The 72,089-nt window shown below is 37.8% G+C and overlaps 1 long non-coding RNA gene across 1 annotated transcript; it reads right to left on the bottom strand.

The window, feature by feature from the left end:
- Positions 1 to 23,748: 23,748 nt before the first annotated feature.
- Positions 23,749 to 47,995, bottom strand: LOC149816060 (uncharacterized). Its single transcript, XR_016427691.1, has 3 exons — positions 47,773 to 47,995; positions 24,152 to 24,292; positions 23,749 to 24,035 (listed from the first exon to the last, which is right to left on the bottom strand). It is a non-coding gene; the product is annotated as an uncharacterized LOC149816060 (long non-coding RNA).
- Between the last annotated feature and the right edge of the window lie 24,094 nt (positions 47,996 to 72,089).

The following is a 72,089-nucleotide window of genomic DNA, read 5'->3' as shown; positions in this document are numbered from 1 at the left end:
ATGAATCTGACTTGAACTTGTTCGAAGCTATACAGTTGATCGATAAGTTCTTTTGGTAAGTGACTATGTTGCCCTCTTCCTTCCAGTGCTCTATTTACATTGGCTGCCGCATCCGCCCTCCCTGTTTTCATGATCACTTTCCCTTTCACTCTCGAGCACTTGATAACTTCTATCAACATCCTCCATTCTCCCCCAGTATTCCTTAAAACTGAGAAACATCCTGCGGACTTGACTTCGCCCGCTTCCCCTCTCACTGTATACCCCACATGCCACATCCCCGTAAACATAGTGCTAATGTTCCGTTTAAACCAGCCTGCTGGTTGTGGGCTCCACTCTCTGAAGAACCTCCACTGTGTTGCCACCAGCTGCTTTGAGTTTTGTAGCTCTACCATCACTCACTCTCTTACCGTCCACAACGCCTCTTGGATAATTTGTTGTTTGCTTGCCTTCTTTCCCTCGAATATCATCACATTCCTATTGCGCCATACAAACCATACAACTGTGGAAGGTAATGTTTCAACTTATTTTGTTCTTTTCGTTCTGCACCTTCCTACTAAACTATCTTTTTGACTCCTGCTTGATATATGACCCCATTCTCCATCTCACACCAAAGAGTGCTGCAACAAATTGCCATTATCAATTTAGCATATGTGCATCTGAGGAATAAATGCCCACTCGTTTTTTCTTCTGATTTTCAGAGCTCGCATTTGCTAGGTATTTGATAACCCAGTTGTTTCAACCGATCATGGGTGAGAGTAGTTTGTTATCTACTAACATTCTTACCCTAATAGTGACTCTGAGAGGGGCCTTTGAAAATCATACCAATATGTGCATTTGATCATCTTGTCCCCCCTCTCTATACTTCTCCCAAACATTGTGCATTGAAAATCCCCCTCTATCAGACCATTGATATTTATCTACTTCAGCTGGATGCCACTTGTGGTTTTCAATTTCCTGCACGACCTCTTCAGGCAGTCTGATTCTTGTATCTCTTAGACTCACCGTGGGATGAGCATTCTGATATATAGCATCACTTACCTGAATGCCTCTCATTATTTTCATATAATATCCCCTTCTGTCGGAGCCGTTTCTTACGCAATTGGCTTAATCCGGCATCGCTCCGACGAGTGTGATATTTTTTAGCAGCGACCACAGTAGCGAATGCTACTTTCATAAATAACTTCCTGGATGAGAGTCGGGCCATGCACGACCTCGATTTCAACCGTCGCCGATGGCATGAAGTTTTAGGGGAACTGCTAACTTCAGCCTTGCAGACTAAACTCATTCCTTCGTGCAGGTATAATAATCGATATCGATCAACTCCCTTTCCAATGCCTAGGCCACACTCTCGAACAAATCCGGTGTCCACATTTCTGCCCACAACCGCACCCATATTGGGACTTCCGATTTCATCTCCAACTTCAGGGGTTTACCTAGACGCCATGGGCTTGTTGCAAGGGTTCCGCCTGCCACCCTCGAGGCCCCTCTATGAGTAATCGCCTTTAGTTGTTCCTGTGAACTTGTAGTCACGAGAAACACTTCATCCTTGTATGTTGAGAATCGTATTCTCGGCATACCCACCCATTGTTTCCTAAGGGATTCCACCGTTAAACCATATTCCATGCTTTTCTCAGACAAACCCCCTGCCCCCGAAAATTCGGCGACCACCGTTAGCTCCATGGGCTCCAGCATTTGCGAGTACTGACTTGCTGGGATGTGGATCTTTGGTCGTGCGCTTCCATCGCTTGCCGGACTCACCACTATTGCTACAACCAGAGCCTGACTCTCGAAGGAAACATGTTATTGAGATTTACTATCTATTCTAAATTATTGTTCATTTAGAAAGGTCATATCGCAAAGAGATGAGTCAATAATTATTGATATTTTATACTATTTTTTTATCGTGAACTTCTTTTCTTCTAGTGTAATTTGTTTTAAGCAACTGTTGTAACCATTTGATATTTTTTCTTTATTTATCTCCATCAAATCTGGAGGCATCCTTAATTATGAATGAATTGTACTCAAGATTATCGTTAGTTTGTAATTGTGTATATATATACACTACCATTGAATTGAAAAAAGCAACATGTTTCTTTTTGGCTTTAGTTTTCACATGGTATCAGAGCTTGAGAGACCTCTCCTTGATGCAATTTGTCAATTTGTTTCTGTTGTATGCGTTAGTCTGCATATTGTTGAGTGCATCAACCTTACTACTACTGCATGTTGACCTCGTATGGTGTGCATATTACTGCTTGCATTAGGATTTTTGCATCAACATATTGATTCTATTTTGATGTTTCATGGGACCCTACTCAACCACCGTGTATTGAGTATTGAACGTCTGCCTGTTGGACCAGATTTTCTTTCCATCTACTCCATCGAAGGGCGTTGATTTTTCTAACATTTAACTTCTTAAAGATCTAATGGTAGACAACATATCTACACAAGGGAGTTCAGGTTCCATGACAACCACTACAAAATCATCAAGCCCTTTCTATCTGCATCACTCGAACAACCCATGATCGGTTCTTATGACGCAACCATTGGATGGAGAAAATTATCTCACCTGGAGTAGGGCAATGATTATGGCCCTTAGCACCAAAAATAAGTTGGGTTTTAGATGGTACAATTATTAAACTCAATTCTACTTTAAAAGATTATGCATTATGGACTAGATGTAATCATATGGTACTTTCATGATTGTTAAACTCTCTTACACATGAATTTGCTAGTAGTCATATATGCTACTATAGCAAAAGAAGTGTAGGACGATCTTAAGGATCATTTCTCCCAAAACATAGAGCCAAGAATCTAGCAAATTCATTATGACATCTCTAGGCTTCAGCAGGATTATGAATTTGGGACTGTTTATTTTACTAAATTGAAAGCATTGTGGGATAAGTTAATGTCTCATTGCCTTGTACACTCGTGCACTTGTGGTGCGATGAAGGATCAATTTTTACAACAGCAGTGACAAAGAGTCCTTCAGTTTCTGATGAGACTGAATGACTCCTATAATGCAGTCCATGGACAAATCCTTCTTATGGAGCCACTTTCCATTGTTTCCAAGGTGTATGCTCTTGTGCTACAAGAAGAGAAATAAAGAGAAGCATGTTTGCAATCCTTATCCAATTTTGAACGTGTAGCGTTGGTGGTGAACCAACAATAAGATAACTCTTCAACATGTGATAACAAGTTTGAAAACTCGAAGATCACATGTTCTTATTGTCATAAGACAAGTCACACAAAAAATATATGTTATCGACTTCACGGTTTTCCTACTTCTAACAAAGGAGGATCGAGAAATCCCATTGCAAATGTTGCTACTCAGCACCTCTTGTTATTCAATCTGGTAAGACGTCAGATGGGGATCAAGTGATGGCTCCATCAAGTGGTGTTCCTTTTTTTACTAGAAAGGAATATAACTAGATTTTGGCTCTTGTCAAGCAGTCTTCCCCAGGCATCAATTTTGCATGTTTATCATCTACTCTTAACTCACCTTCTTCCACTCCTTGGATCATTGATTCAAGAGCCAGCATTCATATGATTAAGTCCTCTAGTTCTTTATCCAATATTAATTATGATTCTTGCTCTCTTCCTTTTAAACTGCTTACAGGAAATTATGCTCATGTGTCGCACATAGGCTTAGTTGAGATCGGTCATAATCTTACTCTTGATAAAGTTTTATGTGTTCCATCTTTTTAGTTTAATCTTATTTCAGTTAGTCAACTGACTAAAAGATTGAATTATTTAGTTACTTTCTTTCCTTAATCTTGTGTTATATAGGATCTTGCCATGATGACAATGATTGGAGCGAGTGAGGAACAAAATGGCCTATATCACTTGAAGATCTCAAATAGTATCCCTATAAGCTTTAGTTCTCATACCTCTACTTTTGACTTATGATATTGTCGTCTCGAGCATCCATCCCCCCAAATGATAAAAGTTTTGTGTGATTATGATTTTTTTATTTTTATGAACAAACATTATTTTTGTGACATTTGTCAGCATGCTAAAAAAATGTGTTCATTTTCCTTTAAGCGAGACATCAACTTCTATGCCTTTAAATCTGATTCATGGAGATATTTGGGATCCTTATGCTCAAGCCTCTATCACATGGGCACAATATTTTTTAACTTTAGTGGATGACTTCATGAGGCATAAATTTGATTAAAATTTTTTTTAATTTGGTTGACATTCAATATCAATCAAAAAAAAAAATTATTCAAACCAATAATGGTTCGAAATTTTTTTCAATTGAAATGAAATTTTTTTAGGCTGAATGTGGAGTTATACATCAACACAGTTGTGTTACAACTCTTCAACAAAATGGAGTTGTTGAACGAAAATATAGGCATCTCCTTAAAGTTGCTAGAGCCTTGTGTTTTCAGGCAAATCTTCCTCTTAAGTTTTGGGGTGAATGTGTTATGACCGCGGCTTACTTTATAAATAAAACTCCTCTATCAAAGCTTGAAGGAAAAACACCTTTTGAATGCCTTTTTAACAAACATCCTTTTTATGCGCATTTGCATATCTTTGGTTGTTTATGTTTTTCTATAAATTACAATCAAAGCAAAACTAAATTTGATTCTTGAGCCAAAAAATGCATTTTCTTAGGTTACAATTATGGTCAAAAGACACATAAGTTATATAATTTGGAAAATTATGAATTTTTCATTAGTCGTGATGTTTTTATGAAAATATTTTTCTATTTCATAACACACCAGAAAAGCATCCTGAACCTATCCTACCAATTGTTGAACATGAACCGTTAGATTCAGTTGAGACCAATGAATATCAAAATTCTCAAACTGAACCTACTCCAAAACTAAATCTTGAACCAACCCAAAATATCACTGATTCATCAGTATAAACCGTAGAACCAGTTCGAAGATCTACACGTTCAAGACAACCATATGTTTTACTTAAAAACTTCTATTTTTTGGCTATTAATTCTTCATCCGAACCAACATTGAAGTTAAGGCAAGGTACTAGATTTCTTTTATCAAAGTATATATCCTTTGATCAATTCTCTTCTTCACATAAAGTCTTTCTTGTTTCTATTTCAAGTGAGTTTGAACCAACTTCTTTTTCTCAAGCCGTCCAAAATCCTCTTTGGCAAAAGGCCATGCAATATGAACTTCAAGCATTAGAAGCAAATAACACTTGGACTGTCATGAAAATACCAAATGACATCAAACCCATTGAAAACAAGTGGGTGTACAGAATTAAATATAAATCTGACAGATCAATAGAAAGCTACAAATCCAGGTTGGTGGCAAAAGACTATATTCAACAAGAAGGGTTAGATTACCATGAGACATTTGCCCCTGTAGCAAAACTTACTATTGTTTGTTGCTTATTGTCTATTGTTGCGGTTAGAAATTGGATGCTCCATCAAATGGATGTTCATAATGCATTTTTACATGGAGAATTGCGAGAAGATGTATATATGACTTTACCTCAAGGATATCACAAACAGGAAAAGCATCTTGTATGCAAATTAAATAAGTCACTCTATGGGCTTAAGCAAGCTCCGAGAAATTGGTTTAAAAAATTTTCAACAGCCCTACTTAAATTTGGTTTTGTTCAGTCAAGGTCAGACTACTCCCTATTTACAAATAAAAAGAAAGGACACTTTGTGATTGCTCTCTTGGTGTATGTTGATGATTTAATATTGGCCGGCGACGATGATCAAGAAATTGATCATATAAAGTCCTATCTTCACCAACAGTTTCATATGAAGGACTTGGAAATTTTAAAGTTCTTTATTGCAATTGAAGTTGTTGGATCTAAAGAAGGAATATGATTGTCTTAAAGGAAGTATACACTTGAAATTATTGATGAAACATGGATGTCTACAACCAAGCCTAGTGATTTTCCCATGAAACAATGACTTCACTTAAGTTCTCATGGTACCAAACCTCTTGATGATCCATCCAAATATTGGTGTCTAGTTAGAAGGTTAATCTACCTAACTATAACAAGACCCAATATTACTTTCTTTGTTCATGTTCTCAGCAGATTTATGCATGCACCTCAACGTACTCATATTGATGCAGCCTTAAGAGTTGTAAGGTACTTAAAGAAAAATTCGGGGTAAGGAATTTTTTTGTCAACCTCATCTCATTTGTGTCTACGAGCATATTGTGATGCCGATTGGGCAGCCTGCTCAAACACAAGATGATCTGTATCAGGTTATTGTGTTTCCCTAAGAACCAATCTTGTTTCTTGAAAAATTAAAAAGCAATCCATGGTGTCATGTTCATCAGAGTATAGAGCCATGGCCAATACAATATGTGAACTTACATGACTAAGATTTTTGTTGCCAGATTTACAAGTTTCTCATTTTATGCCGATAGACTTATTTTATGACAATCGAGTTGTGTTGCACATATATTGTTGCTAACTCAGTTTATCATGAGCATACAAAACACATTGATCTGGATTGTCATGTTGTTAGAGAACAGATAAAGCAAGGAAGGATTCAGACAGCTCATGTTGGAACAAATTCTCAATTAGCTGATTTGTTTACCAAGGCTCTTGGTAAAGATCGATTTCTAAGTTTATTATGCAATCTGGGCATTCATGATCTTTATGCACCATGTTGAGGGGGAGTATTGAGATTTACTATCTATCCTAAATTATCGTCCATTTAAGAAGGCCATATCGCATGGAGAGGAGTCAGTTATTGTTGATATTTTATACCATTTTCTTATCGTGAACTTCTTTCCTTCTAGTATAATTTGATTTAAGCAACTATTGTAACTATTTGATATTTTTTTTTTATTTATCTCCATCTAATCCGGAGGTATCCTTGTGAATGAGTTGTACTCAAGATTATCCTTAATCTGTAATTGTGTATATATATACACTATCATTGAATTGGAAAAAGTTACTCTCAACCTGTTTTTTTTTTGGCTTCGGTTTTTTCACACATGTGCCCATGAGTTTGATTGCTTTAGTGCATCATTTCCATGGCTCCCCCCTTCGATTCCCATATGTTCCTAGGGGGTTTGTTTTTCCCCTGTCCGGTGGTTCACGGCATAGCACTGTTCTGGCCAGCTGGCTGATCGTCTGTCATTGTCCGTCTAGGAACTGGTCACAGCTTCCCCTCTCTCGTCTGGATCGCTCTAAGCTTGACCAGTCTCTATTGTACACTACATGATATAAAATGAAATGGACTTACTGTTACTTAACAAGCCTGTACTAGATGAACCAAGCCAAACGTTTGTTTATGGTCAACTGGATGAGTTTATTTCACAGGTTCTAACAAGTTTTTTACGAGCCGAATGGTTAGCTAAACAGGCTTTTCTTTTTACCCTCCGCTCGTTAGGACGGTTCTTGTTTCCAACATAACAAAACCCTTCATGGTCTTTGACCGGAGTATCACAGGTAGACTCCATCTTTGGAAATAAGACTTGGTCCACGTGCATGCATGCGTTTGACTAGAGACTTTTGCTGATTGAGTTCGTGTTTGACTTATCTTCGTTGACTCCTTTGTTGACATGGATTCACCCACAGTCGACACTTTGTGTGCGTAGCCGCCCAATCTCGAGTGCCGTCCAAGACCAACGCACCTCCCAAGTCCGTTGACGACTTTGGGGTTCTGTGACGCGTTGGAACTAGACCCGGTTCCAAAACCTGGTCTTGGAGACAAAGGGCTCGTCGTGTACTATGGTAAATCAAGTGTCATGTTTACCCTTTTTGACATTATGGTGTTGGTGGTATAATAGTGTTTAATAATTCAAGTTGATTGCTTGGAGTTAGGTTGAGGAACTTGGTATCATCCACGGTTGGAAGATTTTGTGGATGGTGATCCCTAATCAAAGCAAATGAATGGGGTTTTGATGAAAAATCAATTGCTTCCAATCTCTCTCTCTCTCTCTCTCTTAAAACTATGTGTTTGCATAGTACCAAATAATTTCAATCTTTATATGGTACCAATTTCACGTACAACCCACGTGCATTCTGTTCATCAAAACGCTTTGAATTAATTACCCCCCTTTGTCAGCTGAGGGTTGAACTTGAAACACCCTCCTCAAACTCTTTTCATAAAAATAGTGAGAAAAGTCTAGATCAGCAATATAACGGCTGTCATCTGCTGGTGAAAATAGATTTTTAAATTTCTTTCACGTTTTCATTCGAAAATATAGGAATAACATACAGCCATCAAATCTGTGGCGAGGAATAAAAGTATTAAAGATTGGTATAGAAGTATACAAAACTGTTTCTTTTGTCAATAAAAAAACGTGCATATTGTGATAAAAAAAAGTGATAATTATATTTAAACAAAAAATATCATGATATTTTCATAATATCATTGACACTTTAACCTTTTAAAGTGGCTGACTTAATTTCATGATATTTATCACTATGAATGTGGATAGGCATTATAATTAAGGATGTACATTTGGATAAAAAAAAAACAGTTCATATAGGCTGTTAACTGTGCCCTAATGTCACTTAGGTCAAAAAAGTGAGCAGTGATTAAGACAAAAATGGTCATTAAATTTGAAACAGAGTCGGAATAATCTGATGAAACCCTGTTGTAATATGTGCAGCAAAAAAATATTTGTGGATGAGTGATTTAAATATAGAAAATGTCGGGCCAAAGGAAATTAAGGATCGACTTTGGTGGAGGTTTAGCAAATAGGAATCTCACAATGATCACAAATCATGAGTGCGAAATGAATTCCTTCAATTCTAGCATAATTGATCCCTGAGGTTCATGCCCGTCACTGCCTACATTTACTAAACTCTAGACTGTCTCAAACTGAAAGATTTTATATATCTTTTTCTGCTACAGACTCTAGTGTGTGCTTGATCATGTAGGATCTAATAAAAGTTTCCACCTCTGTAAAATGCAGACACACTACCACTTACAGATGAGGAAATATTTCCTACTGCAGGGTCATATCCTACAACAAGAGGTAGACAGGGACATCGGCGCTGATGGGGTTGTAATTCAGACGTTTCAATAATTAGGCCCTTAATAGGTTCATAATTATCAACAATATACAGACAAGAAAGCAGCAGAACCAGCACATATTCAATCAGTTATTATTCTGTAGAGATGCTGATAATGCATCAACATGTTGCACAAAAGGACTGCCTACCGTGGACCCTGACTTTTAGAGATACCTTTATATGTGCATAATTCTCATCCATTTGAAAAGGGCGCAGCAGACGCTAAACGCCATTCCAGCTCGCCACACTCTTCAAAAGAAACTATATATAAGCCGTGTTAATGGATATGAGAAAGACTTGTATTAGTTCTAGTTCTTATGTGGGCAAGGCTGTGAGCCGCTTTCCCACCTGAAAACGCGGTTTACGCATGTTTTCCCTAAAGGGTAATGTGGGAAAATGCTTTCACAGGAAACACTTTTTTCAACAAAGTTGTTACTACGCGTGCAATCTACATGAAAAACTCTCTCCTAGGCAAAAAGCTGTCTGCTTTCTATGACGAGGAAGTGTTCGATGGCAATTGTTAAGATGCCTATTTCATGCTATGTCTTCTGCATCATGGTTTAGCATATGCTAGTTCAATTGCATGAGTGCAATCATATCGTTATAAAGACGATAAATTGTCACATGGACATGGTTAAAAGAGATGGGGAACGCTATTCTTGTGTCGTTTTCCATTTAAACTAAAGGGACACAACACCAGGGAAAATTGAAGTGCAATATATATAGATATATATATATTGGGAGAGAGAGAGAGAGAGATGGGAACATGCTAAATAGGCACAATATTGGATTTCTAGTGTTTTTTTGTTCGAAATTCTAACCCTATAGATATATTCATTCAGCATGATTGATTTACTAGAAATCACACTTTGATCATGGTTTTTTTTATGAAAAAGTGGTATTTAGAGCCTCAAAAATTATGAAAATTGTAGGCAGTTGATTTTCCAAACCATATAAAAACCTATCCATGCATCATAATCAAATGCTTCAAGAAGTGATTTCTATAAAAACAAGCATATAATTAATCACATCTGTGCGATCAGAATTTCAAAAATAATACCAAAAATCCAATAGCATGTTTCATTCAGCAATGTGCCCACTTAGTAAATGTGCCCACTTAATAGGTTTCATTTCTCTCTCTTTTTTTTTCTCTCTCTCACTATATGTATATTATTCAATTTTATATTTATATTTCTTATTAATTAGTATTGTCTGACTAAGCAATTAACTGTAGACTACAGTTCCACGTCTTCAATCATCCTGTACAGCCATCAAGGAAAAAGAACGAGGAATAGTTCCCCGACATATTGCACTGACGATGTTGGTCAAGAAGACAAAATTATCCTGTATTCCAGATTATTTTTTTAATACCGAATCACCACTTGTATATTATTTAACACCAAGCTTGATCCTTTGACCATATATAGAGGACAACTCTGTCAAGGCAACAAATAGTTGGTCCTGCCTTCCCAATTATATACAAATATGAATATGAATATATAGTAATGCATTCCAAATTATATGCAATAAAAATAAATAATACTTTTTTTTCCTTTTACAGAGAAGAAATTGCCCTTTATGTATGCACCCTTGGTGCAATATTCTTTAGTAATTTTTTTCTATGACGAGGAACCCTTGCCCAAGCAAGAAAAACCCCAGGTGGGGTCTCAGGACCAACCTGCCTTGCATGGCCCACGTGAAAGCTAGACATATCCATATCCGTGTACCAGTGTGGTTCGATCCTATGCATTCATCTTCACAACCACCTCGATGGCCATGCGGGCGACCCCGCGGTGGTGTCTTTAGTCATTTTTGTTCATCCTTCTCGGACCTACAATTGTTAGCATTGTTATATGATTCAAATGAAAAGACTTTTTCTTTCGTGCTTTTTTTTTTCAGTGTAAAGATATTTAGGAAATCTCTTTTCACTTGATCATTAGGCAAAATATCATATCACCAAGTGATTACATGAGCACTGAGCTCATGTAGCTTGCACCAGCTAGCCCCCTGTTTTCAGACTAGAAAACAGAAGCACTGTGCAGTGGGATACACCCTCCCTGGTAGAAACTGGCCTGCATGCCAAAGGGTGATGAGCAAGCAACGCCTCCTTTCAAAGATCTGACGGTCTACGAGGTACATCAAACAGTCTCGTAATCTTTTATTCAACAAGCGTACCTACTTTTTTAAGCGTTTTACTGTTAACCACCTCTGGAGTACGTCCACTATCTGAAAGGCTTTATATCAAAATGGTTTACAGTGCTCAAAATTAGAAAATTAGAACTTACCTTTGTATCCTACACTCTTTTTTCTTATCTTCTTCTGGCGGATCTGGATTATGTCTTTTAGACTTAAAAAACATGATTTTTGAATGCTTGAATATTTAGAAAAAATTTGAGCCATTGGTTTTTAAGCCATAAAAAAATCTTGGTTATAAATCATAATGGGATGATCTAAGAGCCTGTTCCTATAAAACCAAGCATGTATATAACATCTAGGTGAAATTTAAGAGAAAAAAACCCATAAAAATTTCAGTTCACATTCTAGTTCACATATTTCCAGTTAACATATTCTAGTGTGTAATGAATAATTGTGTAGCACCTAAATAGTTTATATCCTAAATGTCCTAAACACTTAAAAAAGAATCGTTAATGCCTTTTTTGCTTGATTCTAACCTATAGATGTGATCATTATTGGGATTTCACTAAAAACTATGCTTTCCATCTAATACATTTAAGGATTTTTATTTCATCAAATTTTGATGCATTATATGCCATTGAATTTTTTATTACTAGCACATCTAAACACGAAAAAATGCCTATTCCAGCCCAAGGGGAGTTTTGTCTGTTTGGTAGGAGCAGTTTGTTCAAGTCACCATGTGATGGGACGTTGCAAATTAGAACTCCACTGGCTGTTGAATAACCACTTAGTTGTATAGCCACCAGTAGAGCTTGTCTACCGGAAAGGAGGGACCCTTAATCCCTCAGATTGATCATAAAAAAATGCCTATTCCATTATACCACTATAAGAAAAATGCTACTTAGCGACGAAAATTTGCGACGGATTTTTTTCGTCGCCAATTAGCGACGGATTAGCGAGCAAAAACTATTTGTCGCTAACGTTTGAAATATTTGCAAAATTAGCGATGGAAATATCTCCGTCGCTAATTAGCGAGGGATTAGCGACAACATTTTTTCGTCGCCAAAACACTACAAAAAAATGCTAATTAGCGACGGAATTAGCGAGGGAATTTTTTTGTCCTTAATCCGTCGCTAATTAGCGACGGATTAGGGACGGAAAAATTCCCTCGCTAATTTCGTCGCTAATTTTCGTCCCACCTGAGGCGCGAAATTTTCCCTCCCTCCGTTCAAAAATTTTCCGCCCTTTGTCCCCCCCCCCCCCCCCCCCCCCGTTCAATTTAAATCATCCCGAAGCTCCGCTAACGACACACGCAGAAGTCGTAGATGGAGCCATCGTGGCTTCGTCGGAGCCGAGACATCAAGGGAGCGACGAAGAGGAGGCGTTGGGGAGCCACTGCAGCCTGCCGGAGTCGAAGAGAGTGGCGACGAAGAGGTGGCTGCTGTTGGGGAGCCACTGGAGCCTGCCGGAGTAGCGAAGATCCGCGCGAAGTCGCGAAGAGCCTGCCGAAGTCGCGAAGATCCGCGCGAAGTCGCGAAGAGCTTGCTGGAGTTGCGAAGATGTCGTACTCGTTGCTCCTCCCCCTACAGCTCACGAAGATCCGCACAGAGTCTCAGCTGAAGCTGAGTGCCCCCGCCGAGAAGCTCTTCGGATGGTTCTCGTGGCAGACCTGGAACTTGAAGAGAGGAGCTCCCCCCGGAACGCGCCACTGCCGTGAAGCTCTTCGGCTGGTTCTCGTGGCAGACCTGGAACTTGAAGAGGAGCTTCCCCCGGATCCGCGCGGAGTCGCAGCCTGCCGGAACGCGCCGGTTCTGTGAAAAAAAAAATTGCTCCTTGCCGGAGAACGCGCCGACAGCGAGCAATTTTTTTTTTTTTTTTTAAATTTAACGACGGATTAGTGATAGATATTATCCATCGCTAATTTAAAATAGCGAAAGACTCGCGATGGATCATATCCGTCGCTAATCCGTCGCAAATTAGCGACGGACTTAGCGGCGGATAAGTTCTGGCACGAATTAGCGTCGAAAAATTCGCGATGAAAGTTTTCAGTCTCTAATCCGACGCTAATCTGTCGCTAAACAGTTTAGCGATGAATTTTGGTCGTCGCTAATCCACAGGTTTCTTGTAGTGTACGTTTTGTACCAAGTTTACATTTTTTTAGAGGAAACCCTAAGGATATGATCTAATTTGGCTTATTTAAAAGTCACCGCTACACGAATAAGGGTGTCAACGGGTCGGGTTTGGTTCGGACCAAGGTGAAACTAGACTTGGACCAGATTTTTGGGTATGGTATCAGGTTCGGACCCGAGTCTAATACAGTCTACTATAAGAGAAATCATGCACGGACCCGATAAGAACTACATTAACCAGAGCCATATATCATACCCGATAAAATAATATGTTTTTTATCATTTTTACATTGAAAAATTGTGGGTCTTAATCATAACTCGGGTCGGGTCCGGGTCTGGTATAAAATTTTAAAACTTGGGTCTACTTATTTGTCACCATACCCGGACCCTATAGGGTTTGGTCCGGCTTTCCCGTTAACACCCCTATATACAATGCCCTAAAATTTCACCAATAAAGAAATCTATATGGTAAAATATCCAAAATAATTTTTCCAATATGTGGTTCCTAATAAATGAACCGCACCGTACACATCTGGGTGAGATTGACCAGATAAACCCTGCAGCCAAGAGAGTGCAGTAAAGTCAGTTGGACCCAGTGTAATCTTTATATAGTTTAAAACCTAAATCTCGGAGATTGCATGTGACGCACACAGTTCTTTTTTTGGGTGCGTGTCAGGACAGGGTTACCCCTGACGGCTGTTCTGGTTCTGTTCATCCATGGCTATGAACAGCATCAGACCACCATGATCGGATCGGATCGGATCGCTTATGCTTCATATGGACCCCATAATATTTTTTTTTAGATCTGTTCATGATTGCAATGAACGGCATTTGTGGCTTGATAATGAACGATTTAACAAAATAAAACATCATGGTAATTTGATCCCGTTCGTCCCCATGAGTGGACGGCATCGGAGGGACCCCTGACCTGATATGCACTCTCTTTTCTGTTTTTCACCGTAAAGGCACAAAGTTAACGTAGACTAGTAATTCCAAATTAACCTTCTAGCCATAGGATGGCCTTGACATCCCTTTTATTTTTTTAATGATGAAATTCTCCGCAGAAGCCGGTAATCTCTAGGTGAGGTTACTGACACCCATGCCCTCATGGAGCCCACTAATGAAAGGAATCCACACACCCAATGAGAATCCAGTCTGGAACAAAGGGGTCAGAACCTTCTTCCCAGGCATGCTACCACTGCGGCAACTTGGAGCAGGTTTGGATCGATGGCCTTGATATGTCAAATCATTCATCTTTGATAGTTTTTCATCCTCACCATCCATTGCATTCGTCACAGTGGCCCATTATGCAAATGGTAAGGTAAGCATGCATTCATCATCATCATCAGTACCGACTGCTCGCTTGAATGGACGGCGACGATGAGAAAACATCAATGATCATTGATATGGCATATCAACTGATCTGTTTATATATATATATATATATATATATATATATATATATATATATATATATATATATATATATATATATATATATATATATATAATGTCATGCCTTTGCTAGCTTAGAAATGCACTAACAAGAGCTCAACTTGTCTGGTAGAAGTAGTTAGTTTTAGTTACCTTGTATTGGGACGTTGCAAGTTAGAACCTCAAATGGTATGTGTGTATAATTGGTATAGGTCTGCCTAACTTTAGTTTTCTTTATCAAAAAATAAAATAAATGCACCACCTATCACGGCCTTACTTTTTCTAATAAGCTAGTGCGGTGCGATGGTCCTTCTTTATCGCCGCAAGCCTTTTATTGTTCTGTCACGAGCATAGAATGCTTCACAAACCCACGATGTGCCAAGCTGGCCAGCCTAACGGTCAAAGGCCGCGTACCAATACCTTTTCATGTGCTGAATCATTTTCATTGGCCATGCATACCACTTCGTGCGCAGCTGCCTAGCGAAAGCTGATCAAACGCATTTTTCAAATACGTATTTCATGTAGTTTATGTCACTTAATACTTAATCGTCTCATACCAGCTATCACTTTTGAAAAAGACACAAACTTTACCTTACCCTTGTGTGCCATGAAGCATATTGCAACTCCATGTGCACGACATAGCAAAATCTTGCCACCAAAGGAACAAGACCTTGTGGCCCCCAGTACGAATACCAGTTGATGATTGAACACCATAGCAAAGAATATCACCCAAACTCATTCGCCGATACCTAGGCATTTACTCGCCTAGCTCTGAGTCACCATACTCGGTTAGAATCACCTAATATGATCTCTGGGAGAATTAGCCCTAACCCACACGCACTCCCTTGCATCCAACCAGTATGCATGAGACACTCTTGCAAATCGAGAGGTCCTTAACCAAATCCCCAAAGGCAACATCCTCTGATCCGCTGGCACTGCTTAACCAAACAAAGCTCTACGTTTGTGCCGTCACACAACAATGCATGCACTAACGACGATATTGATGCCTATCGCATGCCGTGCTACCACCGCGCGTCATCGATCAAGCGAATGCATACCGTGCGTTCTTACACTCGATGCATTTTTCACTCAGTAGAGCTCTGTACTGCACATGTTCTATTATGAAAGATTGGCCCAGAACATCCCCCCCCCCCTAAAACCATTGTCGTCCTTGACAATACTGGTGTAGGTAAGAACACAGTCTTCACTGAGATGCCAGTTTGCCTTTATACTTATCTTTGGTTTACTCTTTTTCTTTAGCCTACTCAATTTGTTCTAGTTTACATCCACCATCATAGCAACCTTTAACACATCAAGTCTCATTCCATCACGCGCATCCGATTACTTAGACATCGATCTTCTGCTTTATCAACATTAAACATTCTCTACTCGTGAGACCCTAGTGCAATCTCAAATACAAAAAGGTCATCCTCGTCCGCATTACAAACTTGTCATCTTTATGCTCATGACTGTGGTACCTTTCAAGCCTATCAAGGGCAAGTCCAAGTCCTTCGTGGTCCTCGCAGAGAAAGATGACCATCAATGCATGCCGTAGGGATATCAATTCCCTTAAGCACCAATTTGTAGTTTTTCAATGGTCCAAACTAGTCCTCAAGTGAGAGACATCTTCTTGCGTATCACCCCAAAGTGATCATTTAAAGTGTCTTCCTAGGCACTCGTCCTCACAAGGGCACCTTTGGCCCAATGCTAGAACTCTCTTTCTGAAGCCAACATGCTGTAACTCTCTCTTAGAGTCAGCAAAACATTTCTATAAAAACTAACGAGCTACGAATAACAACTTTTTCTACACACACAAGCTATTGAAAATCTGCCAACTCAAGAGACCAAAACAATGAGCATTCTGCTCAACATGGGCACTTCGCTAACCCACAATCTTTGGAGAGAATCTAAAAGTTTAATTGAGTCTCCCATACCCAAAAGTGCAAATCTATCCAGCCAAATCCAACATGCATTCTCTGCATGGGCAAGGCAAACGTCACGCTCCACCTGTGAGCCTAATACACAACTAGTAAAAATCTTTGGCTTATTTATGTTCTCTTAACCAACTGAACAACAACTTTACACCTTTGCTTATCATCGATAAGATGTCCTATACCATCCTGCCAACATCTTGCTTCTGTGCTCGATCTACCACATTTCAGCTACAAAAATTTATGTAACTAAGATAAACCATCATTGTCCTCTTCAGTGTCACACATAATGAACAATAAGGTATCTGTGAATCTTTCTGCTCTGATGTCAATTTGTCATGGATTTACTTTTTCTAATAAGCCAGTGCAGCGCGATGGTCCTTCCTTACCACCACAAGCCTTTTTATCGCTCTGTCACAGGCATAGAATGCTTCGCAAACCCGTGATGTGCCAAGCTACCCAGCCTAACGGCCAAAGGCTGCGTATCAACACCTTTCTATATGATGAATCATTTTCATTGGCCCTGCGCACCACCCCGTGCGCAGTTGTCTAGCGGAAGCTGATCAAGCGCATTTCCAAATGCGCATACCATGTAGTTCATTCCGCTTAGTACATAGCTTTTCTATACCAGCTATCACTTTCGAAAGAAGCTCAAACTTTACCTTACTCTTGTGTGTCATGAAACATATTGCAGCTCCATGTGCACGACATAACAAAACCTCGCCACCGAAGGAACAAGACCTTGTGCCCCTCAGTTGGAAGACCAATTGATGATTGAATACCATAGCAAAGAGCACCAACCAAACTCATTCATTGGTACCTAGGCATTCACTCGCCTAGCCCTGAGTCACCATACTCGGTTGAAATCACCTAATGTGATCCATGGGAGAATTAGCCCTAACCCATACATATCCCCGTGTGTTCAACCGTTATGCGTGAGACATTCTTGCAAGCTGAGAGGTCCTTAACCAAATCCTCAAAGGTAACATCCTATGATCCGCTGTCACTGTTTAACTAAACAACACTTCACGTTTGTGCCAACACACAACAAGGCACTAACGACGATATCGATGCCTATCACTTGCCGTGCTACCACTGATCAAGCGAACACATACCGCACGTTCTTACACTCGATGCATTTTTTATTCAGTAGAGCTTCACATTGTACATGTCTTATTTTGAAAGACCAGCCCAGGACAACACCATCGACCCTAAAAAAGGTGCCAACGCTGGCGCAGTGGTGTGGGGCCTTGGGGACTGGACGGGTGGGTCAAGGTTTCATTCTCATGGGCATCTTCAATTTGCGCAAGCCGATGTTCAGCATAGGCCCAGGAGCAGGTGGTCCCTGGGAGTTTTACGCCACTGGTATGAATGACAACCATATAGGTATATCTGGCTAAGCCAGCACAAACAGTTCTTTGTGTCAGGTGCAGTTTCTTTTCTAAATTCAAAAAGAAAAAAAAAAAGGTGAGGGGGGGTGGCTCTCCTTTTTCTCCCCCTTTCCTTTTGGATGATGTTAATCCTCCATGGGCCTCCCTCAGCCATAAATGCTTTGAGGCCCACCACATCTTGGCAAGAAAGCGACGCATGGTTCTTGTGTGTCTCCATGAGCACATGCTTTATGGCTCCACTGTTCCAGGACCAATCACCAAAAGATTATGACACTGGTGGGGGCCACCCCATCAGGTAACGGCTCAGTGAGACCCATGTGATGTGGTGCCGTAAGTAGGTGAGCCCGCAATGAGTGGTAAGGCTCACCAAGATGTGTGCCTACAGTCAATTCCCACAACCAAGTGGTCCATTAGATCTCAGCTTCCTGCTACATCGTAACGCTTTGATTGGCAGTTGCCCTTTTATTTTCATTCATTCATGCTGATGAGGTCCCTTTTGTGTCCATGGTTAGCCCAAGATGTTAGAGTCAGTATCATATGCTACCAGCAATCTATTGGAACACTTGTGTACTAAGCTAAAACCTCCGGCACAACCTGAACTACATGGACCAATTAGGCCACGTATGACATCAAGATGGAACCAATTAGGCCACGTATGACTACAAAATCACATGCCATACCATGTCCCACAATCCAAAAGACTAGCAGTGAATTGTGTCCGATTCTTTTTGAGAATGCAAAGTACGTGCTCTGGTTTATTAAGATGGAACCATAGCGGAAAAAGTTTGAAACAACAAAATAATGGCAACCGAATTCCCATGAGGGATTGATTTTTTTTTCTTCCTTTTCTTGAGCTTTTATCAGCTGAATAGATCAATTTAAAGTTTATGACAAATATGTAGGGAGGCATAAAAATTGAAAATTATGGAAAAAATACAAAAACGTTGGTCACAAAATATAGCTGTAAAAAACATAAATATCACGATAAGATCATGTTATTCTCCAAAAGAAACAAAATCTATCATGATACTTTCAACATAACGTTATGTTTTGAATGTTTTAAACAGCTGGCAAAGTATCAAAATATTTTCAAAAACACACCTTAAACTATTAGCAATAATATACTCTAAAAAAAACTATTATCAAAACACAAGTAAGATTCAAAAATTGTTAAAAATGCACCTAAACTTTTTCGTGGTTAATTAAGAAAGCGTAAAGTTTACTTCCATCAATGTTACAGTTAAACGTGTGATGCAAGGCTGCAATTACCATTTGGCACTGAAAAAAAAGTAGTGTTTTTCAAGAAAACACCTAACAAAGGAAAATTGAGGGTAAAATACTATTTTTATCCTCAGAATTTAGCTTGGGTTTGTAATGGCTCAAGTGATAATGACAAAATTGTAGGTTTGATCAACGAAGCATGGGTTTGGTTGTATTTTTAACATTTTTGAAAACTTAGGTGTGTTGTCGCTAATAGTTTAGGTGTGTTCATGAAAATTTCCCTTTTAAAAAAAAAAGTTGCAATATTTGTCACATTGGATGCAACTTAACTTGGAATTTAGGTGGTGGGACTTGGGTCATTCTCGTTGGTGGGGCTAATTGTCTAGAAATAATTCCATCTTCCACTAGAGTAACAAGTATGGCATGGGGTTTTGTTACCAAAGTCAGGTCATTTTGAGCTTAGAGGCGGCCATGATCAAGGGCTATCTACAGTTCTCTTAACCAATCAAAAGAGCCATGGTGCCCACTAGGAGCTACCGACCATGCATGGCGAATGGACCCCACAGAGAGATATTAACAATGTCGTAAAAAAACGACATGGATGGCCCCATCCAAGTGGGATGAGGTTGACTGCATTTCACCATCACTCTTACTATATGATACCGAGGGTGTACCCAAGACAATAAAATGTATACAGCTTTATCGCCCAACTTTGTTTTATTGCTCATAGAAAGTGACTTGAAAGGAAAAGAGGCATGCTAGTTGTGATGCACCTACGAAGAATCGATCAATAGCCGATGAGGCACTTTAATCTGTCTGCCAAATCATTTTGCTAGGAAACAATGATCCAAATATTGATTCCCCATTGAAAATGGCAGTTTGGAGGAGACTTTTGTGCTTTTAAGGTAAAAAGAAGCTAATTGTGGGGCACACAAACATTCTCAAGATAGTCAAAAACAGCGCCTTCATCACAATATATTCAGACAAATATAAAAAGCCCTGTAAAACCATGCTATTTTTCAGAATATCACACATCTTCAAAATTATCACAATTTATATCAACATAACTTTTAATTTGTATTTATATTTAACTTTTTTTGTTATGCTTTCTTGATTTTAAAATCCTACATATACTGATATTTTCTTGAGATTTTTTTTTCCCAACAGAACACTTTTACATTCTATTTCAAGATTTGTCATTTGCCAATAAAATCCTCATATACAGAATCTGCAGCATTGATCTCAGTTTATCCCAAAGTTTCAAAGTAGCTGCATCCGAAACATTCCATAGGTGCAAAGATTTCGCAATACTCAGTCCTTGATCCAATCTCTTTAATAAGCAGAAAATACGAAAGAAATAAAAACATCAGTGGTTTTACTTCAACATGCTTAAACTGTACATTGAACCGCCCTGGCAGGGTCGCCCAATTGGTTAGAGTGAGCTTCGGGATGTTCAAAGGCCCTGGATGTCATGAGTTTGCTTCCCCCTGAAATTAAACCTGTGATAGGTATGGAACAGCATGGTCGGGCCAGTCCACTCACCCAGGGTTTACCACTATAAAGTGGGCCAATTAGGGCTTGACCCTGGTGGGTTCCTCATCATCAAGAAAAAAAAACTATAGATTCAACCGTACAAGAAAAAGTAATCTGGTCCCATTTAAATTGAATCAATTAACAACACAGAAAAAAAATGATGATATTTGGTTCAGATCTGCTCTGAGAAGAGGAAAATACAGCTTGGAACGACATAGAAAAGGAAAAAGCCAATTCTCAGACTCACAATTTAAAGATGTTCCTCAAACATTTCAGGGTCCAACAAATATGTGTATGGTTTAATTAATGAACTTACAAAAATTATTATCCTGAGAAGAATTGTGAGCCTCAGTTAAAGTACATGAAGCCGGAAAACAACTTTTGGGTTGAAGATGGAGAAGGCAACAAAAATGAACTTATAGCAATATTACTGGGAAAACATGAAGCACGAGTAAGGACCAATTTTGTACAAATTGGTAGACGCTCTCAGTGGTCCGCAAGAAATAATAGATTTAAGGATTGGAACTTTTAAGCTTTCACCATCGAGAGTAAAACAATGAGCCTACTGAAACCCTACGGAAAAAGAATATGTGAGCCATCCAAACTGAATGGTTATTGTTGGTGGCAGCTGCGGAAATAGTTTCTTCAATCTAATGACAGCAAGCTGTGCAGTCTTATTTGTAGGTTCAAGAACAAGCGCATATCGAAAATCTGTGAAACAATAAAATAACTGAACTGAATCATAATGCTTCTAGATTTATCTAATACGAAAGAAGAGATAAAAGTATCAGAGGAAAAAGATGGAAGAAAAAATGCTGGATGTACGTATGAATTGACATTTACAGAAACGACCGAATCCAAGCAAATCCAAGGAATTCTGATTATACATTACAGTAGTAGAACTAGCACTTGCAATGAACATCCATTAAAATCTGGCTTGAGAATGATAGAAACAAGCATGGTTCAAAAAGGCTCCTGTTTTTGGCTCATCTCTGTGGCGGATCCTTCGGATGATGAACATGTGTGTGTGTGTGTGAACTTAAGCACAGCCAGTTTTAAGAGTATACAGAGTGCAAGTTTTGCTAATGCATCACAAACACCAGAATAACTAGTGGGTCATGTGAAAGCTGGTAGTAGAAAAGTTACTAACATGCTCTAGCCACAAAACAAATAAGCACTCTGTTTTAGCAATGGAATCTTCACAAAAAGCAACTCACACTACGAGCTCCACATCTACAGTCACCACTAACACTTTGTCCAAGATAGATAGAAAGGAAACCAAAGAAATAAATAACCTTTTCTTTAGCCAGTTCAGCACGCTCTTCTAGACAGATGGCATTACTTTTTGATGAGTTGCATTTCTCAGCCTGCTCCTGAAGAGAAGCATACATAGCTTGAACAATATCTAGCAAAAAATCGATCACCTCCATGTCTGGCAATCAATGACACTATGATGTAGCAAGTTTTGCTGTCTCGATTCACGTGCCAAGGCCAAAGCTTTTTGAAGATCGAGTCTGATTATATTTAGGATTTATTAGAATTTATTTTTGAATTTTTTTATATTTTTTATTTATTATGTAATTTTATTTTTATTTTCAATTTCAAAATCCAAGCTTAGTTGGACTTAGTTGGATCCAGAATAGGTTGGTCTGGATCCAACTAATATTAGATCCAACAAGGTTTTAAGGCTTGAGAGGTGGGCTTTAAATTTCACCGCACATCTTTCCTTTCCTCCTTTTATCAAGTAGAGGTAAGTAGGATTTTAATATTGTTAAATATGTTATAGCTTAGTTTGCTTTTTGACTTGTTGACTTTTATTTAATATTTAGTTGTTTTATATTAAAATATTATTAGTTGACATTAGGTAGACGTTGAAAGCTACCAACATCTTACCCTTCTCCTTTTTTTTCTATTTAAACCCCCTCCTTTTTTAATAGTTTTAGATGAGTTGTTTAATGAAACCAAAATTATTTTTAGAATTCCTTCCTATGGGTGTTCTTTGTGAGACGTTAAGAGAGAATGTAAATGGGTGAAAAATAACGAACCGCTGGCTAAACTCGACCGGATCGACCTTGCAACCGTGTACTACTCAATTGCATGTTTTTTGGTCGGCTGATACTGGAGCTAACTAGGGGTGTCAATGGGTCGGGTTTACCCGTATAGGGTCCGGGTATGGTGATAAATAAGAAGACCTGATTAAGACTCGGGTCCGGACCTGAAGGTCTGATTAATACATGAATCCGAGTATTGTTTATGAAATTTTATACAAGACCCGAGCCCGACCCAAGTTTGGAGTAAAACCTGCAAATTTTCAATGTAAAAATGATAAAAAATATTATTTTACTGGGTATGGTTCATGTAGTTCTTATCGGGTTTGGGTATGGTTTCTCTTATAGTGAACCTGATTAGACTCGAGTCTGAATCCGATACCATACCCGAAAATCGGGTCCAAGTCTAGTTTCACCTGGATTCGAACCAAACCCGACCTGTTGACACCCCTAGAGTTAACGAGTGTGGAGCTCCTAGACGGTTCCCCCCATCCTAACCGTGTGCTAATAGGTTGTTACTGCACCTATGGGCTGAAAAATGCTGACAGAAGTTCGATTTTGGTGTCAAACGTGTTATGACCAACAACCATGTGTGCTCTAACACTCTCCTTCATGAGCCCCGATGATCGCATTAAAACGATTAGCACACAGTTAGGATGGAAGAACCGATCAGGGGTTCCACACTCGTTAACTCTAGCATCGGCCAACCAAAAAATGCGTGAACGAGTAGCACACGGTTGCGAGGTCGATCCGACCGGGTTCAGCCTGTGATTCATTGTCTCTTACCCACTCACATTCTCTCTTAACGTCTCACAAAGAATACACGCAAGAAGGAATTTCAAAGATAACTTTTGTTTAATTAAACTCATATCTAAAACATTACAAAGGGAGGGGTTTAAATAGAAAAAAAAAAGGAAAAGGGTAAGTCGTTAGTAGCTCCCAACGTCTACCTAATCTCAACTAACATATTAAAAGATTTTAATATAAAACTAACACCTAATAATTTAAATAAAAGTAAACAAGTCAAAAGCAAACTAACCTAGCCTATTTAAACAATATTAAAATCCTATCTACCACGCTTCCCGCTTCCTAAAATTTTGAAAGTGCCTCGCTTCCCGCTTCCCGTATCGCTTCCCTCTCCCGCTTCCTCGACTGGTAACTCTGCAACAAACTGAAAGCTTCCTTTGCTCCAAGTTTTAGTGGAGGGCCAGGAGCTCAAGGAATCACGAGAATACCATCATCCTGTGGGTAGCATTTAAAAAACACAAAAGAGGGAAAAGTAAACATATGAAACTTAAAAGTGACTAAGAATATGAAGAACAAATTATAGACCTATATTGTCCTGAGGAGCAAACTACCTTCAAAAGCGCAATATGTGCAGATCATGATTCATTTCTGACAGATTGGCAATGGGCAACACATTCATCCACAAAATGGTTGAACCTGAATCAGGCTTCTGAGAATTGATCCACTCCTCATGGTTGTTTTTAAACTCATTCCTGCAGAAGCATCAAATCACATCAAATGGCCAACATGGAACATATATAAGTATGTCAACAGTTGGAATACAAAGCACCAACAACTGCTTCACTTTATTAGGCAAATCAAAAGCTATAACAAATTATGAATCTATATTATTCCAAAGGTGCAAACTGCCTTCAAAAGTCTAAGCATAGATCATAATTCAGTTCTCAGTCTAGCCATATGATTGTCAACTCATGGTGTACTTGACAATCATATGGCTACACATGGTCACTCTGTGATCATGAACTACCAAGTAGGAGCTTAAGGTCAGTGCTCTTAACATGCACACATTCAAACTAGAAATGTGTAAATTCAGAGCATATCTATGCAAGCACATCATGAGTTATCACATTTTCTACTGAAAGAAAAAGAACAAGTTAAACTCATTGCTGGTGCCCTTTTATTTCTTTTATTTTATTTTTTCTACTAAAAGGCAAGGAAAGGAAGTATCCCTGGTGGTTTCAAGCTGAGACCCTTTGGATAAGATAACGAACACAAATCCACCTATCATGTTTGACCAAGGACAAAAGAAGAGTAAATAGAACAGAGGCAATCAGCCAGCAATATAAGAGAACAGGGAGAAGGCCACAAATCTGTAGGCCAAGACACAGAAAACACACTTCACTTACCTGGAAAAAACAAATAGCTCGTGGTAGGAGAAAGGGCAAATATAGTACAATTCTTTCCAAAATCCACAAAGCCACCAAAAAATCATTCAGTAGAAACATTTGGTAAGAAGGTTTTCATATAGTAGTATAATGAGAGTGAAAATTGTTACAACTTACAACTGTTTCAATGATGAGACAAAGTCTTCAAGAGAGAAAACAACATGCTATGACATGACAACATTACCATTAGAAGAAATAGGGAAGTACAGAAAAAGAATGGCATATATGAAAGAGATGTAATGAAACTTCAGTTCATTTAAAAGACTGAGCTTCAGCGAAAATGAAGATACAAAAACATACATCAGCAATGCCATTTTAAACTTGCAAGTGTAACACCAAAACTGCAGAACCAGAAAAACCGGACATGCAAAAGTGATCAACAAGGCTAATTAATTAAACCTTCTACAGCTACTCTATGGGAGAATGAAAATGAAACATCAGGCAATGATAGATTTGAAAATAAATGATATGCTGCCACAAAGCGACAACTTCAAAAGACAACCCACAAAGAGGTGCACACCATTGTAGTAACATCATAGCTTCTGCAAGTGCCCTTAAAGATGACATTTTCAACTCCCCATATGCAGTCTCCTTATTTTGAAAATATTTCAAACTTGGAACTTTAGATTGTAAAAATTCTCCCAGATTTGCATGCCTTATAACTTGTTCTGTAGAAAGAAATGTCAAGCATACCTCCTCTCAACTAGCAGAGGACAACCAACAGAACAGTTGACACAATACAGGTGCTTCAAAGGAAAAAGAGAAACAAATAGCAGAAATGGGTCCTTCCATAGAGCTTTTATGTGGATCCAATGACCACCTGAACAATCCGATTTACAGGTTGAAAACAGTCATCAGCTATGATAACAGATCTGGGCTGCCATGAATCTGTATATGGAACCTGCAGCAGCACATGCCCCACACGACGTAATATACTAGGATCCTTAGCAAACCATCCTGCACAGGATCATGTCAATGTTTGATGGAAATTATTGCAGAATGCATTTCTTCTTATATTGTTGTATCAATCAAAGTGAAAGACAGTGAACTTTTTTATGTAAATATATAAACTATTATAAATGTCATTGGAAGATTTCATCATATTCATTATTTATATAGAAACACAAGTCAGCAGCAATAAACTAAGAGAGAATATCTCAGAATGGAATTTCGTTTTTGACTTGTTGCCACGACCATGTCACAGCAACTTAACAATTTGTTGCTTCTCTTGCTTAAATACCACCATGACCCAACTTGCAGGAATAAATCCGCCTGAGGTTCTTAGGCAGAAAAAGCAATTACACGAGGGGCCCAAATTTTAGCAATCAAGCAGCTGACTGTAGATCTATAAAAAACCCAAGTAGAACATGCTCGAGCTTCCTTCAGACCAGGCCAGCAAAGCTTCAGCACAGTCTGGTTTTGTTTGTGAGCTTTATATTGAGCTCATGTACTGGTTTTGTTTATTTGTATAACATCTGTTCAAAGGATGGTTTAGAAACTTGACATGTTAACCTATTGACATATCCGAGTCAACTGATTCACGGCCCCCATGAGTAAAGCGAATCTTGGTGCTGTTTGGGCTTGGCATTTTTAGCATGAATCAAGATCAACAACCTTCTAATGACTAGAGTCCAAGCTGAACTCAAGAAGCTTGCTTTGATAACTACCCTGATTGATCCTATGCGATTGGCTGAAAAAAATAAAGTAAGCTTATTGCTATTTAAAATATAAAATTTAAAAAACCCAAAGTGGAATATGAAGTATGTCATAGAATCACACTTTTTAGTGAACTATACTCTACAATGAGTTCTATTTCGCTCAAGCGAATAATCAGATGTTCTGTCATGTCATCATAGGTAAAAAAAACAGCCTTGTATAACAGCAGTAGCTAGTTTTATTCTAATTTAGTTCCTCTATGAGAACGTTAAACTGATATCATAGAAAGAAAATGGTAAGTTGCAATTTTTCAAGGCCAAACATTTTAGCCAATAAAAGAAATATGAGCAGTTGGTGAAAGTTTCAGTTCAAGCGTAATGACAATGCCATGTTGCTAAGACTTGATCACAGAGGAAGACAAAACACAGTACACCAATATTTACCCATGTCTGTTTACTTGGAATCTCAAAACATCATATTCCATGAAAAGCATAGCCTGACCATATGATGCAACACAGCATCATCTTGTGACTCATGCAAGCAACACGAACAGACCTAGGGCTCAAAATAAGAAAGAAAATGCCAAGATTCTAGACAAGCAAAGTGCCTGCATGAAAAGGGGTTGGGTGCTTTTACTTACAAGCTAATTCAGGGGGATACTCCAACTTAACCTTATGATAGGTCCACTTATATATTATTCTTAATGGAAAAATACACAAAATAGTGAAATGAAATGGGGATCTTCGAAACACGAGCTTAGATTCACAAGGGCAAGTTTCAAGAATGACACTAAAGCATAACCCTTAAAAAGGGTATAACTGGAAACAAAATAAAAATAAAAATGTATTCTTTATTGATATGAAAAACCAATTGCTTAAGAAGCATTGGGATAAAATACAAGAGGGGCTGCACCCCTTTATATACTCAGCTGAAAGAGGACTCAATAGCATTGTTGGACATAGTCCAACAGCTCCATTGTTAGTCAAGTCTGGACAGGACTTGACTAGCAACAATCATTCTAGTTCAAACTGAACTAGATGACATAAAGACAAAAAATAAAAATAAAGGAAAAAAATTACAGAAAAGAAAGAAATGAAAAATATATTTATATATATATATATATAATATATATATATATATAATATATATATATATGTACAGTTTTACATTTTAACACTCCCCCTCAAACTTACGGTACAATAAGCGAAAGTTTGTCTAAGAGAAAGTGAAATCGGGGAGCAGCGAGAGGCTTTGTAAAGAAGTCTGCTAACTGATATTCTGAAGTGACATATGGCAGATCAATTATCCCGTGTAGATATTCCTCTCTGACGTAGTGACAATCCATTTCGATGTGTTTGGTGCGTTCATGGAATGTTCTGTTACTGGAAATGTAGATCGCACTTTTGTTATCACAACACATTTGTAAAGCCTTTTGTTGTTTCAACTCCAATGTCAGCAAGCAGTCGTTGGAGCCAAACTACTTCCATGGTCGTGGTTGCCATGGCTCTGTATTCAGCTTCGGTGGATGAAAGAGATACCTTTTGCTGCTTTTTACACCTCCACGAGATCAATGATTCCCCTAAAAAGACACAAAAGCCAGTGGTTGAGTGTCTGTTATTGGGATCACCTCCCTAATCAGCATCAATATATGCAATTAAATCAAGAGAAAAGGAGGAAGATAAGAAAAGTCCTCGTGAAAGACAGGACTTGATGTATGTGATAATACGCATGATTGCTCCCATATGAACAGAAGTAGGAGCATGTTGAAATTGACTTGTTGTGTTAACAACATGTGCTATATCTGGTCTGGTAATGGATAGATAAAAAAGTGCCCCGGCAAGCTGTCTGTAAGGAGTAGGGTTTGCAAGAAGTTCTTCATCATCAATCTTGATTTTAACATTAACAACTTCTGGAGTGTCAATTTTCTTATCTTCAGTAATACCAGACCTGAAAACAATAACAAAAGCAAATTTAATCTGAGATAATAAATATCATCTAGGAGAATAAGCAACTTCAATGCCTAAAAAATATTTCAACAAGCCCAAATCAATCATTTCAAAATGAGATTTAAGAAGTGTTTTGATTGTTTCAACTCCCTATTTATCGCTTCCGGTGATGATCATATCATCCACATAGAAAAGAAACACGATGATCCCTGCATCAGAATTCTTAATAAACAAAGCAGTGTCAGTTAAACAGAATTGAAAACCAATATCAATCATAACACGACTAAACCTATCATACCAAGCTTTTGTTGCTTGTTTAAGTCCATAAAGAGCTTTTTCTAAGCGAAGGACATTACCCTTAGGAATACTTAGACCAGGAGGGGGGTCCATGTATACTTCTTCAACTAGCTTTCCATTTAAAAAAGCATTTTTGACATCCATTTGAAAAATAGACCATTTTTGATAGAAGCTAAGACAATTAAGGTTCAAACTGTTGTCATACGAGCCACCGGAGCAAAGGTTTCTTCATAATCAATCTCATATTCTTGGCCATAACCTTTGGCTACTAAACGAGCATTATATCTTTTAAGAGTACCATCACTCTTGGTTTTAATTTTATAAACCCATCGACATCCTATAGTTTTCTTTCCTGGAGGAAGATCTTGAATATTACATGTAGAAGCCTTTTTAAGTGCATCTAATTCAGCTTTCATGGCTTCTATCCATTTGATATCAGTTTTTTCTTGAATATGTGGATGGTTCTTCATATGAGTGAATTAATGCAATAATTGCCCTATATGTGGGTGAGAAAGACTCGTATGATACAAACTTTCCTGGAGGCCTTGAGACTCGGGATGATTGTCTAGTTGGAATGTTAGAATATTTTTCAAGTGCACATGGAGGATTAGACTCTTGTCGCCTGGAATATTGAATAATGGTATCTCTATGAACTTCTTCATTTTCAACATTAAGATCAATAATTCTTTTATCATCATCAAAGCTACAGTCAAGGTCATATTCATCAGATGTTGATGTTAGATCTAGCAAAAAGGAATACTCAGTGACGTCTTTTAATTTTCTAAAATCAAAGAAGCTCTTCTTTTCAAGAAAGGAAACATTTCTAGACACATATAGTCTATTATTTTTGAAGTCAAAACATCTATAACCTTTCTGTTTTTCAGTATATCCTAAAAAGGCACAAGGAATCGCACGAGGGAAAAGTTTATCATTTTTGTCAGTAAATATGAAACATTTGCACCCAAATATTCTTAGTCTAGAGTAGTCTGGAAAAATGTTCATAAGTTTTTCAATGGGAGTGATATTTTGTAACGAAGAAGATGGCATCCTATCAATAAGATAGGTGGCAGTTAAGGCAGCTTCTGCCCAAAAGTCTTTCGAGACTTGATTTGCTATTAATAAAGTCCTAGTGGTTTCTATAATATGGCGATGTTTTCGTTCTGCAAGGTGTATAAGGACAAAATCTTTGATGTGTGATGCCATGCAATTTAAGATAATTTTGAAAATCTGTGGATAAAAACTCTCCCCCTGAATTTGTGCAAAAAATAGTAATATCATTTTGAAACTTGTTTTTAACCATATTATGAAAAGTTTAAAAGTATGAAAATACTTCAGACTTATGTTTGAGAAAGTAAATCCACGTATGTCGGGAGAAATCATCGACAAAAATAACATAGTAAACAAATCCTCCTTTAGAAATTACTGGTGTAGGACCCCAAACATCCGAGTGTATTAATTCAAGTGGTCTTGAAGAGAAAAAGGTTTTGTTCTGAAATGGTAATCTTTTCATTTTGTCGAAAATACAATCTTTACAATCAAATGATTCAGAGTTACAAAATTTCCCTAGATTTGGAAAATGTTGGATTTTGGCTATATGTGGGTGACAAGTCAATTATGCCACAGTTCCAACTCTATTTTTTGAATATTATAACAAAAAGTTTTCTTCGGCATTTCCAAAAAATTCATGTAATAGAGTCCTCTTTCTCTATGACCTTCCCCAATCAGCTTGCCTGACTGGCGATCCTGTACCCAACAACCATGAGAAGAAAAAGAAATATTACACCCATAATCAGAAATTTGAGATACAAATAAAAGATTTAAATTTAATTTGGGAACATGTCTAATTTCTGGAATAGAAAATTTCTTTGTTTTATAAAGTTTTTCAAAATTTTCTATTCCTTCTATTTCAAGAGAAGTCCCATCAGCAGTAAAGACCTTTGACACACCTGTTTTATTTTTAACACATTTGGATAGACTTTGATTATTTGGGGTCATATAAAAAAATGCACCAGAGTCAAGGAGCCAAGAAATTTTACCTGGATCAGAAAAAGATGAGGTTGCTGCGCTGGTTGAAGCTTCAGATGAGAAAGAGGCACCTTTGATGAGAGGCTGAAGAATCTTCATTAGTTGGGCCAGGGAAACTGGTGCATCCTGATCTTTAGGCTCCGATCCAGCAATTGCAGCTCTTTTTTCTCTCAGCTCCTTAAGTTTGGGACATTGTGGCCTGTAGTGTCCCGGTTCATTACAGTGATGACAAATAACTTTCTTCTTATCATAGTCACCATTTTGTCGGTTAAAGTGAGGAGGCCTATATGATCGAACATGATTCTCTGGTCTAGACACGACTAAAACAGAATCATCTTCAATTTTTGAAGAACCTTTTCGGCGACAATTTTCTTCCATTGTTAACTTTTCAATAGTTTCAACAATAGAAAGAACTTTTCCCCGGTAAAGTAAGGCCGATTTAGTGGTTTCAAATTCCGGCCTTAATCCAGTGATAAACTAGTAAAAATGTTCAGCATCGAGTTGTTTCTGACGAAGCTCGATGTCTTCGGCATAATGCCACTTTGGTTCTAAAAGAGAAAGTTCTTCCCAAAGTTCGGACAACCCATTGTAATATTCACGAATAGTTTTGTCTCCTTGTGTCATCATTCGAACTTTTTCTTGGAGGTTGCACATGTGTGCAATATCTTTAAGGGAATACATATTCTTAAGGTATTCTCATGCCTTATTGGCATGATCAAATTTGCAAGACTTGAGTATTTTTTAATGTCAACGCTATTGATAAGTCATGACATTATCTTCGCATGAGATATTCTCCATTCTTTCCATTTCTTCTCGTATGAGGCAATAGCCTTGATTTTCTCTTCTTCTGATAGACGGACCTCTTTATCTCCCTCCTTTTTAGTAAGAGATAGCTTAAGTTCCGAATCGAAACCATCCACAATCCCTCATAGGCCTTTTCCCCATATATGGTGCTTCATGATTGAAGCACATGTTACATAGTTCGTATCGCTTAGTTTCATAGGCATGATGGTGATTTTATCATTGTCATCCATCGATTACAAGGAGAGAAAGAATAGGGATAGAAGAGAAACAAGAAGGAAAATGAAAAAGAAAGAACAAAAAAACAATACAACAAGATGTGAAATCTTCCCCAATGAAGTGATAAAACACTTTTCTTCAAGTGGCGAACACTTTTGCAAACGGGCATGGAAACCGAGGCAGCTTTTCCTCAAGATTTAGTACTTCCGCGGCTCTGATACCATGAAATGAGATGGGAATCTTCGAAACACGAGCTTAGATTCACAAGGGCAAGTGTCAAGAATGACACTAAAGCATAACCCTTAAAAAGGGTATAACTGAAAACAAAATAAAAATAAAAATGTATTCTTTATTGATATGAAAAACCAATTGCTTAAGAAGCATTGGGATAAAATACAAGAGGGGCTGCACCCCTTTATATACACAGCTGAAAGAGGACTCAATAGAGCCGTTGGACACAGTCCAACAGCTCTATTTAGAGTTGTTGGACTGTGTCAGTCAGACAGCTCTATTGCTAGTCAAGTCTAGACAGGACTTGACTAGCAACAGTCATTCTAGTTCAAACTGAACTAGATGACATAAAGACAAAAAATAAAAATAAAGGAAAAAAATTACAGAAAAGAAAGAAATGAAAAATATATTTATATATATATATAATATATATATATATGTACAGTTTTACATTTTAACAAATAGTATATCCTGTGTTCTTTCAGCCATGTCCTTATGACATAGCTTCAAGCAGAAACATCATATACATCATATTCATGAAAATCATAAGACAACCATATGATGTAACACGGCATCAGCCCATGACTGATGCAACCAACAAGAAGAGAGCTCAAAATAACACAGAAAATGCCAAGATTCCAGACATGCAAAGAGCCTGCATGGAAGGGGTTGGGTGCTCTCTCTCTCTCTCTCTCTCTCTCTCTCTCACACACACACACACACACACACGGGTGCACATGCATGCACACACTCACACGCACGCACTGTATGTTTGGGTGCACACACACACACACACACACACACACACACACCACACAAATGCATGCATGCACACACAATGCTCTCTCTAGATAACATGCACACATCCGCGCATGCATGCACATGCACACTGTAAGTGTGTGTGCATGCATGCCACACACACACACACACACACACCACCAAACTGTTGATGAATATAATTTATTTTTTCAATGGTACATAATACCAGTACCAGTACCTAGCGACTTCAGCACTAAAATAGAGTAACCGACCCCATCTTTGAGTACCTATCTAGATAGTTATTTTACTAGGGAGACTAATTGTTTACAAGTTCTACCATAAGTACTAGGGATTGAATTAGAAGTACTAAATAAACTTGTCATTGTCCTAAATCCAACAGATAAAAATGCTGTGGATATTAGTCACGGTCACCTTATTTTGTTGTTAAACAGCTTATACAAATGGGATTTGGTGATTTGGTCATAGGGATAGGCTGGATCTGGGAACAGATCTCCATCGCTTCTATTTCAGTGCATCTGAATGGTAAATATGGTGACTGCAACATGTTTCCTGTGTTAAAATGTATCTTATATATATATATATATATATATATATATATATATATATATATATATATATATATATATTCTGTATATTACATCAATACCCGATAGGGGTATTTTTGTAATTTCACTAGTTGTTTTAGAAAACAACTATTTTCAGATTTTGTTAAAATGTATTTTTTCTTTTTTATTTTTTTCATTTAATTTTTGTATTTTTTACAACAACAACAACAACAACTACGCCTTCATCCCAAAACAATTGGGGTCAGCGATATGAACCAAAAAAGAAATTCATTTTGGGTCTTCCACATGAATCCTTTTCCTCCAATCATTTCTATCCAACGCCATGTCCTCGGTGAGGTTCAAAGCATTCATATCCTTTCCTATCATCTCCATCCAAGTCTTCCTAGGCCTACCCCGACCTCTTTTAACTAATATATTTTCCCATTTCTCCAACCTTCTAACTGGAGCATCATTAGGCCTTCGCCGAATATGTCCAAACCACCGTAAACGATTCTCTCGCATCTTATTTTCAATGGGTGCAACACCTACCTTCTTACGTATCTCTTCGTTCCGAATCTTATCTTTTATTGTATTTCCACACATCCATCTAAGCATCCGCATCTCAGCTACACTCATTTTTTGAATATGATGTCTCTTGGCAGCCCAACATTCCGTACCATATAGTAAAGCGGGTCTAATAGTCGTCCTATAAAACTTTCCCTTCAACCGCAATGGCATTCTACGATCGCACAGCACTCCAGTAGCACTTTTCCATTTCATCCACCCAACCTTTATCCTATGATTTACATCTCCATCAATTTCTCCATACTTTTGAATGATGGATCCCAAATATTTGAAATAATCATTCACCGGTATATCTTGCTCACCAAGCTTCACTACACTCCCATCACTACTTCGTTGCTTACTAAACCGACATTCCATATATTCAGTCTTACTCTTACTCAACTTAAAACCTCTAGCTTCCAATGTCTGTCTCCATAATTTTTGTATTTTTTATATCACAAAAAGGGCTCCAACCATAGAGTCGTTGGAGCCCCCAACGGTCACAAATGTGACCGTTGGGGGCTCCCAACGACTCCATGGGAGCCCCCTTTTGGGCTCTCCTTTTGAGGCATTTTGCCTCCCCTTCTCTCCTCTCCCTTTTGTATAAATAGGGGTGATCCCCTTGTATGTATTTCATTCTTGAGAGCTCTCTCTCTTCTCAATAAGAGGCTTTTTATATTGTTGCCTTCTTTAAGGCTTGTGCTTGTATTGTCCCTTTGTGGATTTGTGATATTGTCTCTTTTTCATTGTTGTAAGTGCTTGTATGCACTCTTTATATTTCCGCAATATCTCATTACATGGTATCAGAGCCACTCGATTCTTGAAGGAAAAGTGTGGTTCGTGTATTTCATATTTAGTGGATATCTTCTCACTTCTTGGCATCATCATGGAGACAAAGATTGACCTATCTTTCAAGCTCAATGGAAAGAATTATATGATGTGGGCATCGGCAATGGAAAATAATCTCAAAGGAAAGAAGCTTTGGGGTTTTGTCATGGGTACCGTTCCGGAACCTAAGCTTATACTCACAAAGATGGAAGAAGGTCAAGAAAAGACTCTTGAAAGAGATGCTCGCCTCAAGGCCATTGAAAGTCATCAAAAGGAAGTGGAAGATTGGGAAAGCAATCACACAAAAATCCTTGCGTGGTTTATGAACAATGTGGAGCTTAAGGTATGTGCTAATATAGCTAAATTTCGTAGAGCCAATGAGGCTTGGTCTTTTATGAAGGGTATGTATACCCAAAAGGATCTTGCAAGGGCATATTTCTTGCAAGAAAAGATTAGAACCACCAAACAAGGTGATTCTAGCATTCAAGACTATTATAGTGCTTTAAACCCACTATGGGATGAATTGGCTCTCTTGGAGCCAAAATGGGTTTCTATGGAAGATATTGATTTAAGGCAAAAACAAATGGAACAAGAGCGATTGTTCCAATTTCTTTTTGGGCTACGTCCCGAATTTGAGCAAGTGAGATCTTCACTTCTCCATAGATCTATTTTTCCTCCTATTGAGGATGCTATTGTCGAAATCACTCAAGAGGAGACAAGGCTTGGCATGAGTAAGCATGTCGATGAAGTCCTTGCCGTATCAAAACCGGGTAATAATGTTAGAACCTATAAGCCTCCTCATTTTGGGAAACAAGGAAACTACAATGGAGGAAGAAAAATGATTGTTTGCCATTATTGCAATGAGCCGGGTCACATTAGACCCACTTGTCCAAAGTTTATTGGAACCTTCAAGCCTAAAGTGGCTTTTCTTGAGGAAACCACCACCAAAGAAGATGAAGGCAAGAACAATGACATCAAAGAAACTCTTGGACAAATATCTATGGCTCTCCAACAAATGCTAAAGGTTTCTTCCTCCACATCGGGTGCGGCTATTGCTTCATCATCTTCACCCGGTACGTATTCTTGGATCCTTGACTCCGGAGCTTCCTTTCATATGACCCCTCATGAAAATGCACTTGTTGATGTTTGCACAAATTCAAAGGACTCTTGTGTTTCTACGGCCGATGGAACCTTTTTAAAAATTTCAAGTATTGGCTCTTTTAAAGATTCACAAAATTTTTGTGTTTCAAAAGTAAGAGTTGTTCCCAAACTAAATTTAAACCTATTTTCGGTTTCTCAAATTGCCGACCATGGATGTGAAATATCTTTCTCATCTAATGGTTGCTTTGTGCAGGATCTCCAGTCCGGGAAGCGGATTGGGCAAGGCCATAGAAAGGGAGACCTCTATTATATGGACCATCTTGATCTCCCTACAAACTTTTTTTGTTCTTATGTCCAAGAGAAAAGCATGGAAACTTGGCATAAAAGACTTGGTCATCCAAGTTATTCTAAAATGTATCTCTTTCCTTTTGGAAACAAATTTTGTAAGGAAAAAGAAATTCATTGCAAAGATTGCATTTTTGGAAAAATGAAGTCTACTCCATTTCTAACTAGAACTTTTCTTTCATCAAGGCCTTTTGAATTGGTGCATTCGGATGTGTGGGGGCCCTCTCCGGTTATGTCTAAAGGGGGTTATTCATATTATGTTACGTTTATTGATGACTTTACTCGGTATGTGTGAATTTATTTCCTTAGTCATAAATCGGAAGTATTTGCTTTCTTTAAAGATTTTCATAAAAAAGTTCAAAATCAATTTCAAAGTAACATATCCATGTTAAGATCTGATTCCGATGGCGAGTACTTATCTCATGAATTCCAAAACTATTTAACCCAAAATGGCATTTGCCATCAAAAGTCATGTCCTAGGACTCCCCAACAAAATGGCCTAGCGGAAAGGAAACATAGGCACATTATAGAAACCGCTAGAACATTACTTATTTCTAGAAATATTCCAAAGAAGTTTTGGGCCGAAGCCGTTCTAACCTCAACCTATCTAATCAATAGAATGCCCTCTTCTAAGTTAAAAAATGTTTCTCCCTATGAAAAACTCTTTAAATTTTCACCCGATTTCAATCGTCTTCGTATTTTTGGTTGCAAATGTTTTGTTTTATTACATAAAAGGGATAAGTTATCTCCAAAAGCAATTGAATGTGTTTTTTTAGGATATGGTGAAAATCAAAAAGGGTATAGATGTTATGATTTTAAGAATGATAAACTATATATTTCAAAAGATGTAACATTTCTAGAAGAAGAAAATGGTTTTGATAAACTAGAAGAAACAAATGAAATTGACTATATATTTTTATATGATCTTATTGATGACATACAAGAAGATTTTCTTGAAAACATTGATCATTCTCATGAGGTATCCCCTCTTGACATAACTCCCTCAAATGATAGTGATTTGAATATAAATATTCATGATAGTGATACCAATATAAATGTTTACTCAAGAAGAAATCAAGAAAATCCTATTAGTGCCCTCGAAAAATACTCTCACATTTCGGAATCCACTGAGGAACCACAAGTTAGGCATTCTTCTAGAATATCAATACCCCCAAATAGGTTTGTATCCTATGATTCCTTAACTCCCAACTATCGGGCATGTTTGATAACCCTACATTCTTATTTTGAACCAACACACTATAATCAAGCTAAATCGATACCTCATTGGGTTGAAGCAATGCAAGTTGAACTTAATGCATTAAAAAAGGCCAATACTTGGGAAATAGTTACTCTACCCTCACACAAAAAACCTATTGGTTGTCGCTGGGTCTTCAAAGTTAAAACAAAAAGCGATGGCTCTTTAGAAAGATATAAAGCTAGATTAGTTGCTAAGGGATACTCCCAAGAATATGGCATTGATTACGAAGAAACATTCGCTCCCGTAGCTCGAATGACTAGTGTCAGGACCTTAATAGCTGTTGCATCAACCAAAAAATGGCCTATTTATCAACTTGACGTAAAAAATGCCTTTTTAAATGGGAGTTTAAGTGAAGAAGTTTATATGGACCCGCCACCCGGAATAAATATTAAGCAAGGTCAAACTCTTCGGCTTTTGAAGGCATTGTATGGCCTTAAACAAGCACCTAAGGCTTGGTATGATCGTTTCAGTGATATCATGATAAAGTTAGGATTTCACTCTTGTTATACTGACACTGCTCTTTTTGTTAAACATGCAGGTTCTAGTATCGTAATTTTGTTGCTTTATGTTGATGATATGATTATCACTGAGAATGATCAAAATAGTATTATTGATGTTAAAAATATGTTAAAAAATAATTTTGATATGTCTGACTTAGGATTTCTCAGATATTTTCTTGGAATTGAAGTTGCATATTCTCCTAGAGGATATATTTTGTCACAGATGAAGCTTGCTGCGGATATATGTTCTAAGTCTGGGATTTCTGATGATAAGAAAGTAGAGACTCCCGAGGTTATTAATGCCAAATTGCGGTTGGAGGATGGGGTTCTTCTGGAAGATCCCACACCTTACAGACAACTCATTGGGTCTCTTACCTATTTAACCATCACCAGACCAGATATCACTCATGCGGTTCACTCTGTTAGCCAATTTCAGCATGCTCCTACAACTGTGCATATGAGTGCCGTTCTCCGAATCATCCGCTACATTCGGAATACCATCAATAAAGGGCTATTTCTATCCTCCTCTTCTTCCTTGAATCTTCTTGCTTATATTGATGCAGATTGGGGAGGTAATCCCAATGATCGAGTCTCAACTACTGGTTTTTGTGTTTTTTTAGGAGACTCTTTGATTGCCTGGCGATGCAAGAAGCAGCAGAAAGTTTCACTATCATCCACTGAAGCTGAGTACCGGGCTATGGCAACCACGACAATGGAACTTGTTTGGCTTCGCAGTTTGCTTAAAGACATGGGAGTTGATATTACCGAAGCCTCAAAGCTATGTTGCGACAACAAGAGTGCCATCTATATTGCGAGCAATCATACTTTTCATGAGCGTACAAAACATATTGAAATGGATTGCCACTATGTTCGTGACGAATTCTTGCGAGGAACTATTGCTCTTCCCTATGTCACTTCAGAATATCAGTTGGCGGACTTCTTCACTAAAACTCTTCCGGCTCCTCGCTTCATGTTTTTTCTTGGCAAACTTTCTGTCATTTCCCCGTAAAGTTTGAGGGGGGGTGTTAAAATGTATCTTATATATATATATATATTCTGTATATTACATCAATACCCGATAGGGGTATTTTTGTAATTTCACTAGTTGTTTTAGAAAACAACTATTTTCAGATTTTGTTAAAATGTATTTTTTCTTTTTTATTTTTTTCATTTAATTTTTGTATTTTTTATATCACAAAAAGGGCTCCAACCATAGAGTCGTTGGAGCCCCCAACGGTCACAAATGTGACCGTTGGGGGCTCCCAACGACTCCATGGGAGCCCCCTTTTGGGCTCTCCTTTTGAGGCATTTTGCCTCCCCTTCTCTCCTCTCCCTTTTGTATAAATAGGGGTGATCCCCTTGTATGTATTTCATTCTTGAGAGCTCTCTCTCTTCTCAATAAGAGGCTTTTTATATTGTTGCCTTCTTTAAGGCTTGTGCTTGTATTGTCCCTTTGTGGATTTGTGATATTGTCTCTTTTTCATTGTTGTAAGTGCTTGTATGCACTCTTTATATTTCCGCAATATCTCATTACATCCTGTGTCCCCTTATTTTCAATATTGTAAGAAGGGGATTGTTTGCATTACTGAAGCAAACAGTTGTAGAAGGGTTCAGTTTTGGTATCAAGCTGGTGGTTGTTCGCCCATAAGTCATATGCAGTTTGTCAACAACATACTCATATTTGGAGAAGCATCCCTAGCTCAAATGAGGTGTAAGTGGTTAATTCTCAAGACTTTAGTGGCAATCTCGGCAAGAGCAAATTATGAAAGGAAAAGTAGTTTCTTTGTTTTTCAATACTAAACTGCCTTTGATTTCAGCGGTTGAAGCCATCTTTGGATGTAACAGAGAGGAACTGCCTATGAAGTATTTCAGAATATCCATTCTTAGGGGTTGCTTCAAGATTCTCTCTGGTTGGAAGATGAAAACAACATATGCAAAGGAATTCAGACAGGGAAAACAAAGTATCTATTGCCAGCAGGAAGAACTGCCCTGTTAAGGCATGTCATTGTTGGGAACACCCACTTTCTTGGGACAATTATCAAAACAACCTAAGAAAAATGAATAGACGATCACTCAAAAGATATGATCTTTTTTTTAGGAAGAGGTTATCTCAAACGGTCCCCTACAAACCTGGTAGCTTGGAATGTAGTTTCTAAACCAGATTAAGTTGTTTAAACCAAGCTCTACATGCAAAATGGTGGTGATCTTGAGTACAGGAGATTGATACTGGATTTGCTATTATAAAACTGAAATATGAATTGTAGGGCTGGCAATGGCAATGGAATTGGAGACAAACTATTAAATGGGAAACTGGATCATGTGTTTGGAGGCAATGGATGACTGCTTTTATGCACTTTTAGCCAGTACTGATGTCTGACTGGTGAGGGAGATTTACTCCACTTTTGGAACGATAGATGGTGCAACAGATTGATGCTGGCCTGAAAGTTTCCTTATATAGACTAGCCAGTTCTTCTAATTGTTTGGGTAGTGATAGCTAGAAATCCAGATGGAGTGAATGTCACTAATTAATTTTGTAAAGGATTACAAGCTGATGGATAAGACTGACAAGCCAGTAGTTTGAGCCACATTAGAGCACCTTTCTCTTATAGAACCTTATCTAGACTGGGTGTGTTGAACCATCTTCCTAGGGAGCGAAATTGGATCCTGGGCCATCCACAAGGGCTAAGGTGTTGGCTGTAATGAAACCAAGTGCTCTCCACACACCTCAAACAAGATGTCAATGCAAAGCCCACACAAAGAGCAAAAACACAATAGTCACTTAGGGGCTTAGAGAAACACACAACACTTAAAAATATAATCTTTATTTCATACATAATGCACACAAAAATGCATAGCAAGGGGTCCAACCCCCATATTTATAGGCAAAAAGGGAAGCGAGAGGCTCTGCAAAATATAGTTGTTGGGGCATCACAACGGCTAGAAATCTAGCCGTTGGGAGCTCCAACAGCTATATCACTGTTATATTGTCAAGGACAGAAATGCCCTTGACAATATAACATATTACAAATAAAAACAAAGACAGCCTCTATTGGCGACACCTATTACAGAAAATTTTAATGGTTAAAAAGACCAAAATACTCTTTGAGGGTAATACATATATATATATATATATGTGTGTGTGTGTGTGTGTGTGTGTGTGTGTGCTTATACAACCCATATTTGAACACCCCTCCTCAAACTCACGGAATGACAACTGAGAGTTTGCTAAAAAGAAAGTGGAATCTAGGAGATGGTATAGCCTTAGTGAAAAAGTCCACTAGTTGATACTCATAGAGTGATGGTTTTTTTCAGGTACTCGCGGACATAATGGCAATCCATTTTGAAATGCCTTGTTCGCTCATGAAACGTATGATTGTTTGTGATATAGATGGCGCTCTTGTTATCAAGACATAATCTTGAGGGTGCAGATATAAAAACCCCCAAGTCTTCGAGTAACTCTCGCAACCACATCAACTCAGAAGTTGTAGTGGTCATTGCACAATACTCGGTATAGACACCAAAATTTCACGATGCCCAATTGCTAATATCTTTTGAAGACAAGTGTTTACAGGTACGCAACGAGAATTGGATACCCCACACTTGGACGGCAAAACTGGTCGTTGTCCGTTACTAGACGGTAGAATGGGACGCCATCCACTATTGGATGGCAGAACGTAATACCGTCCATTATAGGACGGCAGAGCAGAGTGTCGTCCGCTATAGGACGGCAGAGCAGAATGTCGTTCGTTACACCGAACGCGTGGATAAGTCATGGCTTATCCCTATCTCACCCAACCGCCTTGTACCTCTTCTAGGGTGAGAGGACTCTTCTTGGACGAGTCTTTCTTCTGAGGAAAAACTCTCCTAGAACTCTATAAATAAGGGCTCACTCCTACACCTTGATCATATGAAAATCATCTGAAAATTATCAAAAAATCTAAAAACCAGATACCTACATGTTGGCCCTGCAAGAACACATCTACCCAAGCCTCGCCGGTACGTTATCCCAACGCCATTAGAGATCACTCATATATACTTGAAGCGCTAACAGATAAAACAAAGCTTAAAAGATAAAACAGACCTTTGAGTCTGAAAAAGGTATTTTCTTAGATCCCTAATTGGTTTATTCTAATTTTATCTTTGGATTAGGTATTTATACATGTTTCTATCTTTGATTTGCATATTGGAATTCACGGCAGTGTGATTCAAGCTAATAAGATTAAGAAACCTATTTTGGCTTTACCTTTCTTTTGAACAAAAAACGGTAAGAGTTTGCAACGGTATCCCCTAAGATTTCAGAAAGAGGATTTCGCGAATCTAAGTCCCATCCTTCCCAACTTCAAATATTTTTATCAACACTCGGCTTCTACGGAAGACTGAGACATCTTCTATTGTTTCTTACATCTCCAAGATTGTAAAAATGTCTACAAAGAGACAATACGCATACAAGCACAAATACCTCACAAGAGATGTGCACAAAGGCACTCAAATAACACTTGAACAAGTACGCACACAGGCGTAAGAATATATAATCATGCATAAAGGCATGAAAAGGAAAATATATTGAAAAATATGACAAGAGTTTGAGCTCACAAGCATGAGGAAATACAAGGAGAAGTCCCCTATTTATACACCACAAAAGGAGCCACCTAGGGGGCTCCCAAAGGAGTCATTGGGAGCCCCCAACTGTCACATTTGTGACCGTTGGGGGCTCCCCAACGACTCTTTGGGGATCCTTCCTTAAGTGGCACAAACTACGAAAAGAAAAAAGAAAAGAAAAGAATAAAAAAATACAATCATATTCCAAATGAAATATGTGTAAAATAGGAAATTACAGAAATACCCTTTTGGGTTATTATGAGAAATATATATATATATATATATAGATAGATAGATAGATAGATATATAGATATAGATATGTATACATATATACATAGTATATATGTATATGTATCTCTATATATACGTACATATATCGAGATTAAGGATTACATTTTAACAAAGATATAAAGGAATCACCTAAAAAAACATAAAAACAAGTGGTTGAGCGACTATCATTTACATCAGAGGTTCTCCATCATCTTTCTTCATTTTTCCATTGATGACCTTTGCGTGTCCACTCTCTTTTCATCCGTAAGACCCGACCCTTCAATTATCTTAGTTGCATACTTAGTCTGAGACAAAAACTACCCTCGAGTGAGTAAGCAACTTCTATCCTAAGAAAATATAGAAGAAATCTAAGATACGTCATATCATAGTGTTTTTTTTAGAATATTCTTGATACGACTAACTCCCTATTTATCACCTCCTATGATAATCATATCTTCCACGTAGAGGAGCAAAATAACTATAACTGCATCAAAGGACTTAACAAACAAGGCAGTATCACTATAATAAGATCTAAATCATAGTTGGACCATCACATTACTAAAACAATCATAACAAGCCTTAGGAGCTTTTTTTAGAACATAACAAAGTCTTTCGTAAACGAATAACTTTTTAATGTTCCAAACCTAACCTAGATAGAGGTTTTATATAGACTTCTTCATTAAGCATTTCATTTAAAAAGGCATTTTTAATATCCATTTGAAAGATAGGTCATTTTCTAATCAATGTGATGGTGATGAGAGTTTGAATTCTGATCATTCTAGCTACTGGGGCAAAGGTTTTCTCATAATCTATCCCATATTCTTGACTATACCCTTTTGCGACTAGCCTAGCTTTGTATCTTTCTAATGTTCCATCACTTTTGGTTTTAATTTTATAGACCCATCGACATCCTATGGTTTTCTTTCCTGTAGATAATGATTGAATCTCTCAAGTTTAGCTTTTTCTAAGGCTTCTAATTCATTATTCATAGACTCAACTCATTTATGATGATTTTTGGCCTCATTATAAGAGAGTTCGACATAGGAGTGTATGGCCATAAGGCAAGCTCTATAGTGAGGTTCAAATGATCCATAGGATACAAACCTATTAGGTGCTTGGGATATTCTCGTAGATATTCGAACACTAGATTGATCTGTCTTGACTTTGTATATACCTTTCTAATGCACATGGTGGTTAGCCTTGTGTACGACGAGAGTATTTTTGAAGTTCATTGTGAGGTTCAACAATGGTCATATCACCTTTATGTGCATCAATATTATCATAAATATCATTACTTTCATTCACATCAATATTATCATCGTTATGTTCATGCATGATCAAACAAAAATGAATACTCACATGGTTTCTTAGACTCAATTTTTCCAAAACTATTTTCTTTTTAAAGAAAAGTTACATTCTTTGAAACATAAAGTTTGTCTTTCTCAATATTATAATACCTAAACCCTTTTTCATTTTTGGCATATCCTAAGAAAACACAAAGAATGGCCTGAACAGAAAGCTTATCGTTTTTGTTGGAAAGAACAAAACATTTACAACCAAAAAATTTTAATCGTGAATAATCGGGAGAGATTTTAAATAAATTTTTAATGAGAAATGTATTTTCAAGAATAGTAGAAGGCATTCTATTAATTAAATAAACTACCGTAAGAGTGACTTCGACCTAAAACTTTTTTTGAACATTTTTGGATATCAGAAGAGTCCTAGTGGTTTCAATAATATGCTAATGCTTTCTTTCGGCCAACCTATTTTGTTATGGGGTGTAAGGCTGTTTTTTCATGGATTTAACATACGAAATATGTTTTTTTATTTTTTGTATGAATCACTGTTTCCTGCATGTTGGTTGTTTGGTGGAGCTTATGTATTCCTGTAAATCAATGCTAGGTACTGATACTGTTGGGGGTGTAAAAATACCAAGAGCATTCTGTGGTATCTTAGGATTCTGTTCTTCACATGGAGCTCTATCTAGCATGGGTGTTATTCCTGTTTCTCCAAGTCTTGATGGTGTTGGTATGCATTGGTGATTTACCTTTTTTTTTTAATTGTGTTTCCTTTCTACTGGAAAAAATATGTTACAATTAAGAAAATGTTTGTATCGGATATTCTCAATTAAATATCAAGCCATTGTGCTAGTCTCAAACTATGTTACAATGCATGTTGTTTGTGTGCCAGCATCTGTGCCAAACTAAGTCACACGAACTCGGCTAAAAGGTCGACGCACCCGCGTCGATCGTACCAGACACGGGTGCGGATACAGGTGCGGCTTCAGACATGGGGCGGATATGGTCAACTAAGTGTCAGACTCGGTCAACATACCAGGGCCGAGTCCATCCACATTTTGGACTCGGTCAACTTTGACCGAGTCTATTTTCATCCATTTTTAGGGCAAAAGACGTATAAAAACTAGAAAAAAAAAATGATCTTCGATCGTCTTCCTCTTTCTTTATGTGTTATATTTTGGTAAGTTTTGTTACTTGAATAGAATTACTTTTTTATTTTTGCTTTAAAATTTACAATCTTATTATTGTTATATATATATATATATATATTTTTTAAATTATATATATATATAGTCGTATTCCCGTGTCCAAAATTTTTAAAATTGCTCCGCACCCCTGTCGCACCCGTACCCACACCCATGTGACATAGGTGCCAAACTATGTTACAAGAGTTTTCTTTCAATATGCAATGCCCATTTTGTATCTATCTATGTGAGACATTCAGTTGGGCAGGAAAGATGATGCTCATCTATCATTGGTAAAATTGGTCTTTCTATTTGTTTGTGTTCCATAGTATATCTTGGTTGTTCATTAAACTGCAGCATTATCAGTATTTGTTTGTGGTCAATAGTATATCTTGGTTGTTCGTTAAACTGTAGCACTATGTCACATGGGTGTGGGTGTGGGTGCGGGTGCGGCACTTTTAAAAACCTTGGGTGCGGGGGTGCGGCAAATATATATATATATATATATATATATATATATATATATAGAGAGAGAGAGAGAGAGAGAGAGAAGGGGGGTCTGCAGGTCCCACTGCGCAGTCAGCGGGCGGGAGTCCAGAGGGGGCCGCCCTTGGCGGGGGTTATAGGGTGGCAGCGCCCCCCCCCCCCCCCCCTCCAAGATTTTTTTTTTTTTAAATTCCACAACCCATTTCATAGGGCGAAGGCCTAATGATGCTCCAGTTAGAAGGATGGAAAAATGGGAAAATATATTAGTTAAAAGAGGTCGGGGTAGGCCTAGGAAGACATGGATGGAGGTGATAGGAAAGGATATGAATGCTTTGAACCTCACCGAGGACATGGCATTGGATAGAAATGATTGGAGGAGAAGGATTCATGTGGAAGACCCAAAATGATTTTCTTTTTTGGTTCATATCGCCGACCCCAATTGTTTTGGGATGAAGGCGTAGTTGTTGTTGTTGTATCCAAAAAATGAATCAAAATGACCCTGGGTGCGTTGACCGCACCCAGGGTCGGGTTGACCGCAACGGGTGCCGCACTCGCACCTGCGTCGACGCGGGTGCGGCACCTGTCTGGCCGAATCCCTGTGACATAGCTGTAGCATTATTGGTACTTTATCATTTTGTTCCCAGCATTTTAAATGTGCAGAATAAATTTGTGTTCAACTTCACCAAGACCGATTGGTGTTTATCTAGCATGGGTGTTATTCCTGTTTCTTCAAGTTTTCATATTAATTTGTAAGAAAGGAAATCTCTCTCAAGGGGATACAGTATCGTTTCCTTAACTCTCTGAGACCAATCATGTCTAGAGGTATAATTTAAATTATTATCCATACAATTGAAAACTAAGTAGTGATAAAGGCTTACCAGTATGAGTCTTTCAGCAAACAGTTGTCATTTTCCACTTAATACCACTGATACACTCCATAGTGTTTTTTTTAAGAAAACAAAAATTTTATTGGAAGAATTAATTGATTGACAAGCGGTCACTTTACAAAGAACATTAGTTTAGTGATTTGATAAGAAAAAACATGAACAGTGATTGGATTGATGATCAAATAGAATCCTGGGTCGCAAACAGTGATTTGATTGATGATGAAGAAAGAGAATTCTTAGTTCAGTTTTCCACCTTAATGACAGAAAAAAGGAATGATCACTTCTTATTCCTTTGGGTTATTCAGGCCAATTAGTAGATCACTTAAGCATGATTCTTTATCCACAAGAAAAAGCTAAGGTAGGCCAGGCCCTGTTAAAGAATTGCTGAAAGAAAGTTTAAGACTATAGTATGAAAAATGCAGTCTCAATGTCTGAATAACACATGCTGCATTGACTTGCTAATTGAAGCCCTTTTGTCTTCAAAATTTGAAGACAGTTTACTTTATTCATCGAGTTTAGCCGTGCCAATATTAAAATATGGGTTGTATATATATATATATATATATATATATATATATATATATATATATATATATATATATATATATATATATATATATATATATATATATATATATATATATATATATATATATATATATATATACAGAAACCCACATACAAAAAGTGAATTTACCCAAAAAAACAGAAGCAATTCTCCAACATAATGGTGCCAAAAACAAGTACCAAAGTTCCATAACCCATATCGACCAAGCATTAAAAGAGAAAAAAAAACAATGGAGCATAGACAAGCCTACACTCCCACACCAACTAAATATACAGCTCACAATTCAATCAACCAACCCAAAAAAAAACTACCTACGTATTGAGAAGAAGAGAAACCGATAACAAATTTTAGTATAGTGAAGAACACAGAAGAGTAGGAGGCGTATCGAGAGAACATACATGTCTTTAACTGCGAAGGTGAGTCCTGTAAGTGGGTGGGGAGCCTTTGGGGAAGCAACTGAAACCTCTCAACAAAGGCACCAAAATCCTCTTTGACGGCCTTTCTCAACCTCCTGCTCATAATAATGATGCCCGCTATCCCCAGCCCCAGCAGCACCCATACGTTTCCTGAAGACATCCCTCACCAATATATGATTAATACAGCAAAATACTTGACCTACCGTCTATATAGAGAACTCTCTCTCTCTCTCTCTCTCTCTCTCTCTCTCTCTCTCTCTCTCTCTCTCTCTCTCTCTCTCTGCTACCGGTGATAGAGAGCGGTGGTGGAGAAGATACTTTAGAGGGAGAGAGACCTCGGCAAACCTAAGACGATTCTTCATGAAGATTTTTAAACATAATATGATACGAAGAATTCTACCGAGACCCAAAGATCTCTCCCCACAATTTCTCTCCGTTCTAATCTTTATCAAGATCATAATAATGCCCCTGGCTCTATTACAGACCACATTAGATCCTTTTTAATCTTTTTTTGGCGGTGGTGACAGGTTGAATCCAAAAATCAAGCCAAGACTATTGGCAGCCTTATCGAAAGTCGGGCCCTACATAATGTAGATGAATCAGGGTATCCCACCGAATTGGGTTCCGCTTAGTTGTATTTGGTAAGCCAAAACCATATCCGATTATAATCGGATGCAGATATGATTTTTATTTTTTGCTACTTAATCTGACAAATATCCGAATTTGACGGATATATGAATCTGTTTACCTGTAAATCAAGTGGATCTTTGTATGAGCTTTTCACCATTGGAATTGGAATGTGAATTCAAATCCATTTAGCCAACATCCGATTCATATGATATTGATCACATCCTAACGGAATCAGAATCCGAATACGAACCGATTACATCCCCACTTATGAGAGCTATGTAACAAAAATCATGACATGTTTTGTTACCATATTTTCAAACACTGATATAATCCCAACAACAATGTTATATGTTTAGAATATTATTTGTTTCTAAATTTGCCGCTATTAACCCAATAAAATTTGCAAAAGTTTTTATCTTTTGCATTTTTTCATATTATCTGCATTTTTTTAAGAAATATTCCATTGAGGAGCCATCCTTTTTGTCCTTAATACCAAGAAAAAGGCCTTTTTTTAATATTCTGATGTGAGCCCTTGCTTTTTATGTTTCTAATATTCAATTCAATATACTTATTTTGGAAATGTTCAACTGGATGGGTTAGTCCATCTATCTTATCAATATTGTTTTCGAGAGATGAGCAAACTAATATAAAAGCCTGGAATGTTTCTCTAAAAAAAGCCTGGTATGTCCATGTTGCCCCAAAAGCAACAAAGTCAGACATTAGTGGCTAATATATCCTTAAGCATCCAATAAGTCCCTAACTATGCCAAACCAAATATGCTTAAGAATCAAATTTTATGTAACAAAGGAGGCTACAAGTCAATGGGTGAAACATAGAAATTAGTCAGAAATTTCATCATTAATGAACTACATTTTAATTCCTTGTTAGTAGACGCTCTAGAACTAGAAGCTTCGTGAAAGAGGGCACGAGTGGAAGAGGAAGATCGAGCCTAAGAAGGCCATGTTCTGTATTAAATTTTGCTGTTCATTTGCGTCTTTATCCCTGTTAATTTTATCATATTTCGTCTTATATGTTGTTTCCTTATAAAAATCATACGGTACTATAAACTAAAAGCAGATCCGATTCTAAAAACTATCAAGGTGTTGCACCAAAATCTAACTGGGTACAAGTATGCCTATGTAAAGATTCCAACCTTACCAACGGGGGCTCCTCTTGTCTGGCAGTTCACGTCACCTTGTGTTGGGACGTTTTAAGTTCAAACCCAAATGGTATCTTTGTATAACTGGTAGGGGTACTGGACCTTTGTGTTGGGACGTTGCAAGTTTAAATCCCAATGGTGTGGTTGTATAACTGGTAGGGGTCTGCTAACCCCAGCTTTCTCTGTCCAAAATAAAATAAAATAAAATAAAAAAGATTCCAACCGGACAGGATGGGTACTAAAACACTATAAGCCATATGCTGCCATAAAATTGGCAACGGATCTCAAGCAGTCAGTTTGTAATCTTAGCCCATTCCCTTCCTTGCCATTTCCCCAACTTTTTTCTTCTTCCTGTTCTGCTTTAACAGTCGGACCTTATGTCCTTCCATCTTTTGGAAGGCCTTCACACGTTTGACCTTTCTTTTCCTTTTCTTAAGACTCGCCTTGTCGTGAGGTGCCTGTCCTTCACAACGTCTTGGCTTTGGGTGGTGTTGAAACCCTCCTTGGTGACTCCGTACAAGGTGTCAGTGAATCTATGGGCTTCAAAATTCAAGAGACGCCTGGGAAATACAAAACACCTTAGCTTCAAAGATCTCTTCTTGAGAGAAAAATGGTTGCACCCGAACGAACTAATAAAAGCCCTCATCTCTCTAAGCTAAAGAGAGAAATCAGAAGTCTTACATCTTTCATTGGTAGCAGCAGTGACAATAGGAGGAGGAACTTTTCATGCAGTTTGGAATGCAGTAATCTTGAATTACAAGGAAAAACAGGTCTTCCTTGAAAACTGGAGGTATGACCTCAAGCTCAACATTTTAGCAGTGGTCGAGTCTAAGTTAGAAGAGGTAAGCAATACTATTTGAGCTGCAATCTGGAGAGGTTGCAAGTTTTCTTTCAAGCCTTCGATAGGCTCTGCTAGAGGAATGATGGTATGCTAGAGACCTGATTGGGATGGTGAGGTTATAAAGAGGGGAGGATTTCTCTTTATCAATACTTTTCTAATCTGCCAACGGGGGGGCTCCGCTTGTCTGGTAGGAGCAGCTAGGGAACGTCACCTGGTGTTGGGACGTTGCAAGTTCAAATCCCAATGGTATATTGTATAACTGTTATGGGATCTGCCTAACCCCAGCCTGCCATCCCTACTTCTTGCATGCATTGGTTCTGCCAAGCATCATATCTATTGATCAAATGACTTTGCTGAAAGGCTGCTTGTTGCATGATGGTGGCTAATGAGATTTTTCATTCTCTAAGTTTTTTGGGGGTGTGGATCCCCAAATTTTAAAAGAGAAATATGGGTGAATCTGAAAAGAGATTGGATTAAAAAACGAGATCCAAATTTCAGACACGAGAGAATGTGGTTCACTCTTAGTGTGTCTTTCTTCCTCCGTTGAGTAAGGATCAGTCGCTCCAAAAACTTCAATGGTTAGGCTTTAGCTTGCAAGTGACTCATACCTTAAGTGTAGGTCCTTAAAGAAAGTAAGCTTGATGGTGTGAGCCACCATCAAGGCTTGAAAAAACAAAAGAATAAAATAAATATAATAAATATTAAAAAACTATATTTTATAATAAAATATAAAAATAAACACAAAAAATATCTACATGTTAATGAGGAAAGGATGTGTTTTAAAAAAGGCTAAGGTTGTTCCCTGTGACTTACTTTGTACCGTTGTGTCTAGAGTATGTTTTACTTTGGTTGACTCTTGATGTAAAGTGTCGAGTCACTTGTAACTTTCTTCGGGCCACCCTTGCACTTTGATTCAGGTTGATCAATACCCTAAAGGGTTAGCCCATAGATCTAAATTGTAATGAGCCTGCGGGCAAAATTATGAATGAAAGCAAATGCGTTGAGCTTTCTTTTGTTCACCCTCGTTGTGATTACTTTCAAGTAATTGCAATTTCTCTCCCTCTCTATTCTCTCTCGCTCTCTTGCACTCTCTATTATCAAAGTTTCCATAACAGCAAGTGAGCGACCGAAAGGCTTGCGACGGTAAGGAATAACCGTCGTGCTACATTGTCCTATTGAATAAATAGACCCATGACAAGTGGTACCAGATCTCATTCTTGTGCTAGGGAAGGAACTCCAGAGTTGGTGTCGAGAGATGCGCTGACAGACCGCGATTTGTGAGCAAGACATTGTGGCTTCTCAATATAACTTGTGTAGCACCAAAGGTAAGCCAGTTGCTGAGACAGAGGAGATGGGTTCACCTTGGGGTCATGAGCAGATGGCCGATACTGTCAATAAACTGGTATATGATATAACTTCGCATGAGAAAGCAATTTCACGCACAATTGAGTCGTTCAGAGGACTAGACGATGTAGTGACGAGCCTGCGAGAGAAGGTAAACTTACTGATAAGACAGGTTACTTCATTGACTACGACAATGATTGCCTTCCAGATTGAAGTTGGGGAGCTTCAGTTGAAGAACTACACTTTACAGCAAACAATGACCCTTAATGGCGGAAATGGTGATAGGTCATCAAAGATAGATGTGTCAAGGCCAGCCAAGTTCAATGGTTCCTGAGATAGCAAGGTCATAAAGAACTTTATGTTCTAAGTTGAAGACTACTTGAACATTCAGAATGTATTAGTCGAGGTCTTCATGGTAAAGGCAACAACTCTACTTGATGGAAATGCCATAACCTGGTGGAGATAGAAACATAGCAATATTGAAAGAGAGCAATACGTAATAGATACCTTTAAAGCCTTAAAAAATGAGCTATGCAACTACTTTATGCCAAGGAATATACAACACTAAACTTATCAGATGATATCAAAATTAAAGCATATTGGCGCCTTGATAGACTACATCAGGATGTTCTAGAAGCTCATGCTAGACGTACCAAATATGCTGGATAAAGACAGACTCAACTGGTTTATTGTGGGACTACAACTGTGGGCACAATCTGAAGTGGAAAGAAGTAATCCCAAGACTTTGAAAGATGTGTACATGACGGTCGAGCGATTAGTAGATACTCAACGCAAGTCCTTCACTCCATCAACCAAGGCTAGGAAGAAGACTGACTACGGAAGCAAGAAAGAGGATTGGCATGACAGTAAGGGTGAGGCGTCGACCCAACACCATTTTGACAAGAAGCAGAATTATAAAAAGTGCAACAATAACGACAACAAGGGGTCAATTGTGACTTATTGGTTCTGTGTCGATAGACATATCGCAAGGCAATGTCCAAAGTGCCTCGTGAAGGATGATGGGCAGGCCAATGTAGTGCAGACAGAGAGTAGCGACATCGAAGTCATGCAACTAAGGATGAGAGCCATGTGATCGATTAATGCAGCTAGAAATTGCGCAGCAGTGAGCATGCCAGTGAGCAAAGAACTCATGTACCTAGAAGTCATTGCAAATGGAAAGTCTACTATGACAATGGCAGACTCTGAGGCCACACATAACTTCGTCTAGCGGGAAGAGGCAGAGTGATTGGGCTTGAAGCTCGGGCCAAAGCAGAGGACTATCAAGATGGTGAACTCTGAGGCCAAGCCAATCTTTGGTGAAGCAAGGGATGTGGTTATCCAAATTGGGAGTTGGACCAACAAAGCCAACTTCTCAGTAGTATTCTTGGATGATTTTCAAATAATTTTGGGTATGGAGTTTCTTCGCAGCCAAAATATGATGATGTTGTCAAAGATTAACTCATTGACAATCATAAGGACAAACTTTTCACACATGATGCAGTGTCTTACTCTTGGAGGCAAGACTTCAATGCTATCTGCTATGCAACTGAAGAAGGGTGTCAAGCGGAGAGAGCAGACATTCCTTGTTGTTGTGCGCACCGAAGAAGAGAAGGTAGAAGCAGCAATGCTACCGACCCTTGCCCCACTATTGGCAGAGTTTCGGGGAGTGATGCCCCCAGAACTGCCGAAGCATCTACCATCGAGATGTGAGGTTGACCATAGGATAGAGTTGACCCCTGGAGCAAAGACCCCTGCCATAGTCCCTTATCACATGGAGCCGACTGAATTGAAGGAGCTGCGTAGGTAGCTAGATAAGATGCTGGAGGCAGGCATTATTCATCTTTCGAAAACACCCTTGTGCTCTTTCAGGTGAAGCATGATGGTTTCAAAAGGCTGTGTGGATTATCGTGCGTTGAATAAGGTCACGATAAAAAACAAGTATTTGTTGTTACTGATAGCGGACTTGTTCGATCAGCTAGGTAGTGCATATTTTTTTTTAAGCTAGATCTGTGATCATGTTACTAGCAAGTGAGGATTGCTGACGATGATGAGTTTAAGATAACTTGTGTCACTCACAATGGTGCCTATAAATTTTTGATGATGTCATTCGGGTTGACTAATGCTCCGGCCACATTCACTACATTGATAAACAAGATTTTTTATCCTTACTTAAATAAGTTTGTGGTGATCTATCTTGATGACATTGTGATCTACAGCAGCAGCAGTATGGAGGAACATGTTGGGCACTTGCGAATAGTGTTTTAGGTGCTGAAAAAGAATGACCTCTACGACAAGCGAGAGAAGTGTCTCTTCAAGAATGAGAAGATCAACTTTTTTAGCCACGTCGTGGGGCGTGGTTTGCTGCACATGGATGGGCAAAAGATAAGAGCCATCTAGGAATGAAATCCACCGACTAAGGTACCAGAGTTGCGGTCATTCCTTAGCTTGGCAAACTATTATCGATGATTCATTGAAGGCTACTCCCTCATTGTTGCGCCCCTCACAAATTTGCTGAAGAAGAATCAGGTATGGCTCTAGACATGAGCTTGCTAAGATGCTTTCAATAGCTTGAAGAAGGCTCTGATAAGGAAACCAGTTTTGCGGTTGTCGGACCACTCAAGCCCCTTTGAAGTCCACATAGATGCTTTCAACTTTTTCATCGATGGATTTATCATGCAGGAGGGATATCTGATTGCTTACAAGAGTCGAAAGCTGAAGGATGCAAAGATACACTACATTGTGCACGAGCATAAGATGACGACCATCATGCACTACCTCAGGACCTGGCGACACTATCTTCTGGGTGCCCAGTTCATCGTCAAGATGGACAATCTCGCCACGAGCTATTTTCAAATGCAGAAGAAGTTGACGCCCAAGCAAGCTCTATGGCAAATGTTTCTGGCTGAGTTTGACTTCGCTTTAGAGTATAAAGTGAGGAAGACCAACATTATTGCGGACCCCTTGAGTCGCAAGGTTGAACTGACAGCTACGCGAGCGGAGCCTTCTGAAGTTCACTTAGAGGGTGCATTGCTGGACCACATCCGCGAAGAAAAGCAACAAGACACAACAGCGCAACACCTTGTCTCTTTGACGCAAAATGAAAAGACTCGGCAATTCTGGCTACAGGATGACCTCCTTGTGACTAAAGGGGGATGCATCTTCATGCCGTAGTGGAGAAACCTTCACCGCGAATTGCTTAAGAAGTGCCATGATACATTATGGGTCGGTTATCCAGGTCAGGAGTGGGCCTTAGCACTCCTTGAGTGTGGCTACTATTGGCCACATATGAGAGACTATGTGGAGGAGTATATGCAAACGTGCCTCATCTGTCAGCAAGACAAGAGGACCAACCAGAAGACTGCCAGCCTCTACCTATCCCACAACGTCCTTGGAAAAGCATTTCCATGAACTTCATTGTTAGCTTGTCTAAGGTAGATGGCTTTAGCTCCATCTTGGTGGTGGTGGATTGTTTATCTAAATATGCCACCTTCATCCCAGCTTCTAAAGAGTGCTCTGCAGAGAAGACTGCAGACGTGTTCATCAAGCATGTTGTGAAGCATTGAGGTGTACCAAGAAGCATTGTGAGCGATCACGATGCTTGTTTCACAGGTAAATTTTGGCGTGAAGTGTTTCGTCTACTCCACTTCGATCTGCTAATTTCAATAAGTTTTCACCCACAGACTGATGGACAGACAAAGTGCATCAACAAACTATTGAAGTAGTACCGTAGGAACTTTGTTAGTACCAATCAAAAAGGCTGGGTGAAGCTCCTGGACGTGGCCCAATTCTGCTATAATCTTCAGAAGAGTAAGTCTTTAGGCCATAACCCATTCGAGATAGCTATGGGGCAGCAACCGCTGACCCCGCATACTCTAGCCAAACAGAAAAAGGGAAGGCCATCCTTCGTTTATCAGTTTGTTCAAGACTGACACAAGCTGACCGAGCTGGCAAGGCATTTCTGCATAAGGCAACTAAGAGGATGAATAGGTGGGTAGATAAGCGTTGTCGACCTATTGAGTTCCATGTTGGGGACCAGGTGTTAGTGAAGGTTTACTCGTATTCCACATGCATCTTCCGTAGGTGGCACCATGGACTGATCAGGAAGTATGAGGGACCATTCACTATCACCAAGAAAGTGGGCAACCTAGCGTACAAGCTAAACCTGCCCCCGGAATTCAAGGTGCACCCAATATTTTACGTATGCAACCTAAAGTCATTTTGTATGGACGAGGGGGATCCAGAACGTAGCGTGCCACAATGTGCTCCTATCCTGTAGAGGGCCTCGGCAGTACAACGGGCCGAGAAGCATCTTAGCAAGATCCTTCGCCACACGGTCAACTACTTGGGTGAGGCGAAAAAGTATTTTATGCAGTAGGAGGAGACAACAGAGCCGACATGGGAGCGAGCATTCCGGATGAAAAGTCACTATCTAGATGAAGTCAAGACCTACCATGAAACAGATGGCACCGAGGACGGCGCATGATTTGAAGGGGGGTGTGACCTACTTTGTACAGTTGTGTCTAGAGTCTATTTTGCTTTGGTTGAGTCTTGATGTAAAGTGTCGAGTCACTTGTAACTTTCTCTGGGCTACCCTTGCACTTTGGTTCAGGTTGATCAATACCCTGAAGAGTACCGTAGATCTGAACTGTAATGAGCCTATGGGCAAAATTGTGAATGAATGCAAATGCGTTGAGCTTTTTTTTGTTCACCCTTATTGCGATTACTTTCAAGTGATTACAATTTCTCTCTCTATATTCTTTCTTTCTCTCTTGTACTCTCTATTATCAAAGCTTCCACAACGGCAAGTGAGCAACCAGAAGGCTTGCGACGGTAAGGAATGATTGTCGTGCCGCACAGGCCTATTGAAGAAATAGGCCCGTGACAAAGGCAATACCCTTAGATGATATTGAGTCAAATTAAGCACAATATTACATGTTATTTAATTATGACTCAATCATCTCATATATTGACTAAGTTAATCATTTAAAGAACTTATTCTTATTTTGTTAATTGATTACTATTACTTTATGATTTATTATATTATTGTTGTTATATGAACACTTTGCTTTATTAAGAATGAAACATTATCATAAAAGCTGACGTGAACTTAAACAAATGCATTAAGAAGAATTTTAAGGTTGGTTCAGAAAACATGATATGGACTGGGTAGACCTTAATCCAAAATCCAAGTTGGCAAGGGCAGCTGGGTTTGGTGAGGCCCACCCAAGGGGCATCCCCCTATTTCTGGCCAAGTTAGCAGAGCATGAAAAGGTGTATTATGAGGTTGCTAAGAATGAGAAAGAGAAGATAAGAGGTTGGGCTATTTTTGGAGGTCAAAATTTCAAAAATAGTCTAGTCAACTTAGAGTCTAAGGAAGCTTAACAAAAATTAAGAGAATTTTAATATTTTATGAAACTTGTGTAAAGAACTTATAAGGGCCTCTTATGCTTATATAAAGGCCTTGTATTTTCCTTATAGGGCATGAATAAAAAATTGAAGTTCTCTCTTTATCTCACATCTCTCTTTGATTTTTGCCCTCTTCTCTCTTTTACTCTATAGTTAACTTTCTGTAGGTCATGTGAAGCTTTGGTCAGGTCTTTAGGTATTATCCAAGGTTCAGCCAAGTCTATGTGCCGCCAAATCCGTAGTGCCAGTGTGATCCAACCATTCCCATCCTTCTTTGAAAGTCCCTCACTTCGTCCCTATGGTCCGAGTAGGTCTGAATCTCCTTCCTTTATCATCCAACCTAGTTTGAACTTGTGGCAACCCAATTAAGTTTGCCTAAATCATGTAGTCCCAATTGTCTTAGCCTTTCTTAAAACACGCTATTTCCTCAACAATGTAGATGTTCTTTTAACTAGTGGGCTCAACAGAGTAAGGTTGACCTAGGCTCAAGTGGGCTCTCAGTTCATCAAGGTCTCCTTACTTCGGTTCTAGATGGCTATAATAGAGGAGAGAACATCTATTTATAGTTTTCTAAGTAGGTTTGGATATGAATCCTAAGTTGTTTGGATCTGGATATTCAAATCTAATTTCTGATAACGTGACACAATCCTATTAGCAAGAGATTTTGAAGCCTTTTTCTGATTGGCTATTGATCATGCATACATTTTGCATTTTATTCATTCAATTTTATACATGATCCATTGAAAAATTGTGTTAAAAACTCAGTCTTATCGGTATTTTTGAGAAACTGTATTTAAATTTTAAAAAAAAGAAAAACCACATTTTTAAATACTTTCCTGCATTTTTTAATTCTTGATTTTTTTAGGACATTTTAATTAGTGTTTTAATTAGTATAGAAGTGTTTAAATCATATTTTATTTGGTTTAGAAAAGGTACTTTTGTGAAACATATTTTTCAGAAACACTGTTGTGAAATTTTTGAAAATATATTGGAGTTTTCTAAAAAAAATGTGCAAACCTAATTTCCTTAGTATAAATAGTAATATTTTTCTCATATCACACGTTTTCCCTCCTCTATAGTTTGCCCCCCTCTCTCCTCTATGCTTCCCTTTCTTCCTCTGTTGCCTACCTCTTTCTTCTTGCTTATTATGATTTTCAATCCTTCTTCTAAACTCCATCGTTGCCGGTTCCTTGCATCCCCTCTGTCGAAGAGAGAGCAAAGTTCGTTTGATTGCAGCGAAAAAGACCACCTTTTTCCTCTCAACCCATTTGTCGGAAGTAAATTGTATGGTTTGCTTCTTCTTTCCCGTTTCACCGTAGTTTTAGTTTTTGCATATCATAAATCATATCATTGCATATTCTGCATATTTAGTTTACATTAGTTTAGATTCAGCATCTGGAAAATAAAAGGGAAAAAAACATATTTTGTTCAATTTAGATTAGTAATTTTTCTTGATTGCGCACAAAATAACTGTAGTTTAGTCAAATCGATAGTTTGCACTTAGTGTTTTCTTGATTTTTTAATTAGTTTTAGGTTACATCTAGGTTAGAGTTAGTCTGCATCATATTTTTAATATTCGATGTTTCATAAATTACTTAAATAAATTTTTTCTTTTCTAGCTGATTTAGCATCTTACATAATTTTCTGATTTTTTTTTATGGCATCAAATAGATTGTAGTTCTTTGTGTTGTTTATTGTTCAATACCTGCCACTAAGCTTACATTAAAGATTAGATTAGTTTTTCTTTAGTTAGTTAAATTACTTACTAGATTAGGAAAAATTGATAACATAGAAAATAGTATTTTTTATTATTATTTTAGTTATTGTAATCAGCCACATAACTTAGCGTTAATTTTTGTCACCCTTTCTTAGTTAGACAATATTTTATTTTATTCAAGCAACTTTTAATTTATTGCTTAGATTAGAATTAAAATAATTTTGGTATTCAAATTGCATTTTATTTCAAGTAACGGGTTTCCTTTAATGCATGTAGCTTAGGTCAATGTTCTGGCTGTAGGTTAAACTTAGATTTTCATTTATGTAGTCAGCTGTGATATTTTTGTTATTATTCATGTTAAGGTTACTTAGGTTTTACTTCAATCATATTTTAAAAGTTAAGTTCATCGTTGAATGCTAATAGCCGAGCCATGTAGTGTTCTTTCGTTCATTTTTTTTTAGATTAAATAGATTAGGATAGGTCTTATATTATTTCAAAGTTTGAATTTAGTACAACAAGTTTTCTTATGGGTGGTTTGTTTACTAGTAATCATTAAGCTTAGATTTCGTTTAGTGGCTATTTACACATTTTAGTGATTTGTGCAATTTAATTAAAGTCTTTGTTAGTTAACATTTTTGTGTGCTTTAGTTCTTGTTAATTTTTGTTGCTTATTAATGTTAGATTAGTTAATTAGTTAAGCAGTCATATTAGGTTGATTTCTTTCTTGACTTTGGCTAACTTAGTTTTGTGATTTCAAGAATTAGTTAGTCATTAGTTTATTACATTAATTAGTTTCTTGATAGTTAGTTAGTTAGTTTTGTTATTTTGTCTTTTAGTAGTCTAGTTTGTTACATATTAGTTCATAGTAGTTATATTTAGTTAGTTTATTTCATGTTAATTTAATTCATGGTTTTTGTGATTTTTAATTGAAACTAACATTGAATTTTCGGAAAGCGTTTAGACATGCAGTGAGCCCTCGAAAGTACCCTCTAAGAGCCCTCTAAGGTACCCTTAAAAGGTCCTTCAGGCCCCTCAGAGCCCCTCAGGGAGCCCTCAAAATAGAGAAAGGATAATAAGCAACTGAAAAAACACCAAGGGACAAGAAGCTCAAGCATTAAAGACTCTCTTTTTAGCTTAGATTTTTATTTTATTCAATTTAATTTGGGTTTGTAATAAAACACTTATTATTATTTTTATTTGTTTAAGCCCTCTGCAGGGGCAACACTCTCATTTATTTAGTTAATTAATGTTTATTTTTAAGGCAACAAAGAGTAGTTTAACTTTTCTGTAGAATACAAAGTATTTTTTCTGTTTCCTGAGATCGACCTGGACTCCACCACTCATGCGAGCATGTTTTTATTATTTGATGTACGGTTTACACAAATATTTTTAGTGAAAATATATTTTTAAAATGCTTTATTGAAAAAGTTGCATCAATTATTGGGTTTGAGCTTGAATCCTATTGGTTGGAGTTACTTAGCTTAGAAACTAAACAACCTAAAACTATCCAAGTTTAATGAATTTAAGATGAGAATAATCCTTAAGGTTCATTGTACGTGGACTTGGATATTAGATTTTGCATCAAGTCAAACGATTTGGATGACAATTGGATTTGGATCGAGTCTTATGTTAAAACGATAATTAGATTTGGATCAAGTCCAAAGATCCAAATGATAATTGGATCTAGATCAGGTCTAGACGACCATTCAGATCGAATATGATTCCAAATCAAACCCATTTTGAAATCAAAAATTGGTTTGGCCATAACTTTTGATATGGTGTGTGTTTGACACATTTTTTGACTTGTTGGAAAACTTATAATGAATTTTACTTTAATTCTTCTTTGAGTGCAAAGTTTGAAAATATCATTTTCTAGGGCAAAAATGCATTTAAAATGTACCAATTCTTTTGGACTTAAAACATCACCTTTAAAAAATAATCATTTAAACAAAATTCATAGGATTATGATTGATCAAAATTGGGTGTCTACATGGGGAAGCCTTTTTTTCGTTCTTAAAATTGAAGTGTTCAAGGCCTTTGACTCTGTTGGATGGTCTTTTATAAAAGAATGTTTGAGGAGGTATGGATCTTGGATCATGGAGATGGTATGTATGATGAAAATTGCGATTCTAGCTAATGGTGAGAGGGGACAATATTTTTTGATGCAGTGCCTGCAAGGTTGTTCATGTTGGAATTATAAGCTAGACTCTTCGTATTCCTCCCTCATTTTTGGGAAACTCATTTTACTTTAAGGCTTGTTGGAATTATAAGCTAGACTCTTCGTATTCCTCCCTCATTTTGGGAACTCGTTTTACATTAAGGCTATTTGCAGTTTTCTATGCAACTCTTTGGGTTCCTCTCCCATTTATTTCTTTTTCTTGAAAATGTAATAGTCTTTTAGTTTTTCTATGGTAGGAATTTATTATGTAATTAAATTCTAGTTGGGCTTGAATGCTATATATATAGCAGCCATGTATCCTCATTTTGACAAGTTATTGGAATGTATTGAAGCCTTTTGTAGCCTTCTCTTTCTCTTGCACCATTTCTGTGTGTTTTTCATTCTAGAGAACAATCTTCTTCTCTAGTTTGTTGCTTTATTTCCAACATAGTGGTATCAGAGCTAGGATGGCTTCCAATAATATGGTGCAACCACAAGTTCCTTGCTTTGCTGGAAAAAATTACAACAAGTGGAGTATTCAAATGAAGGCATTCTTTGGTTTTCAAGATCTATGGGACATCGTTGAAAGTGGCTTCGATGAGATGGACAATGTGGAGGGCATCACTCAACGACAACAAACTGAGTTGAAGGAAAACCGGAAGAAGAACAATAAGGCTTTGTTCTATATTTATCAAGTTGTTGATGAAGCCATTTTCGAAAGGATATCCTCGGCGAAGTCGACAAAGGTAGCATGGGATACTCTCTATACAATATACAAAGGAGAAGACAAGGTAAAAATGGTGAGACTACAAACTCTAAGAAGTGAATTTGATTCTTTAAGAATGAAGGAATCTGAAACGATTGAAGCTTTTTTCAATCAAGTCTTCTTCATTGTTAATCAAATGCGAGTAAATGGTGGAAAACTTGAAGATCAAAGAGTTGTTGAAAAAATATTGAGGAGCTTAACTCGCAAGTTTGAACATATTGTTGTTGCTATAGAAGAATCCAAAGACTTATCCACCTTGTCCATTGATGGTTTAATGGGATCACTTCAATCTCATGAACTTCGTATAAAGCAATTTGATTCTCCTCCAATCGAACAAGCTTTTCAGACACAACTCTCTATTTGTGGTGGTGCTCGAGGACTAAGAGGAAGAGGAAGAGGATATGAAGGTGGTAGAAATCAAGAAACTAAAGAAGATGCTTGTGATTCATCTTATTCTATGCGAGGAAGAGGTCAAGGTAGAGGTCGAGGTCGTGGTCGCTCTCTCTCACAAGTTCAATGCTTTCATTGTCAGAAGTATGGTCACACCATAAATTTCTGTAGAAAGAGATTGGCAGAAGAAAACCAAAAGGAGGTAACTTTCATGCATGAGAAAAATGAAATTCTTGATGATGATATTCTCTTTCTTGCTTGTGATACCAAAGAAGAAACACATGATGAAGTACGGTATATTGATAGTGGTTGTAGTAACCACATGACTGGAAACAAAAAATTATTTGTGAACTTAAATGAAATGGTTCAAACTGAAGTTAGAACAGGTGATGATAATAGGCTTGTTGTCAAGGGACGTGGTGATATTCTTGTTAAAACTAACCATGGCAGCAAGCACGTCACCGATGTTTTCTATGTTTCAGGCCTCAAACACAATCTTTTGAGTGTTGGGCAACTTATTCTAAAAGGATATGATCTTCATTTCAAAGGAAAAATATGTGAAATTAAGGATAAAAAGAATGCTCTCATAGCCGAGGTGAAAATGACTCAAAACAAAATGTTTTCATTTATATTTCAAAATGCTGCTCTTCCTTGCTTCAATACTATTATTAAAGATCCATCATGGTTGTGGCATCTTTGATATGAGTATTTGAATTTCAGTTCTTTATCTCTCATGTGTAAAAAACATATGGTCAGAGGCATGCCTAACATTCATCAGCAAGACAAAATCTGTGAAGGTTGTGTTCTTGGAAAACATCACAGAGACTCTTTCCCTGGTGGCAAATCTTGGCGAGCATCAAAACCACTTGAGTTGGTTCATTCTGATCTATGCGTCCCTATGCGCACCACATCTATTGGAGGTAATCGTTATTTTTTAGCATTCATTGATGACTTCAATCGAAAGACATGGGTTTATTTTCCAAAAGAAAAATCTGAGGTGTTCAAATATTTTAAGCAATTTATGATATTTGTTGAAAAACAAAGTGATCTTTCTATTAAAACCTTGCGTACTGATCATGGGGCTGAATATATGTCCAATGAGTTCGAGGAATTCTTGAAAAAGAAGGGCATCCGTCATCAGTTGACTACTCGGTACACACCTCAACAAAACGGCATTGCGGAAAGGAAGAATCGCACGATCATGGAGATGGCAAGAAGTATGTTGAAATCTAAAGGTATGCCTAACATATTTTGGGCTGAATCAGTGGCATGTGCTATCTATCTTCTTAATCGTGCCCCACTAAAAGTGTTCAAGACCTAACTCCTCAAGAAGCTTGGAGTGGGCAAAAACCATGTGTTGCTCATTTGAAAGTATTTGGCAGCATATGTTATTCTCATATTCCCGATGAACGAAGGAGCAAGCTTGAAGATAAATCTGAAAAATGTATCCTCGTTGGCTACAGTGAATGCTCAAAGGCTTATAAGCTTTACAATCTAATCACCAAGAAAATTATCATAAGCAGAGATGTAAAATTCAATGAATAAGAATCTTGGAATTGGGATGGCGAGAATGAAAATAAAAATTCACATTTCATCAATAAGGAAGAAAGTCATGAGCCAAGTGGTGATGGAGATACTTCACTCTCTTCTCCATCTACGCATTTATCACCATCTTTCTCATCTTCAAGGAGTTCTGAATCTCCTCCTATGAAGACAAGAAGTCTTCAAGAAATTTATGAAACAGCAAGAAGAAATCTTAAGGAAGACTTGGTGAATTTTGCTTTATTTGCGGACGCCGATCCAATTACTTATGAAGAAGCATCTCAAGAAGAGAAGTGGAGAATTGCTATGAATCAAGAAATGGACTCCATTGAAAGAAATCATACTTGGGAGTTGACTGAGCTCCCAAATGGACACAAATCTATTGGCGTCAAATGGGTATATAAAACAAAATTCAACTCAAATGGAGAAGTTGAAAAATGCAAAGCTCGGCTGGTGGTAAAAGGTTACAAGCAAAGGTATGGCGTTGATTTTAATGAAGTTTTTGCTCCTGTGGCTCGCCTTGAAACAATTCGCATGATGTTAGCTTTGGCTGCTCAAAGAAAATGGAAGGTCTTTCAAATGGATGTAAAATCAGCATTCTTGAATGGTCTCCTTGAAGAAGAAGTGTATATTGATCAACCTCTGGGTTATGTAAAGAAGGGTGAAGAAAACAAAGTGTGTCGATTAAAGAAGGCTTTATATGGGCTAAAACAAGCGCCAAGGGTTTGGTATAATCGCATTGATGGATACTTCTTGAGGAATGGATTCAAACAATGTCCTTTTGAGCATACTATGTTCATCAAAGAAGGCAATCAAGGGGAGTTCTTAGTCATATGCTTATATGTTGATGATTTAATAATTACCGGCACTAGTGCAAGCATGTGTGAAAATTTCAAGAAGGATATGATGCACGAATTCGAAATGACTGACATAGGGCTTCTCCATTTTTTTCTGGGCATTAAAGTAAAGCAAGCCGAAGATGGAATATTCATATCTCAAAAAAGGTATGCTGAAAATATATTAAAGAAGTTCAAAATGGAGGGTGCTATACCTCTTAATACTCCCATGGAAGTTGGCTTGAAACTTAGCAAAAATGATGGAGAGAGAAAAATCGATGCAACTCTCTATAGAAGCCTTGTTGGTAGTCTTATGTACTTGACTGCTACAAGACCTGATCTTATGTTTGCTGTCAGCATGATTAGCAGATTTATGGAATCTCCTTCTAATATTCATTGGGACATAGGCAAAAGAATTTTGAGATATGTGCGTGGCACTAACAATTATGGAATTCATTATAAATGTGTCGAAGATTCAAAATTGGTGGGTTTTTGTGATAGTGATTGGGGTGGAAATAGAGATGATAGTAAAAGCACTTCAGGTTTCATTTTTCACATTGGCTCAGGTGCAATCTCGTGGGCATCGAAGAAGCAAGTTGTTGTTGCTCTCTCCACAACCGAAGCTGAGTATATTTCATTGGCTCTTTCTAGTTGTCAAGCTCTTTGGCTAAGGTGGATTCTTCATGAGCTGAAGCATCCTCAATGGGAAAGCACTCCTTTGTTTTGTGACAATAGTTCAGCCATAGCACTCACCAAAAAACCAGTTTTTCATGGCAAAAGCAAGCATATTCGAATCAAGTATCATTTCATTAAAGACTTGGTCAAAGATGGAGATGTCAATGTCAAGTTTTGCAAGACCCAAGACCAAGTGGCTGATATCTTTACAAAAGCATTGAAGAATGAAACTTTCAATAAATTGAGAGAGAAATTAGGTGTCGTTATAGTCTAGCTTAAGAGGAGCTGTTGGAATTATAAGCTAGACTCTTCGTATTCCTCCTTCATTTTTGGGAAACTCATTTTACTTTAAGGCTTGTTGGAATTATAAGCTAGACTCTTCGTATTCCTCTCTCATTTTAGGAACTCGTTTTACATTAAAGCTATTTGCAGTTTTCTATGCAACTTTTTGGGTTCCTCTCCCATTTATTTTTTTTCCTTAAAAATGTAATAGTCTTTTAGTTTTTCTATGGTAGGAATTTATTATGTAATTAAATTCTAGTTGGGCTTGAATGCTATATATATAGCAGCCATGTATCCTCATTTTGACAAGTCATTGGAATGTATTAAAGCCTTTTGTAGCCTTCTCCTTCTCTTGCACCATTTCTGTGTAATATTCTCTCGTAATATTCTCTCTCTTCCTTCTCTTTTCCTTTCTAACCTCTTATTTTCCTCCTTTTTGAAGGGAGAAAGATAAAAGACAGAAAGAAAGAGAGAAGAGAAAAGAATAGAGAGAAGATGAACTCTTTTGCAGGTATCACTTGACCTTAATTTTTGAAAAGATTTAAAAAATTACTCAACTCCGTTTTTGAAAATTTGCGGGAAAACTGGGAGACGGGATCCGCTCGTCGGTACGAGGTTCGACCGTTCCTGACACCTTTACCAGGGGTAATCGGACCAAGGGTCGAATTTATGCATTTTGCTTTGCCTTAAGATCATCTAAGAATTTATTCTAAGTCTAAGAATGCAGAAAGAATCATGCTTGTGCGAATGCAAAGATGTATGCTCTTTTTGAAAGGAATGTTTTGGAAATTTCCAAGTGCTTGATAATGGAGTGAAGAAATGGTTTTTGAATGATAGAATCTAACTTAGAACTTGAGATAGATCAGAGAAGTTCTAAGTCTTTGAAGTAAATCAGAGTTGGAAGAATAAATGAGAAGGAATGACTTCAAGCTTTAAAATGAAGTTTCAAAGTCAGAAATGGACTTTGAATTTGAACTTTGAATTTAGGAAATGAATACTTGAGATGGAATTGAATTTAAATCTTTGAAGTTGGAGGTTTAAAAGGGATCTGAGAAATTTAGATGGTATTTAAGAATAGAAATGGATTTAGGAGATTCAGATTAGATCCGAAAATGGATTTGAAATCTAGAATTGGAATTGGATTCCGGATCCTAGACAGAATGGGATCCAAGATTTAGAAATCAAGATGGACTTGGGTTCTGGATCCTAAAATGGAGTGGATCTGAAGTCTGAGATCTAAATGTGAAATTGGATTCTGGATCCTATAAGGAAATTGGATCTGAAGTCTAAGATCTAAAGTGAAATTGGAGTCTGGATCCTAAAGAGGAATTGGATTTGAAGTCTAAGATCCAAAGTGAGTCTTGAATCCTGGATCCTAAAATGGATTTGGAGTTGTTAAGGACTTCCAAGTTTGATTTGAACTTTAAAAAATGAAATTTGGAATTTGAATCTTGAATATACAAATGAATTTCAAAGTCAAATTAGACCTTGAATTTTGAAGTTTGAATTTAAAATTTTTAGAAGATGAATCAAGAATCTCAAAGTTTGAACTTTGAGTTTGATTGGAGTTTTGAATATAAGATGAATTTGAAATTTCAAAGTCAACTTGAACTTTGAAATCTGATTTGAATTTGAATATAAAAATGAATTTGAAATCTCAAAGTCTAATTTGGACTTTGAGATTTGAAAAAAAATGAGAATAGAATTTAAAAAGTGGAAGGATAACTTGGATTTTTACAAGAATTGAAGATAGATTGAGGAAGATATTTACCACTTGGAGTTTTTGAAAAAGGAATTTTGAAAATATGATGCAATTCTATCCTAAATGATGAATGAATTTGAATTTTTGAAATTTGGATTTTGAAAAGCTATCCCATTCTTTGGATGAATTAAAATAAGATTGAAGATATAATACACCCTTGACTATGGTCATTGAATGTATTATATAATAATGTATATTTAGATTCAAGTAAAGAATAAAATACATTTGGTGCTTTTATAGAATTTAAAATGAAATGAACTCTCAATATACCCTCACTATGGCCATTGGTATATATTTTGAGTTAATTTTAAGTTAAATTTTGATAAAAGGAGAAAATTATTTAAGGAAAATATGATGAATTTGAAAACGGATCCAATGTGGATCTAGTGTTATTTTGTAAAAGATAAAAATACTAAGTTTTGTCCACACCCTGACTATGACCATTGATGTGGATCATTAACTTAGTATCAATTACCTCTTACGAAATGGTGCACGTGTCATTCGTGTTTCACCAATGTGAGATTTTGAGAAAGAAAGGAAGAAAATGATATGAAAACAAGTAATTCATGCTTTTTACAATGCTCATTCATTCTATCTAAGACAGGAAAATGTAAATTCTCATTTAGCATCTGGTTATTACATCAATTGCAATTACGAGGCTTCTAATCTCAGGAGGAGGATAACCTCACGTATTTCCAAAACAAAGTTAATACCAAGCAGGATATGAACATGAAAAAGAAGTCATATTGGAAGATTGTAATGTGATGATACTAAAAAGCGAAAATATATGTGCAACGATTATACTAATGAGCAAATCCACACAAAGATATATATTTGATACATTATATTGAGGGAAACAAACATGTCAATGTACTAAGCTACGAGTCATCAAGATTAATCATTAAGGTATTGCACATTGGTAAAAGATAAGATACACATGACAGTGCTGTGGTAACAGCGAACTAAAGAAGGTTTTTAAGTGCAAGTAAATGCTGTAGGAAAAATTTACATTGTGACTAATATACAAGGTGGGCATAAATATGGTCCATAATGAAAGCATGCAGTGAGTGTCATGAATATGCCATGGGAATACACTCATTATCAACAGGAGGATGAAAATATTGGGATATATGGCTATAGCAATATATGGAATATGACTTACAGCAGGGTAGACCTGCAGTTGTAAGGGTTGAAGACAACAAGTGGCTGGAGCCTTGCTTAGCAAAATATGTAGTAGGTATTGTGGTGGTTACACAACAAATGGCTAGAATATCACACAAAGAATACTAAGGCAAAACTGGGGTATAAATCCTACTTTGAATGTTCTGGAGCTACTCACTACACAAACATATGAGTCAAAGAGCTTCTAATAACAACTCTTGTTAAATATGGCTGCAAATTGATTTCTGCCAACAAAATCGCCCCATGATTAGTGACCTTGGGGGTTGTAGCAACATTATCAAGATAAATGACACAAGCCTGGTGATGACAAACTACGGGATTCAATGCCTGATGAGTTGTGATGGTCCAGTCAGTTTGTGTGTGGCTGCAACATAGTTATAGGGAACGAATGATGGGTTGATCTGTCTCTTCAGAGACAACCTAGTAGCATGCATGTTTATCAATACCACAGTTTCACAGCTCCCCAACTTTTTACACTGTAACTCCCGTGTGTGAATAGTAACGCAGCAAGATGAAGGGTGTTGTACTAATGTGATGACAAGGCTGCGTGTTGCAGCAATTAGTTCATAAAACAATTATCAGCATAATCCATGATTCCCAATCGGTGAAATCTTCAGCACCACCTGTCTTTATTTGCCGACTTCTGTAAGACCCAAAAGATGGGTTTTAGCACTTTAGGTAATGAACTTTAATATTTGATTCTATAACCTTTGGGCATCGATCAACTCCCTTCAGTCGATTTGGGGAAAGAATCAGAAGACCTCCACAACCAATTGATGCAGGTGTCACTCTAGAGGAAATAGAGCCAAGGGTAGCCAGATATCGGACTTGCTTGCAGAGATTTTGAGGGAGGGAGCTCTTCCTTGATTCAATCGGCTGAAGATTTCCTCACTGGTTGCTGAAGAAGAAGTGGTTGTTTGATATCCTTGGAGGTACCTTTGTAATGAAGCCGACTTACCTCAATCGGTGGAGAAAGCTAGAGGAAGAAACAAGAAGGGGATGGTGCATAAGAGAAGAATCGTAAAGGGAAAAGATGTGACCGAGTGTGAAGAGGGAAGAAGAAGTGGGGAGGTGAAGAAGATGGATCCCGATGCCTGAAGAATAGAAGGATGCTGGGGTGAAAACGGGTGCCGATTGGGAGCCATGCATGCTCTTTTTAAAGAGGAAAAGGGGAAGGTTCGGGAAGAGCCGAGCGGAGATCGAAGGTGGAGGATGAAGAGGGTTCGAAGATGGTGATCGGGCGGCAATGGAGGCTGATGGTTTTGGCGATAAAGGGTTTCCCATGGAGAGAAATCGGGAGAGAGTGAGAGTGAAGAGAGAAATGGAGGGGGCGGCTTTTCCCCTTTTCCCTTACGAAAGAAAACCCTAAAAGAGGGTTTTGCAAAAGACCCCCTTCGGTTTTCAAATTTTTACAAAAAGGGGCTTTCGAGGTTTTCAGCAAAAAATGTTTTTCAAAAGGCTCAAAAATCATTTGTTTTTCTCAAAGTTTTTCCAAATTTTTGGTTTTTGTGTTATTTTTCTATTATTTTGTATTTTTAGAATAAAATCCTAAGATTTGTGAGAAAACAAAGGTTAAAACTAATTTTTTGGTGTTTTTGCAAAAAATATTTACAAAAGAGAATTTTTCTGAGAATTTTAAAGCCATTTTGAGAAAATTTCTTCAGAAATGAGTTAGGATCCGGGTTTTGAGGAAATATGGATTTAAAGCACCGGATTTGAACCTGAAAACGATTTTCAATGGATCAATATAGTTTTTAATCTAGAAAGTCTGAAGAATTTGCTTTGATTTCTCAGAAGATGGAGTTAGGGGCAAAAGGGTCATTTTACAAGTCTTTGAAAAATTTGGGGTGTTCATAGATGCCCCTCTTTTCTACTAAGCCGATTGAAAGCTGAACTTAGTGGCAAAGATAACACTCCAAATTTTGAAAATGCCTCAGTCGACAGATCTGAACTGGGTGTGGAAGAATTATTTTGAAAATATGGCTTCTGAGGCTTTGAAACCTTATCCTGAATGGTTTTGGGGAGACAAAATCCTCGAAGATGATATGATTGAGTAGAAAAATGAGGAAATCGTGATGAGACTTTAGATGGAAATTTTAAAATGGTAGGAAATGAGAATTTTGATCAGGTCTCGTGGGTGAGACCAGATACTCTTATCAGAATGATTCAGGTTTAGCCCTTAACCTGGATGGGACGAAAATATATCAAGATGAATTTGAAATGAGGAAAGGAATACACGAGGGTCTTGATGGGACATTTTTGGAAAATGTCTTGTGAAATGAAGCTCAAGTGGAATCCTATCCTGGATGGATATACAAAGCATGGGTTCCTCGATGGGAAGAACCATGATGGGACTGGAAGAAAACATCTCGTCAAAATGAGGAATCTCGTTGGAACGAGACTCAGGTTTAACCCAAACCTGCAAGGAAGATACCTCGCGAAGCGATGTTCCGGGTTAACTCTTAATCTGGATAGGAAATCTACCATACGAATTTCTCAAATGGAGAAACCATAATGGGACCTTTGGAATTTGGACAAACAAATCCGAAAGGGGTTTTACGAGAGAAGGAAAATATAGGGTTCCCTAAAGCTTCGAAAAGAGGAAGAAATTGAGCGTCTCATTGTTGAGACTGAAATAGCTTTTGAAATCCATGACCTCTCGTAGGGGGTTCAGGTTTGACCCTTATCCTGAGTGGGGGAAATCTACCATACAGGTTTCTCAAAATGGAGAAAGCACGATGGGACCTTCGGAATTTGGACGAACAAATCCGATAGGGTTTTTTGCAAAAGGAGGAAATATAGAGTCCCTAAAGCTTTGAAAATGGGAAGAAATTGGGCGTCTCTTTGCTGAGACTGAAATAGCTTTTGAAATTAAATGATCTTTCGCAAATGGTTCAGGTTTGACCCTTATTTTGAGTGGGGGAAATCTACCATACAAGTTTCTCAAAATGGAGAAAGCACGATGGGACCTTTGGAATTTGGACGAACAAATCCGAGAGGGGTTTTTGCGAAAGGAGGAAATATAGAGTCCCTAAAGCTTTGAAAAGGGAAAGAAATTGTGCGTCTCTTTGCTGAGACTGAAATAGCTTTTGAAATTAAATGATCTTTCGCAAATGGTTCAGGTTTGACCCTTATTCTGAGTGGGTCATCCATACGGATTTCGTTAATGAGAAAACCGTGATGGGACAGGAAGAGATACTTCTTCTGAGGCAACTCTTTTTGGGAAATACAAACAACGCTAGGTTGCATCAAAATGAATATTGAATGTTTATTTAATTCTTGGAATAGCTAGAAAATTTTGCCAATGAGATAAAATCGTAGTAGATTCAAACGCTTGGAAATGTGCACGTATGTGCAAAAGATATTCCCTCTTTTACCTAGAGTATTTCCTCCAAATGAGGTTAACTCCTCAGTTCTAAGAGTCATATTCAAAATTTTAGCGCTGATGATCTTCTTCAAGGAAGCTATCCATTTCCCTGATATGAGAATAGAAGAAATATTCTTAATTTCATAAAAGCAAGTAATGAAAAGATATTGATAAAAGAATTTTGCATGAGAAAAGATGGCTTCTGACAACTTTGGCAATTTGATATCTGGGTGTTTTCCCAC

This window comes from Nuphar pumila, chromosome 14 (genome assembly GCF_984573655.1).
Source record: "Nuphar pumila chromosome 14, dmNupPumi1.hap1.1, whole genome shotgun sequence".
Classification (NCBI taxonomy): domain Eukaryota; kingdom Viridiplantae; phylum Streptophyta; class Magnoliopsida; order Nymphaeales; family Nymphaeaceae; genus Nuphar; species Nuphar pumila.
Note: the sequence above shows the minus strand (reverse complement) of the source record. Positions and strands in the feature narration are given on the sequence as shown.